We start from the raw sequence: 70,963 nt of genomic DNA on the forward strand, positions 1-70,963 counted from the left end.
CTTCCTCGTCGTGATCCTGGGATTGGAGTCCAACTTCCACATCTAGAGGCTTCACTTTAGAGAAGAGGGCCACACCAGAGTAGCCTTCCTTTTTAGCAAAGGCCCAAAACTGATGAGGGTAGTCCTTCAACTCCTAAAAAGAGGACAATTCATTAAGGGCTTTCATCACAATCCCAGAGGCCCCAACTTCCAAATTTCAACACTCACTTTTAGTTCACAAGGAATTTTGGTCTCGGAACATTTCGTCTCTTGAAGACAGAAGATGTCGGGTTTCTCTGTCTCAAGGAGATAGGAAAGGGATCCCTTTTTGATCCAAGCACGGACACCGGCCACGTTCCATGACGTTATCTTCAAATTGCAGGATTTCTTTCCTTTCTGAGTCTGAGTGCAATCCGGCCTCTCATCACTCGGACTCTCCGTCTCTTTCTTTACATCCAACACGTCTTCCACTTTCTCCTTTACTTCCTCTTTCTTCGTTTCCTTGGTCGCTTTAGACCTCTTGGGTCTTTTACTAGGTGGAGATCCAGATCCCATTCTTCTTATTATTGAAATTGAATTCAAAAATCCCGGGAAAGTTGGAGTTGTGGCAGCTAGTTTTTGTAACTCACGATAGGCACAGCAGCTGTAGTGCAGCCTCAATACAATAGAGCTCAGAAATACATTCATGAATCGGCGGCTAAAGAAAATATTAAATAAAGATTCCGAATTGAAAGAGCGAGCAAGCAATAGAATAAAGAAAAAAAATATATGCATGAAAGGGAACGTTTAACCATGAATTAAAGGCGCTAGTATCGCGACAAAAATTCACAGTATTTGGAAGACTGATTACATAATGAAACGTGAAAAATTAAATCTCATAGCAAAGCTTATATCACAAGAAAATGATACTTACTAAAAATTTAGATATAAGGCAATAGTTATCCTTTAGGATGTAGCTTTTTCTTCTGATTTCAGTGATACCAATATGTACTATATTTATTCGGCAGTGACGAAGTAATTTGAATTTTTCAATAGAAATTCCTACATCCTCTGCTTAGTGTTTAAAATTTGAGTTTTTGAAAATTGTTGGATAGAGGCACCCTAGTGGTCATTCTTATACGTATACCAGTCTACAGTTAAATGTTGAAATATATATATTAAACTTTTTATATTTTGTTATATTATTTTATACAGTGCTCCTTAAACTTGCTTATTTAATTAAAATATAAATTATTGTTTCTAATCTAAATTATTAGTCATATAGTTATTTATGACATTCTTATTAAATAATTATTATCTAATAAGTACTCCTTTTAATCTATGATATTTATTTTCCGTAAATAAAATTCAAGTTTTTTAATGCATTTAATGAAAGTATTAAAATCATGGTCCTCAGAATAAAACTGATATCCGAGGGATTTTCTGGATTATCGACTCTCTTTTGATGAAACAGTCGGATCCTGGAATGAGTTAATGCCAACCCCCTGAATATAAAATTGGCCTCTTAAATCTATACTTTTAATCAATGCTAAATAACTATCAAGTCAAGCAGTTTCCATATCCTCCTTTGACTTCCTGATGGATAAGGAGACTCCTATAACTTGTCTGAAGTGATAAAGAAATTTTGGTTTCTATACTTAATATTTGAAATTTAATATTATAAGTATTATAAACTTACTATATATTGACGCACTGTAGATTTGTTATTTTGTCTCAACTCGCAATGCATTGTACAAAAAAAATAGTTCGTGAGTATCTTGGAACATCTTGTGAGTGAAAAAAGATAATTTAGCTCACTAGACTTGATGTAAATATTGAAGATACCCTAAATGAATTAGGATAGCCATACAGAAACCAATAAAACCAGGTTTTTTTTCTCAGTTTGCATAATAACGTCGAATGATTAATTTTTTAATTCTTAATGTAATCAAAACGATCTTCACTAAATCGCTTCCAAAACTCTTCATTCAAGCATTTCAACGGTGCCTTAAAGCCTCTTCCGAAACAGTTTCTCCTATTACACCAATCAAATATACGATCCATAATTATAATAAATTTGACTATGGCTTCTGATTCTTGTAATTTAGTTTCTTAATGAGGATTTGAATGTGCCTCAATTCAATATGCCATTAATGAGCTTTAGAGGTTGGTTTGCATATTTAAGAAACCTTCATTTCGATCCTGTAAAGTTTATGGGCCATTTGGTGAGTGTATCAAGGGGCACCATCAGTAGTTGAATGCCAATTTCTTAATGTGGTTGGACATGGTAATGCAAAATTAAAGGTTTTGCGGACATACTCATAGGCTTTCATGCTTATAGAAGAAAGAGTTTCGGCGAATTTTCGTATTTCTGGAGAATAAGCCTCTCTATTATGTTTATTGAGTAATTGGTTTGTTTTATTGCGGCGGAAAAGCAGATCAGGAATTGCAATTCCATTAAAATCTTGCAAAATTTCCGTATCTCCTTTCTTAACAAACTTCTGCTCTCTTAAGTCATCAATTACTTCCTAAAATACGAAAATAAATACATATTTATGTAGTTCCTTGAAGTTTCGATAGGTATATATATATATATATATATTTTTTTTTTACTTTCATAAAATTGACATCCTTCTTAAATTGACAATTCCTTGCTAGTTGGATTTTTAGCTTTTTTTGCAAGGTCTCCAGTCTTTCGGTATTTTCCATGAATTTCCTTTCGAGTGTTTGAACATCACCAAAAGAATAACAATGATCAAGGAAGACATTTTTTTGAAGTTTTAATAGTAATTTTTGCTGCCTTTTTTTCTCCTTAAGCCTATCACATTTTTTCTTAGCAATCTTTTTTTCCCAATCATCAGACCTAATAATTATTGATTTAATTTAAGTTCAAATATCTACATTGTAAGATTTTTGAGTTGAGTATCATTGACAATAAATTTTAAAATTCCAATCCCAATCACTTTGGATAAAAAAAATTACCTCAGTTTTGATGCAGAACGTCGAAAACTCTTTAGCTTTATTTCTTTCTGCAAATGTTCTGGAATTTCTTTGAAAATGGTTGGAATGGCATCATCTTTTAGACGAGGTCGCTCAGTCCTAGGAGTTTTGAAGCAATCATCCTCAAAGTGACATGAACATAGAATTGCAGATTCAGAGGGTTGAAAGTTGGCCCTTCCGGTGTTTCGGATCCACTCTCTAATACAAATAAATATTGATAAAACATAACTTTATTTGTAGTTGTCAGTTAAGTTGTTAGATAAAGATATATTTTAATAATGAATTTACCTTTTAAGGTCCTTATCCTTAGGGAACCTGTGAAAACTTAGATTTCCAGAACTTTTTTTATCCCCCGATTTATAATGGCATTTATACGCGGAACAACACGGCATTTCGATCTTTAAGATGAAGTTCTATTATGTGTAACTATAAAAATTAATAAACTTTAAACAAGAGATTTAGGTAGATATTTCCCTAATATTTATATTCAGTTGTTAAACTGGATAATAACAGTTGTAAATATAAGCCACAATAAAAGAAGGCAGTCAACTCATCTGTACTGCTGTTAGCTTTTTTAAGTCAACAAAGTATGTATTGTATTTATGTTTGAAGTGACGTCACGCTTGTTAAAGAGCTACTTATCAGCGGCACCTACAGGTTTTTTCATCTGTAGGTAGCTAATAATTGCTTGTAGCTACATGCATTATGATTTTTATATGTATAATATGAATTCTGTCAAAAAAGTACCGGGAATTGTAAAATAAAACACAAATTTTACATTTAATCATTGAAATATATTTTGTCGCCCTCAAAACAATCTCTATTGGATGCAATACTCAAATGCCAACGTTATTTCCAGTCTTCGAAACATTTTTTATAGGCACTTTTTGGCAAGGCCATAAACTTCTTCCACGCATTGGGGAACCAGAAAAGTCACACAGAGCTAAATCAAGTGAAAATATGGGTGGTATTTATTGCGTGTTGGGCTTTGAATTCGCTCACAATCGTGGATCTGAGCGATGGCGCGTTATCGTAGTATAAAATCCCCGAGTTGTTCTTCCATAATTCTGGCCTTTTTTGACAGATTTTCTCACACAAACGCCTTAGTACGCCCAAATAGTACTCTTTATCCTTATTGACGCGTATCATGCCCAAATTTTCTGCCAGAATTGACCTGTGAGAGATGTTACGCAATGTGATAATTAACTCCCTCAATCAATTTCCTTCACTGCATCGATGTCCAGTTCGGTGGTAGAGGACGAAGGTCGTCCAGAACCCGGCATGTCTTCTATGATTTCGCGGTCATCCTTGAACGCTTTGTGCCACTCATATACACGGTCTCTGATAAAACTAATTCACTAAAATCTTTTTTTTAACATTTTCAACGTGTCAGCATATGAAATTCCGTTCGCAATACAAAACTTAAGATAAACTCTTTGTTCAATAATTTCGTTAATTGTGAGAAATCGTGGTGCACTAGTGAGGTAAACTAACTTATCCAACTGTTGCAAGCAAACTGTTCTACAGATCACGCTCAAACTTGGCATCATAATTAAAGCTGGGTGGTTTGGTCATATAAATCACTGTTTTGAGATTAGAAAAGGAAAACAGTTGGTAGAATTTCCCTTTTTTCTTATTTATTCATTTCTTCTCGAAAGTATCTATCGTTCGCCGAGTACTTTAGTGTTTGTACAATAAAATTAGTGAATTGCCGAAAAAAATTTCTCCCTACGCCTGGATTGAAATCAAAGGAGGCCATGAAATTTGCAGCTAAATACCGGACGACAATTAAATATTTTGTCGAATATGCCGATATAAGTTCTCTTACAGATCCCCCCCATCTAGAGTCAAACGACACTTAATGTCCTCGTACCACATCACTCGCTCGATGCCCAGCCCTTAGCATAATGAAAGACAGTGCTGCCGACCTATAAAAAAATGTTTTAAAATTCCTTCAGTGCGGGCAATTTGAATTAACAATTCCCGATACTTTTTTGACAGAATGTACAAGTTGCAACTTGTACATTCATCGCAATTTGTACTCAACATAATAATATAAAATATATATATATATAGTATCCATGATTTATGGGGATCACGTAGATAGAGGTTCGCTATAAAATTATTGTGGTATTATGATTATTTGTTAATATCATCGTGTACATTTTGATTGTGAGGCAAAATCATAGTGAATAATATAAAATATTATTGCAATATTATCGTGGGCACTTTGATTGTAATTGATATTATATTCGGACAATAAAACACTGGAATAATGAATATGCACTCCTGAGCTTCAAAGCAGGCTAAATTCAAAAGCCGCTACTTCTTAGAGCATCAAGGACACCATTGAATTCCCTATATTATATCCCGGGCCACGGGTTGTGCAGGTGAACTGCTGAGCTTCAAGGCAGTTTTAATTCCATCACTGCCACTTCCCTGACCATCAATGACCCCTTCTAATACCCCCCAGTCCTTGGGTTGTACAAGTGAACCGCTTGGCTCCAAGAGAAGATAAATTCCACCGCCTAAATTTAAACTACGTTGAAGCCCAGGAGTTCACATTCATTTTTTGCCCGAATATAATATAAATTGCACACGATAATATTGTGTTGCAATTATATTTTATTTTACTCACAATTATAAAGCTCAAGATAATTTTGTCTCGCAATCAAAATGTACACGATGACATTACCAGAACCATTTTGTCTGCAACCTTTTACTACAATCCATGGACATATCTAGCTGCAGAGCTATTTTCGAGACGTCCATGCTAGAATCATTTTAGCCGACACATAGATAGAAGAGATCTACTTCTAGCTAGCTAGCTATAAATATCAAAACCTCATCATTGGCTACCTTATCTCTCTCTCCTTCTCGCTTTTTTTTCCTTTTTTTCCTTTTTTTCGTCTGCTTGTTACTTTTTAATTCCTTCTCTAGCAGTAGCTACAAGCTGAGAACTGAGATCACGTAGCTTTCTTAGCTGGGGAATTTTCTTGAGGCTTTGGTTCTTGGGGATTCATCATCCGCAAAAGTGGAAGTCACTTGTGAATTGGAGTATCAAGAGACGTGTGTGAAGAAGAGGCTTGTTTAGTTTTGAAGGAGGAGGAGTCGTGTTGAAGTCGTCATCATGACTCAGTTTTTACCCCCGAATTTGTTGGCCCTTTTCGCTCCTCGCGAGCCGATCCCGTACCTTCCGCCAGCGGACAAATTACCCCACGAAAAGAAAGTAACACACAACTATGAGGGCATTGGAGCCTTCATGGACGGGTTCGAAAACCCCGAGGACACCCCCGCTCCAACCCGTGTGGAAATGAGGGAGGAACGCATCGAGCGCAAGAAACGGGAAAAGGCGGAGCAAGTGGCATACAAACTAGAGCAGGAAATCGCTGTGTGGGACCCGCACAGCGTTGAGAAATCCACTGGAGATCCGTACAAGACCCTCTTCATTGGCCGCATCAACTATTACACTTCAGAGTCCAAGCTGAGGAGGGAGTTTGAGTCCTATGGAGTCATCAAAATGATTGTACTGCCCAAAGATAGCGAGGATAAGCCCAGGGGCTTTGCTTTTATTGAGTATGAACATGAAAGGGATATGCATTGTAAGTAGTCTCTACTCCTCTTCACACACACACCTCTCTCTCTCTCTCTCTCGTTACACCTCCCCCCCCCCCATCTCGCTGCTCTAAAGATCTGTCCCTCAACTCTTTCCATGTATCAGATTGCAAAAACGACTACTTCTTATGTCACATTCAGTTACCTTCATTTATATGACAAATAACAAGGCAATTTATTGGGATTTGCATCCCCCTCTATTCAATCCGTACCTCTGATACATTAATAACTTTTAATAGGAGGGGGAAGGGGGCAAAATGCATTTCAAGATGGTTATGTTAAAGATCTTGCAACAGCAGCAACAACAAAAAACAGTTTTTAAATACCTTTTCACCCGTGTTTGACAATTATCATCACATATTTTTACGGAGCACAGATTCAATCCTTTTGCTTCTTTCAGTCAGTACCTAATGAATCTTTAATTTGTATACGGTGCTTCTTAAAAATATAATTTGATAAATATATATTTATACACCTCTTCAATTCCGTAATATTCCTCTTTATTTTTCTTTCTCCCATTCATTTGGCCTAAGAGATCAGGTTGGTTTTTATGGTGGTAAGATTTTTTCGTTGAAATCATTCTAAGGCTTCATATATTTTTCTTCGTTTTTTTTTTTTTTTTTGTCTGTACTTAGTTTCAAATCATGGATGATTTTTTTTCAAATTAAACCAAGATAAAATAGCCTCAAAATACTTCTTTTTTTCATAATGGTCATAAATTCAAAATAATATTATTGATTCATTTTTTTTTTTTTTTGAATAGTTGTTTCGTTTTGAATGGGTTTGTATTCAATACAATATATATATATATATATATACATAATTTGAGCCTGTGTAAGGAGGCAAATCAATTCCCCCCTTGTAATTAATTAAATGATAATAACTTAATTAAGCCCCAATATATATATACATCCCAAAATGGGTAAGTTCAATCTTGTAATTAGAAATAGAACTATACCATTATTTCGAACAAGTTAAACATCATAATGTGCGCAAAAGCGTCTTACGCGACTATTCGTAAGTTTATTAAGTCATTAATCATGATTGGTACATACTAAATTAGTAGGTAAGTGTGTTAATATCCACCAATTGATTTATTTGGGTAAGTTATACCTATTCATTGTGAGAAAAAACAAACAGAAAAAATCCAATTGGTAAGTTGATCTTTTTTAACCCGATAACGCCATACGTCGTATCATAATTAAATTCTTGAGTTTTGGATGGCTAAAAAACTTCAATGATGCAATTGCAAATATTCATTGAATAGAACAAAATTATAATTTCTTACTTAGTCACCTTCTAGTATTGCAAACATCGAATAAGTACAAACACCTAATGCTCTTTTGAAAAAATACGCATCTAATTTTAAAGGTGTTGTTTTTTGGAGAGAAAAAAACATTTTTATATATAATAGATGAAGTAAAAAGTTCATAGCGTTTCCCCCCTTTATTTTGACAATAAAATTAACAGAGTTATGATTAAAGGATTTAGATTCTTACAAACGGTTTTCTGGCTCATCTTCACATGTCGGTCGAACTCGACTATTTCAATTATTTTATCTACACTTTTGACGTCCATATTACCACAATGGAATCGTTGGAACCCTCGCTTTGCTGTTGCATTCAATATTGTATTGGGTTCATAAAAAGTACGAATTATTTTGGCCGCCTGCTCCACTTTTACACTTAAGTTGTAGTGATACTGAAGAATGTATCGAATTTTATCTTTTTATACTTCCATTTTGGAACGCTGCAACACACAACTGTCTTTACGAAACAAAACTGTAAATGAACTATTTTTTAAGTGTATGCTTGACCATAATTGAAGCTTTTTTTTGAAGCAATGTATTAGTCGGTGAGATGGAGCTCAGTAAGTACGTCTAGCGAAAAACGCTCAGAAATTTTTACTCAACCTAATATATAAACATCAGCAAGACAGTAACTTTGAATAAATTAAAAATTCTCAATTTCCAAACAACTACTAAAAAATCTTGAATTTTAAATATTAGGAACACCCATTAAACTCTAGTGGGCATTATAGGGTTAAAAGAGAAAAAAAACCCACATATTTTGTTCTCGGGTAAGTTTCGATCTTCAGTGTTCGGACAAAATAAAATCCTAATATTCCCGACAAAAAAAGTAATTAATTAAAGGATATTTTATATAGATATGTTACATATTATAAATATACAGTATTCACTCGCTCATATTAAACTGAAAAAACAACAGTGTTTTCTACTGCCATCTCGACCACCACCATAAATATCATCAGTAAGATATTATTGAACTCTACGGTATTCATTTTATTATAATCAGTATTGGAGAACCAATAAAATAAATATGCATCTTTTTTTTTTAAAACAAATGAGTCAGTGAAAATGTCAGGGTTTTTTATTTTGAAAGAACAATAATGATTCGGTGTCCAATTAACTGAGTTTTTGTCATACTCTTAATTACTAATTTTAGTAAGTAATATCTGACATTTTCACTGCGATAACTATTGATAACTTGCTACTCCTCAATACAAATTTCAGCCGCTTATAAACATGCCGACGGTAAAAAAATCGATGGAAGAAGGGTTCTTGTTGATGTGGAGAGAGCAAGAACAGTGAAGGGATGGTTACCAAGACGATTAGGTAAGTGGAATTTGATTGTACATTACATAAGGTGTGATCGACCGTCTGTTTTTCCAAAACATATATTCTTTTTGCATCCTTTTGGGGGATATTTTTATACTATGATGAAAAGTCCTATTTTTTTAAGGATAAAGGAAGACTCCAAAACAAAAATTTATTTTTAGATGTTAACCGAGTCCTTTTCCGTCCTCCTTCTAGGAAATCAAATTGAATATGATCTCCCTATAATGTACAAATTGTATTATATGAATAAGTTGTACTAAGTCTATTCTTCCATAGGTGGTGGATTAGGGGGAACTCGCCGAGGTGGTCCTGAGGTAAATATACTTCATTCTGGCCGAGAAGATGGCGGTGGTGCTAGAGAGCGAGGAGGTCGTGAACGACGTTCAAAATCTCGTGAACGGCGTTCTCGCTCAAGGGATCGAAGGCGTGATCGACGGCGTAGTCGCTCAAGAGATCGCAAAAGAGTTCGAAAATCTAGGTCTCCCTCACGACGTCGATCTAGATCTCGCGATCGTACGGATCGGAAACGACGAAGAACGCGATCAAAAGAGAGGAAAAGGGAAAGAGATCGCAGGGGGGATCGTCGTGGCGGTGGTGGTGGTGCTGGCTCAGGTGGTGCTGGACCTGAGGAGGACTTTGGTAACAGGGTTAAAACAGAGTGGGATGAATCTATTCTTGTAAAACAAGAGCCTCGTGATGATTATGATGAATATCATAATGAGTATAGCGAGGTCAAACAGGAGCCAATGGATGAGATGGATAGGAAACCCTTACTAAATGAGGGTTATGAGGAAGGGCAATATTAAAGTTTATTATAGACACTGTCAAGTTTTTTTTAAAAGAAAAACAACCAAAAAACATATAGTATCCTACGTCGTATATATTTGTTCCTTTTTCCATTCTTTCATAGCTTTTTTTTTCTTCATCTTTAGTATTTTTACCTAATACTTGAATGGTGTATTTCGCCTTGATCGATCTTATTTTTATATTAACGATTAATTATAATAAGTAATTTAAAAACTATATTATTTCCACATTCTTTCCCTTTTTTTCCATTCAATACGTACATTATAATTATATAAATTAAATATCACAGGAATATTAACTGTAGTCTGGTCGCGAAACTCTTTCTTTCTTCAGAGCTCTCGTACCAATGCGTGTGAATTCTTTGTTTTCCTCATTCGGTATTAGGAATAATAAAAGTTTTATGTCATAAAATCTACTTGTTTTACTTCCCATGATTCATCTTCTCCGTTGTTGAAAGTGTTGCAGAATCAGTGATGGTTGTCTAATATTTCTGCCCTGTTAATACAAAAGAATGCAAAAATTATTTTCCTCAATATTGTATGTGCTTCGACGTATTGTAGTCAATTTCTATCAACAATTTATTCTTAGTAATCCTTTGGGTTTGTCGCAAATTGCACTTAATTCCACGAAAATGGATCGTCGCTATAAAAGAAGGGGCAATTGATATATTTTATGGTTGAAATGTCCCATATTGGGCTCAATATATTATGTCTCAAATAAAATAAAGATTTGAATCAATAGTTAAAATTCTTGGGTATCATAACTCATCTCAAAAATTTGAATGTGAAGCCTATAATTGACTCAACTTCTAATAAATATTGTGCTGCATGTAAAAAAAAAAAATAGGGGTTTTCTTTTTTTTCTCGATTTTGTTTAAAGATTATGTTTATGCAGATACATCACATTTATCTAATGATTCATGTATACAGTCAAACCTGTTATAACTATGTCATCACACTATGCGGCCATATCCAGTTTTCAAATTTTGAGTTGTCACAAAACAGTAAACCTGGTTTAAGAGGTCATCTGTACTAAGCCTTCCTTTTCTCAGCTTCCCTTACCTGATCGCTTGATACAAGTTTAACTCTTTTTCTAATTTAACGTCCCATTTCTTCCGACTCTTATTTTTCTTAAGGTGAAGCCTTTGATGGCATTTTCTAATAAATTGTCCATTAAACATTAAGTATATGAGGTGTCCATTTTTCAAACATGGACCGAGATGATATTCGATTTTGATAATTTTGAGAGAATGATTTTTATACAATTATTTTTTTTTAGAAAGACAAACTCTACAACAATATATATTGTTCATTTCAATTGTGACAATAAGGTGAACCCATTCTCTTTAAATACATAAATGGCAAAATTTAACATAAAACTTTTTTTACAAGAGACTAAATTTGATCGAATATCCTTTTAAACGATACACATTTTCATCAGAGCCAAATTTTAAAAAAATGTAACGGATACATAATCATAAGTTCGAAGACATTAGTTTTTAACTTTTTATGCTCCTCTAATTCACTGTCCCTGGAAAAGTCCATTTTTTTTCTTGTCATTGCACAAATAATCAAAGTGTATATTTGCTTTAAAATTGTTCTGCAGATGAAAATCCAGTGTGGAATGGGCATGTTAAAAAAGAGAAACCGAAAATCAAGATGGTAACCCTGCCAATTTGTAGAATATTTTGGAAGAGAGAAAGAAAAATGTTCATGACGTTTCATTAGATCAGTTGTGACAAGAAGGGAAGGAAAAAAGGTTATAAACAAGGACACTTGCTAGAATTACTCAGATGTCGATGGTCAATTCTACTCCTAGTCCAACAAGAACTTACAATTATTGCTTCACAACAAATCCTCAAGTTTACGTTCTGTCTTTTATGAGCACACACAAATGTTCAATCAGGTTTTGAATATAATTTAATCTATTTAGGAATGGATGTTCACTACTCAGAAATTAAATAATAATAACATCTGCTTAGGAAAATAAAATTCATTCTTTATACTACCAATTACAAATTAACGGGCCATCTAAAAAACACACCAGATTTACATGTATGAAAATCACTATCTCAAGTCGGGTTACCATATCTATCGAGGTTTTGTAAATATACGTGTCTTAGTTTGGAACGGACCAATAGGCTTATTTTTTAAAGACTTTCCATATTATAATCTTCAAACCTCAACAATTCTTCATTTTAAAATCAAGAGGTTCTGTGGTTTAAAAGGAACCCTGTTTGGAGGAGAGGTTATAACGGAAAAATAAATTTTGGAAGCACTTTATTTACTTATATACTTCCAAAATTTATTTTTTGTAGCATTTTCTCTCCTCTAAATAAGGTTAATTTTAAATCCCATCCTCGATTCATTTGTATGAAGAATTGTTGAGGTTTGAAGATAATAATATGAAAAGTCCTTGAAAACACAAATTCTATTGGTCCGTTCCAAACTTACATATGTGTATATACAAAATTCTATAGATGTGACATACCGTGACGATACCGTATCGCGCATTCATTGGTATTTTTAGATATAAGATACTTGTGAATTCAACAAAATTTCTTCCATGGCAAATTCCTTTACTGACGTTATTTTTATTTTTGAGAAGGGAAGAGGGTGTCACCTGATGTGCAGGCAGCAAAACACACATGTGCTGCGCGCTAAACAAATTAAATACTCATCAAATTAATATTAATAAATAATATTAATGGATTTCCGACAACTCCGAAAATATATCCCTCTCGACTCCGCAAACACCCTTGGATTGCTGCAACTTCCATTCCATAATAATGAGTACTTCATACCCACGAATTATTATCAATGGAACATTGAGCTCCAACCTTAACGCGTAACTTATTCCATAGTCGTCCTGTGGGTGATAATATTTCTTTTTCTTTTTTAAAATTATTTATTTAATATTTTAGTTCACATTGCACGTCTGCAAACTAATGTAAATCTGAGCCGTTCTTACTAGTGACTTGTCATGTCATGTTTAAATAAAGAAAATTACGTCGTTTTGTCCAATAATGTCAAAATGCCTATATTAGGGCTAGGTAAATCATGATAATCACTTGTTATTATTCATTTATAGACAATGATGATTATCTACTGAATCACTTATTACAACTTTCTATGCAGGCACGACTCATTCCGGAGGGTACAACCATGATACCGTCGTTTATGCACTAAAAGAATGTAATTATAGACTAATAGACACAGCCAAAAGGTATGGAGTTGAAAAATTCGTTGGGAGAGCAATTGTAGACTCTGGGATTCCACGAAGCCACTTCTTTTTAACAACCAAATTAATGCCCAGAGACTACGCATCTGTAAGAGACACATTTTTCCAATCCATGAATCTTCTCAATACAGATTACCTTGATATGTACTATTTGCATTGGCCTATGGAAAATAAGAGTATGATTGAGGACACCTGGAGACAATTGGAGCTCCTGTTGGATGAAGAACATGTGAGATCAATCGGGATATCTAACTTTGAGGACGATCAAATTCTACACATGTTGGACTTTGCATCTGTGATACCCCATGCTAATCAATGCGAATTCAATCCTTATATTCAACAAAAATCCACTATAAAACTATGCGAGGAGAATAACATAGCATTCCAGGTGAGAGGGTCTCTCCTTTCACTTAACGTCTTTTCAATGGGCATTTATTTTTATTTTTATTGTAGGGTTATTGCCCATTATCAAAGGGAAAATTAATGGATGAGCCAGTGATACAATCATGGGCAAATAAGTTAAATGTATCACCCGCGCAGGTCCTTATCAAATGGTCCTTAGAGAAAAGAGCAATAACCATCCCTAAATCAACTCACAAAAGCAGGGTCCTAGAAAATTCAAAGGTACATAATATGCCCAATTATTAAAATTATCTCCGATAACTCATCTAAATTATTTAATTCTTCACTAAAGGTATTTAATTTCTCTCTACCGCCAAAAGCAATGGTTGACATAGATGCTTTGCATATTGGAAATTCTCATCGGAGATGTATCAAAAGGGATAGAATTATGGGAGAAACATTTGATCTAAATGTGAAGCAGGATGGCTATAAACTCCTCCGCTCTAAAAATGTTTTCCCAATTGACTTATTATAGTGCTGTAAATGTAGTTTTAGAAATAAATACATTTTATCAGTAGTATAATTAATTCATCATTATTAAATAACAGTGAAAGGATCTGGTAATTTTTATCTTTTTTTGAAAAATAAACAAAAGTATCATGTCCTATAAACTGACTATCCAAAGAACTGATATGCAACGTATAGAGTACAACTTAGGATTACAGCCCCAGTGGCTACTACTTTTACAGAGTCTGCGATCAAATCCGAATTGTGTTTATTTTCTCTATTATATTCAGCCATACTGTCTTTAAATTTGTTGGAGTTAAAAGTTTGAGTATTCCATGTAGAAGAGAGTAGAAGGGAAATTATGTCTTTCATTTTATCTCTCAATGATTCTTCGCGAACGGATATTTCTTCAAAGTGATTTTTTGACTCCGTTCTCAAAGCTGAGATATGTTTTTCAAAGTTAGTCGAGAGTTCAAGAGTTTTTGCCTGATATTTTTGACTTTCTTTGGAGACAAGGGTTGATAAAAGCTTTAACTGCATTGTAAGATCCTTTAAAATATGGTTCATTTCCTGCACCTTTTCCTTCATTAGAGAATCAGGTAGAGTATTGGCATCACTTGCAATCGCTTTTGGAGGCGAAGGTATATTTTTATAATCACTTGATGCAGCAATGAAGCCCTTGACAGAGCCATCAATCTGATGAGATAAAAACTTGAAGCGATCTTCTAAATGTTTGAATTTAATTGAAAAAGTAGAATACATCTCTTCTAAAGCAGTACCGGATGAAGCCTTTTCGATGAGTTCTCTTAGTTCCTTCATTTTTAAACGATTGTTAATGTTCGACCCTGAAATAAATATGTGTATGGTTAATCCGTATGCAAATTGCTTGCTGTAACTAGTCTACCTATTAACCCAAGAAGAGATCCGAAAATTGAGCCAATGACTGACCAATATTTAGTTTTTTCAGTTTGAGCCCTTTCTTTTTCATGCGAGTCTCTGACAGTATTAGACAAAATGGAGAATCGATCCCTTTCAACGCGTTCGAGTCGTTTAAATTCTTCTAAACATAGTTTTTCCTCTTTCAAAACCTGATGCTCTTGAGTAACGAGGACCAAATACCGGTCCTCACCACGAAAGGTTTTTTCAAGCTCCGAATGAATGGTTTTGATTGAGTTTTGAAGCTCTGTTATTTTAGATTGAACCTCTCGACGATGCTCCTGACTCTGAATAAACTCTTGCTCCGCCTAAAACGAACAAAAAATAAGTTGAATAAAATAGGATAGAAGTCGAAGCTAAACCCACAGTGATAACTCGATGCTGCGCTATTTTCACTTCCGTGATCCCCACAAATTTTTCATAGCGACGCATCCAAAAGTTGGCCTTTTCAACATAAGAGTCCTGAGTCTTTTGAAGAGAAGGGCGAATGAAGGTCTTCAACTCTTCCATTCGATTCGACATCTCTTTCGAGATTTTTTCTACATTCCAAGTACTTTCTGAAGTCTCATTCTTCTTCGTTGGAGGAGGAAGGGGATTGCAGAGTCCTCTCCGTATATAGAGCCGACTCCATTTCCCAGAAGCTATTAAAAAGGGTTTCATGGATGATCCCATAATCTTGATAAAATGACTGTCACTTCATGATGATGAGAAGTAAATACTGCTATTAGTATTTACTTACTTGTTTTTTCGGTACAATGAATATGATTTGTTACGTCATATTTGACGTCAAAGGTATATAAAGCATCTTCACTCACGTCAAAATTCCTCAAAATAAAGCCTTTTCACGTGACATCCCAATTTTAATGTTGTTAATTTTGGAGGCCTAATTAATCTACCAAGTTTTATAACAATCCATGTCCTTTTCCATCAATATTAAGGGAAATTGGATGTCAAGAATGTACCAATAAATAAATGTACTGTAAATAATTTTTTTTTCTCAATTCCTGGTTTTAATATATATCTAAACCTAATAAAATGTATTAAAAATAAGTTATGACATCGTTATTTAATCTTATTTCTATGTTGTAGATACAAATTATCTGTTACAATGCAATGAATAAGATATTTTTATCCTATAATCCTACTTTTCTCCTGCCAAATCGATTTAAAAATGTACAAATTTAGATATTTTATAGGGATTTTCATATTTCTTTGATTTATCGTTGGTCTCAAATATTATTTAACGTAGGTCCTAAGTCTTTATTTTCATTTTTAAAGGTATTTAACGGTTTTATCAGTGTTAATTGGAAGTTTGTTCTTTGTAAAATGGTGTCTCCTTCAATTGCTATTTTATCACATCAGTGAAAACATTATTCATATATATTTGAAAATTTTATAATATAAAATGGACGAATACATCAACAGAATGTATGAATAATAAACACTGAACAACTGCATACTGTATACTACCTGGTACCAATGATAAACAGTGACATTTGAATTACATCAATTAAATGTACTGCAAACCCCTTAAGAGTAGAATTGGGGATCGATATCGGAGTAGTTCTAGCAAATGTCATTGTTTATATGATAGAGAAAGGAATATATACTCTATAGAGATGACAAGGCATGCGACAGGCTGTTTTATTGCCTTCAGCTGTGTTACGTTTGTCGTATAATATATGGATATATTTAATATCTTATTCGATCTTGGAAATTGAAAAGAAATAGAGATCCAAAACTTTGAAAATAACTCATATTCAGAGATTTTAGAGCCATAGAAGTTAAATAATTTTGTCGTCACTAGGAAAATAATTATTTATTTAAAGGAAAGACTTGTTTTAGTCCTCAGAAACGAAATTTCGACACCATAAGAAATTATTATAACTTGCAACTTGAAATTTTTATATGGTTTGAATTAAATACCGAAGAGAGGCATATTTTTAAAGACTTAAACTTTGATTCTGCGTCCCAAATTTTGACATCTTTCTCCTTCAACTTCTTATTTAATTCCTTTATTTCTGCTTCATAGAATCCAAGTTGGATTTGTATGTTGGTATATATTTCCTTTAGATATTTTACCTCAGGAGAAATATCTGTAATACAACATACAATTATTATTTTCTAACGAGAAAGTAACTAATGCAAAAAAAATAAATATATATATATAATTATAAGAAGTTTCATCTTCTATTGTTGATAAAATTAGATTATGTCCACTAAGTCTATTTCTCTATTTTCGGAAGTAGGAGGTTCCAAATGAGGAGTAAAGTATGTATGATCCTGAAATTGTGGAGATCTTTTTTTACCAGAAATTCGAAATAAAAAAGTTGCTCGAGATTTCCTTAATTATTATATCAGCATTGTTCTCCCGAATGAAAATGGGCTTGTTGGAGTTTTTGATGAGCCTTGGAACTTGAGGTTTTATATGTTTAAACAATGTTGGAGTGGCTTGAGAGTTGGAATTCCTTTTTTCTTCAAAATGTTTAGAGCACAATTGAGAATTATACCATGGTTTCCAAAGATTTTATTTCATTTTTAGGACCCATTGCCTTCCAAGGATTTTGTCCCTTGGAAATGATTGGAGTGTTATCCCCTCAGCTCAAGAACGATTCCTGTAATCCAAGGTGCACTACAAGAGTACTACTTGGGGTATTTTAACAAAATATATCGCCTTTGTAGAGTTCTTCTTCTAAAATATAATATTAAATTTTGAATGTTTTGAGCCGTACTTAAACACATAAGAAAATCAGCTATCGTCAAACCAGATAGCCCAGTGGCGTAACTCTACTTATAGGGGTCTGGGACCACAGAGTACATGAACTCCCTCCAGTGGCGCTGCAACCATAGAATTTTTTTTATAGATATGGTAATAAAAATTTCGTCTGGGGCAAAAAATATTAAATGGTCATAGATCATGATTTTGGAAAAAATTATCTTATATAAAATAAAGGCTATTTGTTTAATTAGTCGTTACCCTAAAATTTAAAAATAAATTTTTTCTCAAATTCTTATAAAAACATGTCAAAATTGTCAAAACCCTCTCCCAAGAAAAATGCTAGTCACGCCCTTCCACTCTGGACACCATTATGACGTCACCATTATATTTTGGATCCTTCCCCCCTCCCCTTGCTAATACATTTCCGCGACAGGACCTAATCCCTCTGGAGAATATTTTAAAGGATGACAAAAGTTACAATTAAAATTTCTTAAGAAAGAAAACATGATTAATTTTTTTTTTCCATTTGAGCTGAAAAACACTTGTTGAAAGCATATCTTAAATTTTTTTCGATAAAAAAATACACCTAATATTCTCCTAACAAAGAGCTAATTAAAAAAAATACTTGTGTAAATCTGTAGCATTAGGGCACTAAAAATTACACATGGCCTACTCTGTGAAAGTTAGCAATGAAATTTTCTACATAAGAAATTGTCTATATCTGACCTTAGAAACATTTAAGTATCAGAATGGAGGATTTTGAAGCAAAAATTATATTATTAAAATAATGAGTCATCAATATTATTAATATTTGTTGAGGTTGAGTGATTTAAAAGATCGAAAAGACTAATTAAAGAAATAATATTAATCAGTCGACTCTGAGTTTATTTAAATTCGAAAATCGACTTACAATTGGAGTTAAGTCGATAATTAATTTCTCGAGTCTTCACAACCCTATCCTGGCATGAATATAATATTAATTATATTACAAGATAAACTTTTTTGTTTCTAGTCTTTTGTAAAATTTAATCTGAAAGACGCTAGTAGCACTTTGACTTTGAGAGTAGCAACAATGCCGATGACTACGAGGGGGTCATTCAAATTTCTTTCACCTTATGACGAAGATAAATCATTGATTTGTAACATAATTAAGCACACAGGACTTTCTTCCAAGTCTACCTTTACTTCAGATAAAACAAAAAACAACTCGACTTTAGGTATGTATTGCCCGTTGGGATCGGGATGGAGTTTGATTCGTTCTTTATCATTCTTATGTTTCAATTTGTTTTTATTAGACCTGTCGAACATCACAACGGATGAAAATGCAAACTACATCAATGAAAGCTATAAAAGTGATTCATTTTGTATCCCCAATGACAATTTGCATAAGTATGAATCCTTTGATAGTCCAAGAATACCCATGCCACTCCCTATAAACAAAAAACGTATCATAAAAAAAAAAAATTGTGCAAAACTCAAGCCAGAGATAACAGGGATTCATTGGGAAGGAGCTGGGAAGAAGACCCCCCTAAAACTGACAGCTTCTTCATCAATCAATTTAGTTATTAAACAGCCTATTACTTTAGATAATACCCCGCCACAAGGGAAAGAGCCTGATTTGGATGATGAGCTTGTAAAGAAATATTTCATCAAGTATAAGATGAAATATGAAATGATGAAATCTATTATGGTAAATAAAATTAATACCTCTTTAACCAATGAATACATAATTACTTATGACGACGTGTTTCTTATAGTTTTATGATCAAATAGGGAATTCATTTGGGTCGATGCTTAATTACAATGATTTGGATCTAGAACGGAAATATGCAACTAAATACAAAATGAAGTTTATGGCCTTAAAATTGGCTCAGAGTGAATTATCCAATTCTAACACTAAATGAAGTATTGTATGGTTATTGCTAAATATATGTACATTATTTTTTAATGTTATTTTAAGTGCTCACTTTTTCTTTGTAATTCGTTCTGCTTGTACAATTTTTTTTTTGCTTGTTTTATAAATTAATTGCTTCGTACCTAAAGAAATTCAATTCAAGTCGTTTAACCAAAACATTTTTATAATAATAGTTGTACTTTTAAAATTATAACATAAGATTATCGCAATAGATTAATTGATGAATAATGCCTGTTTTACTATTTTAGATAAAATAAAATTACAGATTTGATACGCCTTGCCATATTCTTGATCCTGTATATAAGTGGTTTTCAACCGGGACTCCTCTGAACCCTTTTACTCCTTGGTGCATCGTCAAGGCTCAGCGATATATTACATAAAATATTATAGATATATTATAATAATAGCTGGGAGTTTGGTACTCCTCAGGATATTAAAAAGTGGAATATTCCACAGTGATTAAAAGGTTGAAAATAACTTTTCCATGGCACATAGACAAAAAAAAAATATATTTTTTCAGATGATCCATATTGCAATACTATGTAATTATCTATTAGACTACTACAATGTCTAACGCATGTTAATAATTATAAGGTCCAAGGCAACCTCTGGATAGAGTAATGTCAATCAGGACTTGTCCAGATATATAAGAGCTCCAACACATTTGATATAAACGATTGATTCATTCACATAGTCCATTGAGTCTCCAATCATTATCTTCTTTCGTCTTTAAACACTTTTTCTCTTTCTAATTTATTTATTTAATTAATTACTGGACAGTTGTCATGACTTTTGTTCTAACAGCGGTTTGAGACAACTGTTGAAGAATCCTTATAGCGAAATAAATCAACTATTAATTCATCAACACTTGATCATTGCGATTCGTGGCAAATAATTAAATATTTTATCTTTTAAAATTGGTCTAACATGAATGGGAATTATAACTACATAGTATTGCAGGATGAATCCTGCGAACGGGAAATCGCTGCTCTTGCCTAGTATTATACAAAGCTTGTCCTTAAAACCAATTATATTAAAAACCTGAATGAACATTTATGTGTGCTCATAAAATACAGAGCGTAACCCGGAGGATTTGTTGCGGAGTTATAATTGTAAGTCCTTGTTGGACTTAGAGTAGAATTGGGGATTAAAATCGGAGTAATTCTAGGTAATATCCTTGTTTAAATTCTTTTTTCCTTCCTCTTTTGTTACAGCTGATGGTAGCTGATCTAATGAAACGTCTTGAGCATTATTCTTTCTCTCCTCCAAAACATTCTTCAAATTGTTAGGGCTAACATGTTGATTTTCGGTTTCTTTTTTTTTAACAAACCCATTCCATACCAGATTAACACGAATTTCGACCGATTTTTCGGTCCAGAACGTGGACCGATTTTTCTTGGGCTCCCTTTGTAGACCGATTTGGATTCGGTCTCACTCTATGGACCGATTTTTTTCGGTTTCATATATTATGAAAGACCTTTTTTTTTCTTGATCAACTGTCATTTATTTTTTTCAAAAAAATCCAAAAAGTACACCATAAGTTCTCGAACAAATACATTATACATACTAGTGTAAGTCTACTCGTTTCACAGACGCACAGAGGAGGAAAATCAAAAGTGTGATGTGGTGACAATAAACTAACCTATTCCTAAATTGCCTAAAGTGAAGATCGCTTAATACATGTACCAACACCAAAACAACTTTAAATGTACTTTACTTTCTAATAAATTAGTATCCTGCGTAATATCCCATGCTTCAATAGAATGCTTATGTGCCATAGGTACTTCAAAATATTAGTTATACAATGTCACTATTTGGCTTTATTGAACAAATTAAATAATCATTAGTGTTCATTTGAATTGCACCAATCCAAGACGAATTAACAGGCTTATAAATTCTCCCTTAATGTTAATACTTAAAAAATTATTGAACAAATTGAATTATCATAAGTGTTCATCCAAGACGGATTAATTGGCAAATTCAATTTTCCTTTCACTTCCTATTTTTAATAGTAGATAGAGCCAAAAGAAAAAAAAATACTGTTGCTAGGCAGCAAAAACGGAGGAGGAAGGTAGATATGTTTATTTTTGTACATATAAGATAACACACGGTGGAATAAAAATTAATCCAAGCTGTCTCTCTTTAAACCTCATATAACGTCATTGTACATGAAAAAAATATGATGTCATGTTATAAACAATTTATCTGTAAAATCGGTCTAGACCCATTTTTTTAGAACCAAACTAGACTGAACTTTTCCTTTAGACCGAATTTTTATATGAGACCGGTCCAGACCAAGCTTGTTGTCGGACCGAATTAGTTCGGTCCAACAAAAAAAATAAAGGTCTCAGACCGGTCAAGGATTTCCAGACCGAAACCCAACATTAATAACAACCTCTTTTTCACTTATATTAAAGAAAATAGTTAACTATTACTGTCAAATTGGTATCAAGAAATAAAATGACTTAAATTTTACCCTCTATCAAAAATATTTCCCTTTCATACCTAGCTTTATTGAATATCAAGTCCTAACATATGATAAAACATGTAACTTAATCGATAAACAATCTTGTTTCTAATGTGTAGACAATAAATTAATCATTAAAATGGAAAAAATAATATATTTTTCTGTAGTTATCCTGCTTTTATCGTCCCTAATCGCACAGAAACAAAATATATTTTAGAAATCGAGCCAACTCATTGGGATTCTCGGTTGAAAATTTTAGGTTCGAGTATGAAATGTAAAAAGTGACCTCTTTTTTTAAAGAAAATTTGAAATTATTTCCTACAGTTTATAATTTTCGGTTGGGGGGGGAGCTCTAGAACAACCAGACAAATGTTAATATTAATACAAGGTTATACCGTCCATAACGCATGTAAGACTAATGTTTGACTTCCACCAAGCTTATTAATATTGACGTCATAGTGTATTATTGGTTGCGTGTTATCTCAAAATCTGTTTTTCTTACCCAGCAGTGGGTAAGATCCATTAAATTGAAAATTCTAGCAATAGTGACGTCATAGACTATGAGTGGTTGCATGCTTTTTCAAAATCTGCCTATCTTGCTGAGTAGTCGGTATGATACATCAAATTGAAAATTCTAGCAAACCCGATTAAAGGATAATCTGACCTTGTATTTTTATTAATCTTGCTCCAGCCTATCTCTCACGGACGTCTCTATTAACTCAAAAATATTAAGTAATTCGATGTTTTGTCCACACTAAAGCATTTAAATACTTTAGTCCCCACACTTATCCTTCTCTAACCCTATTTGACAGGTTCATATTTAACTGATTTCCAGGTTTGTGTAGTAGAACTTCAATATTTTATTTATATAAATATATTTATTCTGAATGAATGTATCTGGGTATTGGGAGTAGATGCTATCTTGTCTTAATATAAAAATGATACGACTTGGAAAAAAGATTAATCTAATAAATCTGCATATGACCTTTTATGTACACCTTTGAACTATATATATGTATTTGTAGCTCTTTGACGCTGTTGGGGATGAAGAAATGGGTCCCTCTTGAGATTTACATCATTCAATTCCTTCAGTAGTACCCTTCAAATACCTCACCTCAGTTTAAAAATCCTATCTGATGCCCTGATGTAGCTTCTTAATTCTGGAAAAGTATAATATTAAACACATTGAATGGCTCTTGAACATATTATAAAGCCATAAAAGAATTGACCTACTTTAAGTATTGAAGCTACTTGTACACATGTGACACCCCACACAAAAAATGTATGTTTTTACTCAATAATATGATTATAAAAATGAAAAATATATTTTCTAATGTTTGATCCGCATTGTTCCTCAACCAATTATTGAGATTGAATTGAAGCCCTGTTTTGAGTGTTCATATATATATATGTATGTAGACATACTTGGGCGCTTGGACTCGAAACATAAGACTCAAGACTCAAATTGGAATGGAAAGTCATTTCAATATTTGAATTGGATATTAAGTACTCTTTAATGTGTAATATATTTTTTGATCACTTGAAGGGAAGTCGATAAAAATGCTTGGACTTGCTCTGTATGGACTAATTTTTCACCTCAACACTAGTCTTTTTCAAGTGTTTTTGATTATTGAGAGCATTAATGGATCATACAGATTTATTTGTGACTGAGTCATGTTCGCATAACTATGACAAACAATTTGTTTTTAGATTCCTTTCACCTATATTAACACCGACACGAATATTGGCTAACTTGCGCTTTACTTAACAATTATAATTTATACTCTGTAACATCAGTTTTGTGCATTTCCTAAAGTTTAATAACTGCATACTCATTTTATTTTCAATTTAACTTCAAAATCAAACAAAAAGTTTATTTAATAAACTATTGAAAGGCATTATTTTAACAAAATGAATGTGAACTATTAATATAACAAATTTCTTTGCGAAATCTTTCAGCAACGTGTCTGTATCTTGTTCCTTTGGTGTTGATACAATTACGATGATCAATCAAGGCAGATTCAAATGTTGAGTCTGTAGCATTCTTTTCAATCAATACATTCCGAATGAAACTATCACATCCGGAGAAATTACATTTGTTTTCCTTAAATCTAACCAAAAGGTTTCCACAATAATGGTTCAAGGATCGAACGACGCACATTCCTCTTTTTAATTTTTTTTTATATTCAGAACTTTTATTGGAGGCAATTACTTTAAAGAATTGATCCAATCGCTATATGAATAAAAGGATAACAAAGGTAGCATTATTTTGTGAGTACTATCACTTACTAAGGCCTCAGACACAGAAATAGTTAATCTAGTTGTATTGATCCTAGAATCACCACAAACTTCTGCCTTATTTTTGGGTTTTCCTGGAGCAGTAGCCATATAGGGTTCCAACTTTTGAAATATATCTCGATCAAGTCCATCGTATTCTTGTGGAAGTCTCTGACCAATGTCAACCCCACTAGCGATAGTAACTCCTGATCCAGACGTAGGGATATAGCTGTTAAATCACAAATTAAAACCAATGCTACAGAGAATATATATTTAATATGATCAACTCACCCATAAATATACATATTTCCTTCAGAAGCCATCAAATGCCGGTCGCATTCACTGGATGCAACGTTAACAAAACAAACATCTCTTCCAGGACAGTGATATGCAACAAATTTTCCATTGCATTTGTAAGATTTTGAGACACATTGACCATTAATGCCTCTACATTTTAAATCATTTTGAGGGACACTAATTCTATCATTGTAGACACATGCATTGGACGGTGTGAATAAGGAGGCTAAAAGAGGAATATACAAATCAAAGGTGCATTAACAACTAGAAAGAAGGATATGATTACCAAATACATAAATGGCAAACAATCCAAGGTAGACGACTTTCATACTTTGGCAATTTTTAATCAACTGAAGATAAAATAATAAAACACGTAGTGTTGATTTTAAAATTATATTTTATTAAAGCTGTATGTGTATGCAAACATTTTCAAGTCTCCGTATTGTTAGATATAAGATAGAAATAAATAGCCTATTTAACTATTAGCTTAAAAACATGCAGCGAGTATCCACCATAGAGAAATAAAAATATGTCTTTCTCTATGGTATCCACACTTATGTTTCTCTATCCCGCCTTATTTAATCCCCAGTACATTCATTCTTTAGTTTCCTGATTTCAAGAGACGCACAATCTTTTTAGAGATGGTGAGACGGGAATATCACATGTGTTTGCTTAGAGACTTAATAAAATATAATTTCAAAATGAACACTTAAATCTTATTACAATTCCTATTTTATGTCGTGCCTTCAGCAAACACATGCAATTCGAAGCTGTAACAAGAAAGAAATAAACTCCCCAAATTTAACTGACTTTACGAACTTTTGTTCAATAAGAAAAATAAAAATAAATATAAAATTTAAATATATTTAAAATATATCCACACAGAGCATAAGGAATGAATTTCAATTTTCTTTTTCTATATAGGAACATGATAAAGTTGAGTAAAAACACTAGATTCTAGAATTTCCTTACAAGAATACTTTTTTTAGTTATATCTTTAAATGATAAACCCTTCTGTTTTAATGTAGCAGACGATGCAGCTCTAAAACTATGGGACTTTCAAAAATAGTATTAATATTAGGCCTTTGTAAAGCCAACAAAACTATCTAATTAACTTAGATGTGGATACTTTTTTTCCTAGGTTTACAAATGGTTAAAAATAAATCATCTATTGGACCCCTTAAAGGTGATGTTCTCTCTATGTATGCATTTAAATAGGTTATTGGGTCTAGCTCTTCTTCAAACCCCTTTATTCTCAAAGATCATCTTATATGACTACTGGAATAATTATTTTCAAATGAAAGTAGAGGAATAACTAATTCTTCACCCTCAAAAAATAGTATATTAGTGACTCAGGCTAGCTAAAGTACTACTAGGCCGCACTAGAACGGCTAAGGATTGCAAGTCTAATGTCTTTTTAGATAGCAATTTTAATGAGATTGTAAATTGATCACTTAAAGATTTTAAATAATTAAATATAGAATAGAATATATCTGCACACAAAACTTGGTAGAATCTTGGCATAGGAGGATTTAAATTAAAACATCCTCTCATTTGAGATTTAAATCTATAGTCAGAAAAATTAATTTAAGTATTAGAAATGTCAGTCCATTTTTTTAGTCATGCTTTTTGCACCAGGATAGAATTAAATGAAAATCCGGTCTGAAACAGTTGTTTCGCCAATTTGATCAAAGTGAAATTTCTAGTATTGCAAAATTTAAAAAAACTTATTGATATTTGCCGTGTAAACCTTACTTGAGGACTTTCTAATGTCATTTAAAAGAAGTTTTGATGCTTGCTTGGATAAACTTGAGTCAATTTCACTCACAGAGAGAAGATATCCCAGAAAATTAACATTTCTAAACCCCAAGGGGTCGTCCGGCCTTTGGATTCCAAAGCACTCTTCAGATTCCCTAATGGGTAGCACCTCCTTTTTCTGGACAGTACTTCTGCAAAACAGACTACATTTCTCCATTCCGGAGTGACTAAAATGCCCGGTAGAGATTGTGGACCAAGCTTTGAAAGGACCTTCTGTATAATGGGTGGAGGGGGAAATAAATAACCGAATGGTTCCCATGACATTGAAAACGTATCTGCGCCCTCCGCATCTGGGAGCCAGGATATATACCTCTTCATTTGATTATTTGAATCTGAGGCGAAGTAATCTATCCTGGGTATAAATAATGATGTTGTCATTTTTTAAATATATCTTTCTTTAGAGTAAATTTCCAATATCGAAGTTTGTCCCTGGACAACGAATCTGCATGTAAATTATCTGCAGATTCTATCATTGGAAACCCAGCCATAATTGACGTTTCAAAATTTCGAGCCATATTTCTTTCGTCATAGCAGCCAATAACCAATTACTGCCCCCCTCTCTATCCTCCTCAAATAGCTTAAGGCGATAGTGTTGTCTATTCGGAACAGAACCTGAGAATTATAAGGAACAAAAGTTAATGCTTTGTAAACAGCCAGTAATTCTAAAACATTAATATGATACTTCTATGATGCCTTTCAGCAACTGCTAATGGTCCGGCTATCTGAAGTAGATGCGCCAAAGCCCCTAAGGGAAGCATCAGTAAATATAGTAAAATCGGGATTTATCTCTCGTTTGATAGGCAACACTTTTGGGTGATATTACTATCAATTCCTTATAAGGTGGTTTATTCAGTTAGATAGTAGACCCCTTTGAATAAAACGGTAAAATAGAGGTGTCAATTCCACAGCAATTTTTGTACTTTCCAAAAGACCTAAAAGTCTTTGAACTTCTCGTACTGATGTCTTGGGGACGAGAAAATTAATACAAGGCTTAATAGAATCAAGTTTCTCATTTGGTAGTGAGGCTCTCATTAGCGAGATATCCCAAACATAACATAAATGTTCCAAGCTTCTTGAAGGAGTTAAATTACTCTTCTCAAAATTAACTATAAGACCTAGCCATTGGTAAACTTTTATAAACGTAAACGTTTGTTTAAAAGTAATTTTGAGTCAGGAATTTTTAAAATTAAATCATGTAAATAAAAGGAACAGATAATGTCTAAATTTAATCTATAATGTTTTATCATTTTTTTAAGGATATTCGAAAAAATAATTGAGGCAGAGGTAAGGCCAAAACACATAACAGTAAATTGGAAATAAGAGCCTCTCCGTTCAAACCAAAATATTTACAAGGATCTGAATTAATTTTAAACGAATGATAAGTATCTGAAAGATCAATTGAAGTCATGGAGTTTCCCTTTTAAACCAAGACTTCATGGAACCAATAGATGCCATCTAAATTTTGGGAGATAACTTCTTTCTTGCATCAATGGGTTCTTAGGCATAGATGTGAACTCTGGACAGGTTGAGATAAATTGAATTTTGTAATTACGTGCAATGACTTTTTGAATAAAATATCTTTTTGTTAGAATTTTCCAATTGTTCAATAAAAGGCTAGTTTTACCAGCACTCATACTTAAAATTTCTTGTTCAGTTCGTCTAATAAACCCAAAATTGGTCAAGCAACTTTCAATTAAATCTTTATAAGTGTGATCATACAGTTCAGAAAATTCTTGATGTAAAACATTACCTTTTGGTTGATATGATCTTCCTCTATAAGGTCTCTTGTATCCAATTCCCTAATCCGAAGGCCTTTCATGTACCTTTTGATCACCTCTCTTCCAAGATAGTGATACCTTGGGAGGTTCAGTTTTCCAGGAAAATTATTTGCCAAAACCCTTTTTTCGCATCTCCCACATCACAAGTGATTCGATCCACCGGCGCACCTGGAAGGTGAACCAAAGGTCCTTGGCATGAATTTATTAGTTGATATAGCTTACTTAATCAAGCCTTGCTCTTGCAATTCCCCCTCCTCTTCACAATTTCCATATAATTCCTCTAACTTCTTTAAATTTTCCCTTTGGTAAATCGTGGGATGCTTTAATGTGGTCGAGCATATTTGTTGGAGAGATGAATGCTCGACCACATTCATCGAATGAATACTCCATTATCTTTTCTTGAGGGCCGCTCAAATCATCCCATTGATCCGACCCATTGTCAGAGAAACTTAATCCTCGAGGAGAAAGGCTCAAATCAGAGATAGGACTTAAATGGCTCCTGTTTCTTGATGAACCCGTTGTAGATTGAGTAGCCGTAGACGTATTTGGTAGATAATCGAAACGAATCCGGTTTGTTTTCATTGTAATTGTAGAATAATAAAATAAAATATACAGCTCTTGCTGTCCCTAGCCAGGTAGAAATGAAAAGAATGAATGTATAAGTGTTGTGTCGTTCGCCATGATTCGTTCTTTTGAAAGACTGTTTTTAGTGAACATACTAAACCGACTCAGTCATGTATCATGACTCAGTCCATGACGTGCAACATTACTTGTTACATAACATGAGTTACATGACTCTGAGCAAATACTCCTGTAAGTAGGACCGGGCACGCACAAGCATGAATTCAAATACACGTGCAATTCCATTCCATTCATGTCCACTAAGTGTTGTGCTCCAGGGTGTAGAACGAGCCACAACAGTCTGGTGTTACTATCAAACAACAAACAAACAAAGAAAACCTGGACTTGATACAGCCTTGCTGAGAGCCATTCCAAGGGAAACAGATCTGAAGAAGACAGATTAGGCACCATACATAAGTAAAAAACTATGTTCCCTACATTTCAACGAATCTGATTTCATCTGTGAGTCTAAAAGAAGTCGACCCTTTGCAAGGCTCTAAAGAAGAGGTAAGGCAGCTGCTCACTTTTGGTGCGTATACTTATAACTGTCCTTCTTTTACAGGTACCTCAAACTAGATGTAGTACCATCCCTATGGCCAAACTGCCCTAACTACCTCTCAACTCCTATAGCTTCATCAAGACCAACTCAGGCTGTGGCTACATCACGTAGGGCTCAACAGTTCAATGAAATGAGTTCTGTAGAAGAACTTGATGACAAATTGGCCAAGGAGACACTCCCATCAAACTTCATCCTCATCAGAGAACCAACGGTTGCCCTTTTGAAGCTATCCCATGATGAGAAATTGGGCCCCCAAGTAGTAGCCAGCATCCAGTTTGAGACAGATATGTCATTCAAAATGTACCACTCTGGTGTGTTGATTGACAAAAAGGCAGTGTCACACATCACCTCAGAAGGTAAGGTCAGCACTGCGATTTAAGCCATCAATTTGGCTTCCTTTCTGGGAGCAAAAGAAGAATTGAATAAAACAGAAACCTGGGAAGACATTTTCAACAAGTTAGTGAAGTTTCTCAACTCCTCAGAGATTGAACCTAAGCAAGCTTCTAAGCTCTCTTTCATTCGTGAGCAAATGGCTCTCCTCTTCACCAAACTAACAGCTAGATAATATTTACCTTTTCTTCTTTCAACCGCACTCATGTGGGAGAATGTGAGCTCAGGACTATGTGGAATATCCTAAACGTCAAGACACCTGGAGTTGGCTACGAAAGGAGAGATGAGCTTCGGGAACTAATCTCTTAGAAGAACAAACTTGGCCCCTCTTTCTTGAGAGATTTTGACAACTTTCTCATCGAGTGGCAAAACAGTAAACCACCTGGCATCAGCAACCTTCCTAGCAACAAAGCAGACGTGCCTTGCTGCAGCAGATCTGGCAGAGTATCTTCTCCTAGATGAAGACTTCTCCTATGTACTCCTCGGCATGTTCCAGTCTGATCCCATCGAAAGAAGGTTCGGCTGGTAGAGACAACTAAGTGGAGGTATCTACTACATCAGCGTGAGACAGATCCTGGAAGCAGAAAAAAAGATTCGTATTCTGAGTCTTGTCAAATTCTCAGGTAAATAAGATATTTGTTAATAGTAAGCTTCTTTATTTAGGTATTACTTATTTTTACAATATAATAATATCATAACAATATTTGACTTTTTAAATTTTCAGGTCTGACTACTTCAGAAATTAAAGGTCTGCTGGATGAAGACCTGGTAAAAGCTGAGCTCATTTTGACTAACTGGCAACCAGATGACCTCCAGGAACTAGCTTCCAAGGGAGAGAGTAATGCTCACTACTTTGTTGCCGGGTATATCGGGTTTTCTTTGAAGAAAAAGATCAGCTGTACATCCTGCCAAGAGTTAATGGTCATCAGAGACACACCTACGGACTCAATAACCTTCGATAGCCCAACCAATCAGCATCTAGACCTGAAAGAGTTCATCGACATAATGAGTAGAGGGGGTTGTCGACTCCATCCGACCTTCTCTACCTCTCCTGTCTTTATGTTCACTCCATGTTCTCTTACATCACAGCTACTCCTGAAGAGAAATACAGTTTACTTGGCACCCCAAATACTAGAGCTTCATTTGTTGCTTCCTTGACAGGATGCAGGACAGTTTAAACTCTGACATTATCGCCGTTGTGGGAGTAAAGTGCGAGGAAGTACATTCCTGGTCAGCTTTTATACAAAGAATTTCATTCGCTTTGTTTAATGTCATGGGTAACAATTTGAGTGCTAAACTGAATGATGACATCCGATTTTTAACAAAAAAGAGAATGGCATCTAAGAATTCAGAAGCTAATAGAAAAAAAGCTAAATTTCAATCAAAATCATCTGACTTGTAGACTTGGACCAACTTTGTACTTTTTGATTATGCCTTTTCTTTTTTATATATTTTTAATGTTTATTTTGATGAAAGTACTAATAAAATACCACTTCTATTAGAAATCTTTATTATTTTGATGATTTATCCTAGCAAAATACTTTTAAAAACTCTTTATTTTGTCGGAAAACACTTGAAGAGAGACATTCTATATAGAATAAACATAGACACATATTGGAAATGCGTGAGCGCAGTGTCCTGTCCTGCTTACAGGGGTCCTGTCGTAATATTCTTAGTTAGTATTTTTAAAATATGCTGATACTATTCGCTTAGAATCAAGCTAACAATATTATATTGATATTATGTTTACAAACTTTCTAAGGATAGTTTTTATGGATATGTTTTCGTGGATAAATAATGTAATAATTCAATAGAAAAGAGCAATTCCAAGAAACTAGGCACATGGCATAATACTTGTAGTATCAGTTACATCGAAACTCCTTAATTAAATTAGCATAAATATGATTATTACTTAATAATATATATTGTATCTATCCAGAGTCACACGTAATAAATCTATTAGTATATATTAGTACTAACATATGTTAGTTATTTCCTCCAACGACTAATATCTTCATCTAGGACAAGTGTATATCTTTAATTTTAGAGTTTAGGTATCAGTTGTTATTGATAAAGCCTTCATTCATTTTGTACGTATACATATATATTTAGCAAAGTTCATTATGTAATTCACAAAATGCTAAGAATTTTATAAGCTACTACCATTTTTTTTATTTATACAATGATGTGAACAAGTTGATAGAGTTCAACCATTTAAAAGAAATTTGATAAAATAAAAATAAAATATGCTGATTAATTTCATCTTCAAATATAATTTATTAATCTTGTGAATCTATGGGAAGTCTCGTGCCACAAATAATATCTCTTCTAAAAAGACAACATATTTAAAATGAAATAAAAAAGCTTTTGAATAAAAAAAACCTGCTTAAAGTAAGTGTTTCAACTTAGAAGAGCTACAAATATTACCCCTCCAACATTTTTTGTTATGTAAATTTAAACTAGTCATAAAAAATCAAGTTTATATGGGACATTTTATACGTTAAAGTTAGTAATAATTACGTATAACGTGATTATTAGTTAGAAAATTTTTCCATATTTATATAGATAAAAAGTGGTGTTCAAAAAGTTCCGTTCAATATATATTTATTTAATTAAATACTGGAAAAGAAAGGAAGAGCTGAAACTTCTTCATTCTTAAATCCCTCACTTTATCATCTTTAATGTATCACACAACCTTTCCTCCAAAATGAAACAGAGAAAAGGCCCGAAATCATCTGGTAGTTAGCCAAATAAGTCAATCATACCAACTGTCATATGCATGTCATGTACTCCCAGACTATCACTTTCATATTATTTCTTCACCATTTTTAAAATGAATTACATATAATTAAAATCTGCATCGTATTTTTATTCGTTACTATATTATAATATTTCTTAGTTATATTTTATTAAAATAGTAGTATTCATTTGTGTTTGTGCTGACTTATAATACTGTGTTATTGTTGCGACGTAGTCCCCTTATTCTTGTCTGGAGGAACATGTAGCAGCTTCTAATTTTAAGTTAATAATAATTCAGAACTACTAAAGCCTTGAGCGTCCCCTCTTTGACTTAGAGTCCTTTAGAATAACTTTTTACTTTGTTTATATATCAAAAAGAATAAATTATGTAAAACCCATGACGTATCAAGCGAGATTAGGCAAGCGACAGCTAACAAAAAAATACATAGGGTGTTTTTGTGTTAGGGAGATAACGCTGTGCCCTTGATAACTTTCCAACGAAGAAAAGGAGAGCTCCAGGCAGTCAAAATTCATCCAAAGACCTCAAAAAGAATTAACAGGCTCTTATATTACTATTTAATTGAATGATTAGGTAAAAAGCACATATTTCCTCTTGATTTATATTTAATATCACAGATGTCAGGAATGACGTTTACCTTGCTACACATAGGTTTCGTGATAGTAAGTATGCTATTATTATATAAAACAAAAATAATAAACTATGGTAAAAGTTGAAAAGAAAAATAACATGCACATAATGCTATTTATTATAACATTGTAAATCAATTAATCATCATTGATTCATCCCTTCGGGCTCTCTCTATTGTAGTGGTTCTTAACCTTATTGGAGGTACTGAACCCTACAAGCTTCATCAGTGCATTCACCGAATCCCTTCGTGATTGGAAAAATAAAATATGACTTCTACAGAATATATTTTATAATTGCACAAAATAAACCCCTATTTTCAAAGAACAAGTCTAACAAAACGTGAATTTCACACAAAAACATAAGCCAATGAAGATTAGCTGCTAATTAATGTGTCTTTTCCTGTTCCCTTTCCGACACAAGTTCAGAAATGCTTGGCTACACCTTGGCAAGTGCCACTCATATCGTTTTCTCAACAGAGTATGTTCCTTTTCTTTGTTTTTATGTCCACTATCCTCGAAAAGGATTTATCACAAAGATATGTTGTTACAAACGGATTGAGTATATCCAAGTCTTTCTTTGCAATAAGAGGGTATGGTACGATTTGTTTACACCAAAAAGTTGACAGTCTTGTTGTTCTGAAGAGTTGCTGTTGAAGCTGGCTCTGCTGAAGTTCAATGATTTCATTGAGATATTCATCGTTCACGTCTGCTGTCGCAACACTAAACGTGAAAGGCTGTCTCACCCATGGTGGATATGACCCAGGGGGGGGGGGAAGTATCCCTCGAGAAAGTTTGCGAAGTTATCATTTTCTATTCGTCGTTTCTATAAAGGTAGCTTTTTTTAAATGCCTCCAGGTTTTCTTCCGCTTCAATAATGCTGACTCCACCACACTGTATCTCTTTATTGACATGATTGAGAGCATCGAAAATATCTGCCATGTACGCCAAAGTGAGAATGAACTCAGAATTTTCAAAGTAATCTGCGTGACAATGACCGTACTCTCGCAAAAACAGGGCTAATTCCATATAATTGACAAAAACACGATTTCCAACCCATTTCCTTACATAGCTCATTGAAGATGCGGTGCTTCATAGCATTTTTTCACACGTAGTTTACATATTCAATAACAACTTTGAATACTTGTGCTACTTTTAAAGACAAGTTTTTTGTTTCCGACGAATGCCTGTACAGAACAAAGTGCGTAACAATGATGTGTGGTGCATCGGATTTCACCGGTGCTCCAAAACCAGAGTGTCGTCCCAGCATGGCTGGAGCTCCGTCCGAACAAACTGCAGAAACCATATTCCATGAAAGATTGTTGTCTCTGAAGAAGTAATCCACGAGTTTCTAGACATCGTCTGGCATAATTGTTGTTGTAAAAGGCTTAAAAAAAAAAAATCTTCTTTATCACGTCTTCTTTCATATAGACCACAAGTACAACAAACTGGCTTAGATTGGAAATGTCAGTGGTCTCATCGAGTTGGAGGCTGAATTTTACAGAGCTTGAAATCAGATCTGTAAACTACTTGTGCCAAGATGTCATTGCTCATGTAGTTTATTCTGCTGCTGATAGTGTCATTTGAAAGAGGAATTCGAGAGAACTGATCTTCAGCTGCTTTTCCCAGCATCATATTGGCCATGTTCAACGCGGCTGGTTTCACCAATCGTGAGTGGTTTGCCCTGCTTTGCGATGAGGTAGGCAACTTCGTACGATACTGTGAGGATTGGTTTGTCGATGGGTACAAAGCGAGAAAGGGCAGAGTAGCCTTTTCATCAAATTTGGCTCTCTTCACCTTGAATTCAGCAAGTGTTGTGTTCTTGTATTTCCCATCTGCATGCAGCTTTAGGAAGTGTTCCTTCAGTTTTGCAGGTGCTAGACTAGAATTGCTCAACTTGGCAGTGCAAATTATGCATTGAGGACGCTGACCTCCATCACGCTCCTCTATACACGTTAATCCATATTGTGCGTATTCATCAAACCACTTTCTTATTTTTGCTGGACATAGTTAGTAAGAAGGGATTGAAAGATGATCTATTAAGACTGAAGTGAAGATTTTTCAACACAGCTATTTATACAAGTTTAAACATGTAATATTTTCATGAAAATCTAATTTATTTGAACGTTTGTTTTTCCTAAGGACGCTCATGATATTATCATCGAGATGATACCTTATTATTATATACTTTAAACATGAAGTACTTTTAATATTAATATTTGTTGCTATATTCATAGGAGTTCAAAGTTCAAAAATGGCGCGCTTGACATTTTTAACGAAGTGTAAGGACATTTTTTCCTTTTTTTTCCCATGCTTCTTTTTTATTTTATACAATACATTAGAAAAATAACAAGGGGATATATTATGTTCAAATTTTGAGACTCGTAAATCTATTTTTTATTCAAAAAATATCATTTCGAAATGAGGGAGGCAACTATTAAAATAGTATCTTCTGTTATTACAGTCTAGCTTGTCAGTGGATGCGGGGGCTTTCCGAACCCCTGAAAGTCTCTCACCGAACCCCTGGGGTTTGATCTAACCCAGGCTCAGAACCACTACTCTAGACCCTTTATTCTATATTAACGTACATATTTTCAAAAAAAAAAAATTCTAACAAATTTACTATCAAACAAAAATTTTCATGTCCATTTTTTGAAAATGAGGATATTATTCTAGAAGCCGGATTTGGGTATGTGAGCCAAATTTACTACATGGAACTAGGCCAGGGATTGAAATTAGCTCACAAACTTAATCATAAAGTAATTTCTCCTCAACCAATTGAAAAGTGTAATATTGATCTTTCTATAAGGTGTTTTCACGAGTCCACTCTGAATGAACATAACCATGTTGTTCGAATGATGATCAATTCAGAAACTTCAAAAAGACAGGAAAAGATATGCATATTCTTAAGCGCTTATGGAATTGCATAAATGTGAACTCTAATACTATGAATGTATGTCCCAAAGAGAGATGATAAATTAAAACCAATTTCTGGAAATGAGTGGAAACAAATTGATTCTTGATTAAGCTTGAATGGCTAAAAACATGGGAGACACTCTCAAAGAAACATGGAGGTGATTTATCTCCCCAGACATTTCATGCGGCCTATCAAACATCCATAGGACTAGTCCATTTAGTCATTAGTCATATATTTACCGGATAAAAATAAAGTAAAAAATAAAGTTAAGCTTATTTTTCTCGTAAAATTAATTCGGACCCAATAAAAAGGGGTTATGGGTGGTACAGATAACTTGTTGTTGGAAATTACTAAATCAGTTGTCGACAGTTTTTGAGACTAGGAAAAAAATTCGTGTAGCCTTACTTTTAAAAAGAATATCATCTTTTTTAATCGATACTAAAGAGTCTAATTTTACAAGTGAAGAAGATATTTCTACATTTATCCACTTCATATCTTCCAATTTTGAACTGGAATTAGATTCACTTAAAGGTCTGGACCTGCACATTTATTTTGTATGTAGTTATGCTACCCATTCTATTTTAAAGACGCTGCACTAAGTTCTTATCTTTGGATGGATATATTACTTTCTCAATGGATAAATTGGGAAAATATCAAGAATTAGACTCAATTGTTTATGAAATTAATGGAGGTGGTCTAAAAAAAACCAGTGATGTAATCTATCTTCTTGAAGGACATCTCTATGAACTGTACCAACATATTTTTTGCAAATCAAAGGCGAAATATTATTCAGTCTATGGCTACTCCAAGAAGTTTTTTTTTTTTTTTTTTTTTGGTAAAAGGTGCACGCATATTTTCTATTTCTAATCAAAGCATAGTTTGAAATCTCTTCTCAGCAGCACTTTCTTAAATCTAATCGCATCAAAAATGTTCACAAATTTTTTTGAGTCAGAAGTGAACAGCCATCTTCATGTCAATAAAAAAAGTATAAGTGCTTGCAAAAAAAATTATAATAATAATAAAAAATTTAAAGCTAAAATCAGATGGGAGAGTAAATTAGCTCCTTTTTTTTCTTCAATATAATTTTGTATATTGAACATATTAATTATATTAGTTTCATTATACAATTAAGTTCAATTAAAATTATTGTCAAGTTTTCAATAAAAAAATTATACTTGTAGTAGTTTTAAAAAGGTTAAGTTATCATTTATGAGATGTTAAAGTTTCAATTTACTGCGTTTACTTTATTAGTAGGATAAATGATAAATCCATTTGCACTCTAGTAAAAAGAAGCGCACGCCAAAAGAAAATGTCGTTCCATATTCGATTCAGTGCTCCCTGCCTTAGTATGCCAGAAAAATCGACGGATTATATATCCAGAGGGATGGGTATCGAGCGAGTGCGCGTAAAAAGAGGGAACGAGATATATGGTACAACTGGTTGAAGTTACAGTTTTGGAAGATAGAATATCACGTGATACTGGTATAAAAATGATATATAATTGAATATAAAAAGTAGTTTAAATTTTCAAATTCAGGAATATCTGATTTATTTCGTGAAAATCATGAAAAAACTTCCAAATTTCTATATTATAGATTTATTAACAAATATTAATAAAATTCGCTAATATGATTTTTCATACAATGAGTACTCAAGAACTTATGATTATCGCTTAACCCGTAGCAGTGGATTCCAATTAAATTTGTAAATTAAAGTATTATAACGTATGTTTGAGATATTAAGTTAAATAAGTATAGATAAAATAAAAACACAACTAAAAAACGAATAATTATAACGAAAAATATTAATTAGAAATTTTAATAGTAGTTCTACACAGAAAGTGAAACAAATTATGAGGGACAAATGATATGAAATTGAAGTCATTAACACTAAATATTGCAAATGGATTCAACAAATTATTAGGGACAAATGTGACAAAATTGAAGTTATCAACATGAAATATTAGGAATGGATTCTACAAATTATTAAGGACAAATGTAAATTATAAATCTACAAAAATAATAAGACATTTTTATACAGAAATAAATATACCAATTATTAATAGAAATAAAATCCGCCTTTTTCCTATCATACTTCAAATTCTATGTAGAATCCTCACTCTTCTTTATCTAAGTAATTTGTAAAGCTGAGAAACGAAAAAGTAAATTCAATATGTTTAGTGTTTGACACGACTTATCTTAAATAAATTGCACTTCAACATGATCGAATTCGTGGCACATACCCAATTTTTAACGCGAAGAAACTGATACTAGACAAACTATGTGCACTCCATTTGAAGCTAAGATCCCCTTAGAGACCATTTATGCTGTTGTTCTTGACCATATTACTGTAGTTCTCTATCACCTTATCTCGGATATTATGAACAATTAGCTATATGCTAATCTTAAATTTGAAGAAGTATTTATTTAATTAATTTTTGAATATTTAAGTACATCAATAATAACTTCTTACCCAAGTCTTTACAAGAAGAAACTGATGTTAGACAAACTATTTCAGCACCATTTGAAGCTGCGATCCCCTTTGACATCATTCATGCCGTTGTTCTTGACCACATTACTGTGTTTAAGAATAAATGTAGTTTATTCTTAAAAAAGTTATTTGATAAATACTTACTCTTACGAATCTAATATTTCAATATTCCATTTTATAATTAGCTTGTTCTTGACACTTTTTACTGATAAACGGCATCTTATTTTTGTATGAATGGCTCTCGATATGCTGAAAATCATCTCTAAGTCTCAATTTACAATAGGTGTGTTTCTGTAAATTGTCTTTTCAGAATTTGCTAGGTCTCGCAAATCGTTGTACGCAGGATTTTCATCTAAAAATGAATCTAATTTTTTTTGAATGGCTCTAGCTTGATATCGACGCGTAAATGTTCGACAATAGTCAAGCTAAAAAGTAAAGGAGTCTTACTTCGAACGCGGTAATGGCCTCGGTGAATGAATAAAGTGGAAAAAAAGGAAAATCTGCCAACTGTTTTCCTTTTCTAATCCCAAGACTGATAATATAATTGTATGATAATTATGATTATCCGGCGAAAGAATACTAACTACTAGCTAGAGAAAAACTTAAGACGAAGTTGAGTCACCTGTCGACAAAAGTCCTTTTAAAAAAAAGATTTTATTAAGTGATCATTCAGTAAAAAGTATTCTTGACTCAAAGTGGTTCTTCCAAAGATAAGTTGTAACAACCAAGAAGTTAATTTCAAGAATCTACTCTTTTCAAGAAATAAGAAACGTATGATGTCCTCAGTTGTCACTAGTAGTCCTTGAAGTTACAACTAATCCATCTATTAGTCAATGTTACTATTACAAGGTTAGGCAAGAAAAAAAATGTGGTTTTTTTTTAAAACTTTGACCTCATCCAGATTCTGAACAAATGCATTGTATAATTTTTTTTTTTTTGTTTTATTTAGTAACATCTTAATTTTCAAAATGAATAATATGGGCCTACATCATCACTACCTCAATTCTCCCCTAGAGTACACCTTTTACTTCAAAAAATATTAATCTGGCATAAACAGCCCCAGACTTGATAATATTGATTTTACAGTCAAATTATGGTTTTAGCATTAGTACACCTTTTTTAATATACACAGTTTTGAATACAAAATTGTTTGTATTATTTGGCCTAGCTTTCCATTTTTCTCTGTGATGCTCTTTTTTAAAGAATTTCAAAACTGTATTAAGCTGTCTGCTAAAATTTAAAACCGTTGGTATTACTGACATTTTATCCTATTTTAACTCTATCATGACAATATTTGCCTTTATATGAATTTATGAATAAAACAATTGTAATCATTTTATTCATACAAAAAATCAACCTTCCATAAACGGTCCCAGAGTTGTTTTTAAAATGTAATATAAGTACAATATCGAAATAGAAATACTATTTTTGGAATCGAGTCAAAGAGTTTGAGTTCTAACTTTGAGTTATGTTTCGAGCCGAGCTCGTGTTAGGAGAACATCAATAGTTTACTTTTTTGAAATAAAAAAGATGTATTTTTTACAGATGTTTTCATTAATTTTAATAAGTTGACTCTTTTATGATTTAAAGCAGCTGACTTTAAGTATATTATAAACTCATAAAAGTATAACATAGGATTGAGATTTTTATATTAATTTATATCAATCAAAGACCTTCGTTTAGAATTCGTGTCATTTGATATTCATTAAACGTAAAATTGTCAATAAGATGTAACTAATAATAACTTGTGTCTAAATTATCATTCACAGTTGCCAACAAGAAATATAGAGAAGACTAGCTACAATATGTTTTCTTATAATTTTCCCTTTTTCCTTTAAACAGACAAGAGTGGATAAAAAAGCTAAATTGAATTTATATTTTAACTTCAAAATCATACAAAAAGTTTATTTAATAAACCATTGAAAGGCATTATTTTAACAAAATGAATGTGAACTATTAATATAACAAATTTCTTTGCGAAATCTTTCAGCAACGTGACTATATGTACTTCCTTTGGTTTTGATACAATTACGATGAGCAATCAAGGCAGATTCAAATGTTGAGTCTGTAGCCGTCTTTCCAATCAATGCATTCCGAATGAAACTATCACATCCGGAGAAATTACATTTGTTTTCCTTCCTTCTAACTAAAAGGTCTCCACAATAATGATTCAAGGATTGAACGACACACTTTCCTTTATTTAGTTTTTTAGTATATTCAGAATTTTTGTTGGAGGCAATCTCTTTAAAGAATTGATCCAATCGCTATATGAATATGAATAAAAGAATGACACAGATAGCATTATTTTGAGAGTACCATAACTTACCGAGGCCTCAGACACAGAAAGAGTCAATCTATTTTTATTGATCTTAGAATCACGACAAACTTCTGCCTTATTTTTGGGTTTTCCTGGAGCAGTAGCCATATAGGGTTCCAACTTTTGAAATATATCTCGATCAAGTCCATTGTATTCTCGTGGAAGTCTCTGACCAATGTCAACCCCACTAGCGATAGTAACTCCTGATCCAGACGTAGGGATATAGCTGGAAAAACACAAATTAAAACCAATTCTACAGAAAAGATATATTTAATATGATCAGCTCACCCATCAAGATACATATTTCCCTCAGAAGCAATCAAATGCCGGTCGCATTCACTTGCTTGAATATTGACACAACAAACATCTCTTCCAGGACAGTGATACGCAACAAATTTTCCATTGCAAGTGGAAGATGTTGAAATACATTGACCATTAATGCCTCTACATTTTAAATCATTTTGAGGGACACTAATTCGATCATTGTAGACACAGGCATTGGACGGTGTGAATAAGGAGGCTAAAAGAGGAATATACAAATCAAAGGTGCATTAACAACTAGAAAGAAATATATGATTTACCAAATGCATAAATAGCAAATAATCCAAGGTAAACGACTTTCATACTTTGGCAATTTTTAATCAACTGAGGAGAAAAGAGAGATTTATATGGTTTTTATGTATTGTAATGCACGGGGAATTTCCAAATGATTAGTACTTTTACACATGAGGATTTTCCAAACTGCATAAAAACAGGTTTGTCATTAATGAGTCATTCTCAACTGATTTATGAAGTTTATGTTGTACTTCAGTGTACATTTTTTCTAAATTATTATATACATTATTTACTAGTTACTTTATCCCAGAAATCTTATTTCCAATTCAAACAATGTCCAAATAAACGGATAGCCTTAACTACGTATCTATTGCTAAAAGACAAAGATTCGTATAATGACAGTTTATAAATATACAGGGTGCTACAACGAAATCCAGGGCTTCAGATCTGGATTTTTACCAAACCCTGGTATTTGATGACAAAATTGTATTAGAGGGGCTGTACCCTCCCCCCTAAATTCAGAAATGTTGCCTTTTTATTAGGAAATTCAATATTTGAAATTTAATTTTTCAATTTTTTTTCCAGAAAATTTGATTTTCGTTGATTACCTATAAATTTTTAATTTCTTTTTTTTTTCCAAAATATTTTATTTTTGTGAATAACTGAGACTTTAGAATTTTTGTATAAAATAATTAATCATGGAAATTTAATTTTTAAAATTTTTTTCCAAAGTTTTTTTTGTTGAACGGCTGTAGATTTTTGAAATTTTTTTCCAAAAATATCTTGGACTGGTTGTGAGCATTTCAATTAGTTTTGGAAAAAATTTAATTTCCCAAAAAAATTTTCAATTTTTTTATTTTTTTTCAAAAAAATTCCAAAAACCAAGCCACCCAGATAAAAATATATATATTATATTCTGCAGATGTCCCTGCTCATTATTTAAGTAGGAAAAAATGTCCATAGGAAAATGGGGGGATATCCCCCCCCCCTCACATAAACAGACAGAAAAATCCATGTGAAGGCCCTGAATTGGCGGACTAGAAGTCTAAAGTCTCCAAATAAAGCTTACTTGTTTGTAGTTAAATGTAGTATTACGAATAAAATAATGTAGGTTTTCCCTAAAGACAAAAAAAACAACTAATATTTCAATAATCCAACATAAGAATTATTTAATGATAATTAAATCATGTGGAATTAATTGGATATCAGCATTCAACTTCGTGTGTTTTCTCATAACCTTAAATAGCAAATAAATCCAGATTTCTAATACAAACATTTTGTTCATATATTTACAGGGGCGTCTTTAGGGGGTCGGCTGAAGGAGCTGGAGCCCCTCCCCCCTACACATATTTTACTAGACAATGAAATCTTGAAAAAAAAAAAAAAAATTCTAAAATTTAAAAACCAACCCTGTAAAAATATAATCCTGCTATATGTGTGTTTTCTTCTTTTTTTGGTATCGACAAATTAGTTTACTGAATGGTTCTTACGTAGTATAGCTCTATTTTTAGAGTGGCAACATCAAGGAAATTGTTACCAAAATAAAAAAAATAGAAATTCATAATATCTGACTTTTGCTAAATAAGATGCGTGTAATACGAGGCCCAACTGCATATTGACTATACTTTTTTGCATCCAATATACAAGTGGATGAGGCCCCGAATTGTAAATATAAGTACAATATCGAAATAAAAATACTAGTTTTGGAATCGAGTCAAAAAATTTGAGTTCGAACTTTGAGTTATGCTTCGAGCCGACTTCGTCTTAGGAGAATGTCCATAGTTTGCTTTTTTTTAATAAACAAAGATGTAATTTATTTTGCTTACAGCTGTTTTCATCAATTATAATAGGTTGACTCTTTTATGATTCAAAGCAGCTGACTTTACGTATATTATAAACTCAAAAAGGTATGACATAGAATTTGAATTTTTATATCAATTTAAATCAATCAAAGACCTTCGTTTAGAATTCGTGTCATTTGATATTCATTAAACGTAAAATTGTCAATAAGATGTAACTAATAATAACTTGTGTCTAAATTATCATTCACAGTTGCCAACAAGAAATATACACCATATGTTTTATTAGAATTTTCCCTTTTGACAGTCAAGAGTGGATAAAAAAGGTAGTCCTCACCCCAATGTGATTTCTTCATTATAATATATCAACTCTTCATTTAATAAGAAAGGCTTAAGGACTCTCAAGTTTAAAAATAAGTTGGGTGCGAGTTGTTATATCTTTACTATCTTACTCTAAAAAAACAAAACATTAAACGGCACTTTTGACTGATTTTGATGAAAATGAATGTATTCTCTTTGAAAACATTGTATTTCAAAATCAGCCATTTTGAACTTTTTTGACTAATAATACAAAAGCTTCAGTCCTAGCTAACTTTTAATTTTTTTACTCCTAGGTAGTGTTTAATTATGTAAAATTGAACTAAAAAAATAATGAATGATACCATAAGCCTACAATAATAAGTCCTCTTCACACACTTCATACTATAAACTTAAGGTATATTGTCTCTTTGAAAGAGGGTATGTTAAACAGCTGAAATAACTTACTAGATATGTCAGGATCTGTTTTAGGACCGACAAAATTTATTAGAACTACGTTGGGTTGATTGAAAATGCAGGAGTCTCAAGGGAATGGCGTGATACTTAAGAGCCCTGAGAAAGGAGGGTCTGGATTTTTGAATGGTACTATAAATATCACTAATAATTATCATAATTCGAATGTCTTGAGTTTTGTTAATTCAAGTTTCATAAAATTCGAACAACAACCCAAATAATTATGTTTCTTATAAACACCAACGTTGAAAGGCAAGAATGTAAATTTGCAAGGGGTCATTATTACGTAATAGGGATTAGAATATAATTTAATGTATATTTTAACTGAGGATGGTCATTACGGGATTTTCCAGTTTGACTGAATTATACGGTGAACTTGTTGTTGAGTTTTTCATAAAATAAAAAAACACATATTACGTAGATATTCTTTACCTTCTATTGTGAAGGAAATCTCAAAATCTCTACATATACATACCACAAAAACTATTATTGAAAGGAAATAAACCTTGCAAACATAAGACAAAAATATTTTTGTTTCCATGTATACCTAAGCCAGCTGCGTCCGTAGGGGGAGGTCTAGAGGGGCTGTAGCCCTCCCCCCCCAATATCCATATTTCCAAAAAATGTAGTTCTTAAAATTTTCATCTTAAAAAAAATAATTTTCTCTGAATAGTTTTGGATTTTTGAAATTTTTTTCCAAAAATTAATATTTAAAGTTTAACTTTTGATATTTTTTTACAATAAATTAATTATTTGTGAACAGCCGTAGATTTTTGAATTTTTGTTCCATAAAAATTCAAAAATCTACGGCTGTTTTTTAGTGATGTCTCACGAGCAAAACTCGTAAAAGCTACTTGAATTTTTTAAGTAAATAAAAAACGACACAAAAAACTCAGCTTGCAGGCATAAAAAGCCGCGTGTTACTCAGAACTCGTCAAAAGCTCGGAAGTGTCATAACCTTGGAACTCTTAAAAATTTGAGATGTTCTAGTTTTTTTTTTTTTCGATCCCATTATAATAATCACAATTCGTTTGAAAAGTAATCTTTTTTTAAAAAAAGACTAGCGGGAGTAATCGACATTGAATGGAATTACGCAGTTTATTAAGCTCAAAAAGTTATCCTCAGACCAATATTCATACGACAAACTAAACTGCATTAATATAGATCAATGGACATTTTCTAATGCATGAGGGAGGGGCCACTGTTAACCATAAATTTGAATGGTCATATATAATATTTCTATCTACTAATTTATTTGCCATATCCCTTGAGATTTAAGCTTTATCATAATCCCCATTCATTTGACACTTGCAGTATTTCAGTACAAGAGTATTATCTTAGTAACTATCAGTATCTTCTTTGTTTTGAGGTGTAGTTATTACATCTTAGAGTAAACTAATTTTTAAGTGAACCTTGGAAAATTAATTACGAAAACAATTTTTAAATTACAAGTTTCAATAATTCTTTAAAAATGTGATTTTTTTGTCTGACGAGTTTTTAGTGAGTAACGGGGTTTAGACAAGTAACGAGTATTCAAGCGAGTAACGAGTAAAGCTCGTAATTCCTCGAGAGTTTTTTTAGAAACTCGAAAATACTCATACATTAAAATTCAGCTCACTAGTTTTTTTAAACAGATCCAAGACTACTTGGCAGAGATGAATGATATGCAGACACGGATGTCCTTTCTCAGTCTCTTCCTGTACTTGTTTTCGATGTGTGTCAGGCTTGAAAAGCTCAATTTGCACCTAAAAATAGTAGAAAAAGATAGCAGTATAGTAGCAGAACTACTTGAAGCAACTAGGAACTCTTTTTCAACTGATATCCAAAAATTTCCCAATTCCATGTCAGTAAATCTCATTTTAGTGTGCGGTCTTCTCTGATCTCTATCAGTTGTTCCTATGTTGGTATTTACCAGTCACTTTTGTCCCCAGTGTGCTTGTACTACAAGAATCACGAACCCAGTAGAGATGTAACTAAAACTTAGATGGGAAATAATGATTAAATCGCTCGTCTATGAAGTCAGAAAGTATGCTGGTTATTACATGCACGTTTCATAATGGAAAGATGAACAGGTTGCCCAGTTCCATAAAGGAACGCCGGAATGTGAGCTAAGATCAGAAGCCATGCAGATTGTCAAATGAGGCATATATAGAGATGGGCATCGAGAGAGTGCGAGTAAAACGCGGGAGCGAGACATATGGTACGATTGATTAAAGTTATGGTTTTGGAGGAAAGAATATCACGTGATTCTGCTATAGAAATGAGAATCTTTTATATTATAGATAAAGTTGATAATTCTGTAGAGAAAAACGCGTGCAAGGAGGAGTCTTCATCCTATCATACTATAAATACTTAAAATTATCTTAAATGAATTCTACATCTACATGTTCGATTCATGGATCATGCCCAAGTGTTAACCCGATGAGATGGATTGTTAGACAAATACCTTGCACACTATTTGAAGCAAAGACCCCCCCTTGAGACCATTCAGGTAGTTGTTCTTCGTCGTTATTCGTAAATCCAGATTCAAATTTAACTTACAAAATCAGGACCTACACTTTTGATGATACGAAAATACGGAAACTCTTCAGATATGTTCTCTAAGGGATAAAACTGAAGCCAGATAGAAAAAATTGAAGAAAGATACTTATAACATGATCATCTATATAAGAGAGCAGATCCGAGTCCTTCCTTGGGAAGGAGATTCCAAGATTGCAACATTAAGGAGATCTATTTAAGATGAGTAGGGAATTTCAAATATAATTATTATTTACTTTATTTGAATTTGTACGAAGCAAGTATTATATACTGATATTAATTATTATTATTTAATTACGAAGTATAACGTCTTTATCGTTACGTTGAAATAGTGAACATTGTTAAGATAATTTATTAGTGGCATTGTACATATACAAAATGAAATAAGACATTTTTATACATGAATAAATATACTTATTAGCAGAATAGAATATACATTGGCAATGCAAACAAAACTATCGAGAAAAGAGAGGCACATTATCTTTCGGAGTCTAGAATTATCTTCTACTCGTTTTCCAATGACAAAAGAGGCACATATGTAATTAAGAAATCAAGGGTCCAAGTTATATAGGGGATAGTGAGAATACATGTTACAAAAAATTCTTTATTTTTTGTAGCTGACATAAGTTTCACAATTTAAAAGATAATTCAACACCCGGGCAACATGGCATAGGTAGTTAGATTGAATAAATAATTCCAGAGTATTTTTGATGTAGTACAATAATCAATAACGGTTTATTGGTGTTTTTGAAACCATCTAAAAGTAAGATACTTGATACACCAGGAGGGCACATGATACAAGGTAGGAGGAGAACTGGTACAGGGTAGGATTATACATTTTACAACAGGAGGAAACATGTAAAAACTGTCATTGGTTATATTTAAGCATTTATTTTACTATTTATTACAGTTGGTCAGCATAAAGTAAATACTTATAATTACATATATAAGATAAGCATATAAAACATTTACAGAAATAGAGCAAACTGCTATATACATTTCTGGCCTAATAATGAAAATAAGAATATTTATCATCAAAAATGGTTTTATTGTCTTTCAAAGTATTCTCCAGCATTATTTATACACTTATGCATGCGCTCAAACCAATTGTCGAAGCTCTTTTTCCACTCCGATTGAGACACCTCCAAAACATGGTTTTTAAACACTTCAACAGAATCTTCTGGCGAATAAAATCGTTGACCACGCATTTTTTTCTTGATGTGCAGGAATAAAAAGAAGTCATTGGATGCCAAGTCAGGGCTGTACGGCAGATAACTCATCAATTCGACTTTTGCCCCATCAAAAAGGCGCAGGTTTGAGCCGATGTGTGAGAGCTCGCATTGTCATGGTGAACAATGATTCGTCTTCTCTTGTTCGTTTTTCGAATTTCTCCGAAAACGTCAGGTAAAGAAATTATGATGTATCACTCAGAATGCCCCCGTTCTACGATGCTCAATGGAAGAAGCCGGTATTATGTTTAGATCTCGGCTTTAAATAGTCTCGCCTGCAATCTTCAACCGAAGGTAAATGACTATTAATTAGTATAAAATTGCTAATATAAGTATGATTCCTTCTTTTAAAATCATAATATTGAAGATATGTACACAACATTCCCTCATCCATCCAAAAATACAACCAATTTGTGGAAAAGGAATTTTAATTTACTTCAAACTACCTAAATTTGAATTTCATTCCACTCCATAGGAGTATGAACCAGAGGAACAACGTTTTCATTAACAGGATCCATTATGAGGCACAGATTTCGAACAGAGAAAGGGAGGAATAATAAACTCGTGAGTTAAATCAATAATTGTTTCCCCAGTGATGAGAAAATTATTTGACAATTATGACTCTAAAAAATCAGACTTTGAGTTCTCTTCAAAATGTTGTATTTCTATTTCTTTTACATCCCAGAGTTCGAAAAAAATATCGGATATATCCCTATATCTTTCTTATCAGACAATTCTATTTGTGTACATTTTTTACCCGTCGACAGATAAAGTACTAAAACCAATTAAAAAAATAGTTTAAAAGTTTTTTTGATTAACAAAAATAATAGTTAAGAACTTATATTTTCAAATAAATATAGTATTGACGAGAAATCATTAATATATTAAGAATAAGTGGATATTATGCACTAAATATCAAATGCTCATTTGAAAAACATAATCTAACAATAAGATCTTAATTTGTCATTTATCTTTAATATAATAAAAAAGTGATTATTACGGAGAGCATTGCTAAAATTAAACCCAATCTTACCATCATAGCTGAGTTTACTACGAAGGAGTCCGTTTATTTAGAACGCATTGCTGAATTGGAGGATCTCCCCTCTGAGCGTGACAAACAAAAAAAGAAGGTCTACAATGATATTAAAAAGATGAGATTAAATGAATTTATGGAGGGGGTCTCAATCATCACATCTAAATTAAAAGAAATGTATCAAATGATTACCCTAGGGGGAGATGAGGAGTTAGAATTAGTAGACTAGTCACTTCGTATCAGCTTCAAAGTCCATGAATACCATAGAGCATAGCACGAACGCTATGAGTAAAGCCCCTTCGGTATCCTCCAATATGACAAATGTACTACAGACTTCTGTAAAGAACTCTCAGTCATTAAAGATTTAAAATAGATATCTAAGGAAGACAATTCAAGTGTTGTATTATTTCTAATTATAGGAAGTTATAAATGAATTCTTATTATTAATTATTAAATTTGTAATAGGAAATTATGTCATCATTAGTTTACTCGCGAGAATGTAGGTTTTATAATATATCTTTTATAAATACAGTTTTTATTTTGCTCTTTGACTGATTTTAATATTTTTTTGTTGGTTTCTACATGATCCTTTATTTTTTTTTATTTGATTTTGAAGGTGCTACTATTATAAAACACTATGACGTGTTCGTATTATACATTTGGTTTTCACTGTCAAGATGACGTCCTTCATTATGCTTTAAAACACTCATCAATCATTCTTTCGGCATATAATGTGAATCTATAAATATATCTCCTGTGTGCGTATCACTCAGTACGAATAGGACCATAGTTGTCACTAAACTTCAAATACGCGGGGGGATATCCGTGGCTTTAAATTTAGTTATCTGGGAATGAATTCAATAAAGTGATGTAAATTTAAATATGCACAATTTATTTTATTGTTAGAAATGGACAGTGTTGTGTCAGTGTTTATTGTTTCGGTCCAGGTATAGGTCCTTTGGACTATCAGTACTAGAATTATTTAAGAAAAGAAAATTACAGTTGAGTGACGTCATCAAGGATCGAACTTTGTAAGTTTCAGGACCGAGACTGAACTGGAATCAGGGGCGTCATAGTTTTTGTGGTACATGTCACTCTAGTGATCCCATGTTGCTACACCACTGTAAAATACACAGGAGTATTACTGTATTAAGGTTAGTTTCCACATATTCATATAAGCGTTATGGTTGTACAATTTTGGAACGGACTAATGGACAATTTATTGCTAAAAACTTTGCATATTATGAATAATCTTTAAGCCTCAACAGTTTTTCCTTTTAAAATGAAGTTCTTTGTAAATTAAAATATTTCTTGCTTGTTGGAGTGAAAATGCCAAGGTAAATTAAATATACGTTTAATGAAAATTACAAATTTATTCCTTTCTGGTATTTCCTCTCCTATAAAAAACAAAAGACAAAAACAACAATAACAAAAAATTCTAAGTCACGGAACCTATTTATTTTATAATTCGAAATTGTTGAGGTTTGATAAATATTATATGCAAGTTCTTAGAAATTATATTATCATATCTATATATTGAATGCGAATATCTGTGTGCATTTTTTTTTTGTTGGGGAATAACGCCCAAACAAATTAATAGATTTTGCTGTATTTTTGTATTTCGCTATTTTAGGCTACAGAAAGGGTTCTGGTAATTTTTTTTTTTTTTGGTCTTGAAGGTCATGTCGGTCTTTAAATGACATTTTTCTCAAAACCAATTGTTTTACTAAAAAGGACTACTTTATATAAAACAAAAAATAAACACCGAACAAATCTTATAATTATTCTCGCTGCACGTTGGTATTTATCTTTGCACACTTTTCTTCAAAGGAGATTATAAGGTTTAGTGAAGAATAAAAAAGAGAGAATAAGACAAATGATTTTTAATTAGTTGTTATTCTCTTAAGATTTATGATTTAAAATGGTTCTTTTTCATTAAATACTCGTGAATATTTGGTTTTATCCTCATTATTAAAGAATCCGATTTTAAATTTAATTTTTAAAAATAAATATAAAGATAAAAAAGAACCGAATTTACTTTAGAAATTCAATTAAATACTTATGCGAATTTTACACCATAAACTTTAATAATATCATTAGGAAATACTACATTTAAATAATTAATTATAATTAAATGTGGCCAATAATCTAGACATGTGTTGCAGAATTTTAAACATACTTGCACTTTTACTATCCAGGACATTGTTCCTCATTCCTCTGTTTGTCTCTTTCGACAAAGTTTTGCATGCATCTTACCACAAAGTTGGCAATATTTTCGAATAATTTTTGTCTTAATATTATGACAATCGGGTAGGGTTGTTGTTTCTTTTCCAATTAGATCTTGCAGAATTTTGTTGATCATTCTTAAATCAATTTTTATTTAGTTTTAATAAGGTTGCAAAAATTGCTTCTCGGTCAACTTACAGGTATGTCCTGATTTTACACTAACTCTCTCTCCTGTTATAAATAAACAGCTTCATCCTTTACCTCACGGTGAAGAATTGTTTGCTGTTCTTAATGGTGCTCGCGTTTTCTCAAAGCTTGATTTCTGTCATTGCTATGATCAATATGAGCTGGATCCTCGATCAAGGAAACTCCTGACGTTCAACACTCACATAGGTCTTCTCCGGTATTATGTTTTACTTTAAGGTCTGGCAGCTGCTTCTGCTATAGTCCAAGCTGCACATAAGAAGCTCCTGGAGGGTATCCCTAACGTAAAGGTTTACATGTGCAATCTGCCCATCTATTCTCAATCTGTGTACGAACACGTAGCAACTATTAAGCTCGTATATGAACGTATCTAAAAGACTGGAGAACACCTTAATAGAAGAATATGTATTTTTGCTATTCCCGAACTCAAATACTTAGGGTTCAAAGTATCGAATCATGGTAGTGCTCTAAACCCAGGAACTGACTCTTCTACTCCTTGAATTCCCTACTCCAACCTCTCCTTCAGGGGTCAAGTCTTTCTGGGGTGGTCATAAACTTCTATGGAAAACCTCTCATCTTTGGTATCCCCGCTTTCCAAGCTGACCAAGACAACTACTGAGAGCTTTTATTCAATCAAAAAAGGAATAACAGTGCATAGAAAAAATATCAGCAGACAGAACGTCGAGCGACAAAACGTAGACCATAGAATATAAAGTAATGTGCTCCCCCATATGTTTTGCGATACTTCCCATTAAGACATTTCCCGCCTGATACATACTCCCATCACCAACACTCTTAAATATACTACCAGTAATGGCCCTCTAAGGCCCCTTATACTACCCGAATGTTAGGACTGTTTTTGGGTACCGCCGTGTCCCCAAATGGGATTAAACCTACCGCCACTATTAAGCAGCCACTTAAAGCACCTACCAACCCCTTATTTAACCACCAAATGTTAGTTCTGTTTTCAGGTACGGCCTTGCCCAAAAATGGGATAAACCCACTGTTACTATTTAAGCAACCCCTCTAAGAGCCCCTCACAATCCCTCATTTACACCCCAAATGTTGGGCCGTTTGGTGTTCAGCTCGTTTTGGGAATGGACAGTACCTGAAAGCAGCCCCAACTTCATGGATATAAATTGAGGTGTTGAGAGTGGCATTTGAAGGGAATTTATCTGACGGTGGTGGGCTTCATCCCTTTTTAGGACCCAGCGATAAATTATAAATGGAGGGAGGGGTTGAGGTGCCATTACTGTTGTTTATGTAGGGGGGGGGGGATGTCTTCTATAATTTTACATTTCCTATTTTATATGTATAAGAATATTAACATTCTTATTACCGTAATGACGGTTAATTTTCATGGAATAAATTGGGGTATTGAGAGGGCCCTTAAAATTAATTTAATTAACAGCAGTAGGTTTTATCTCATTTTGGGACCCGGTGGTACCCAAAAATAGTCCCAAATATCGAGTTATGAATGGGGGTATATGAGGGTTCCTTACTGTTAGTTTATGTAGGAACGGTGGGTAAACAAACATCTCGGGCGGAAAAGATCTGGAGTGAAATGTCGTAAAACTGTTTTCATATTTTGAAATGTAATATTTTCCGTTCAAAGTTCTGTCGGTCGACGTTTTGTCAATTGGACATTTTGTCTATTCGACATTTTGACCTACTACCGGAATAATAATGTAGAAGATGGGACACATGTATCGATATAAGTATCATTGTTTTGAGTAGTTACATAAAGTGTGCTCAATGCTCATGAAAAATATAGAGAATTCTGATGATATCTTAGGATTTCTGAAGACTTTAAGAGAAGTGGATGAAAATCCTTGGACTTAAAGTATGAGGATTAATTTTTCACCACAACACTAATGTCTTGGCCAAGTGTTTTTGATTATAAAATGCATCAAAGAGTCATACAGATTGACTAATGACTTTGTTATTTTTATTTATCTATGACAAACAATTTATTTTTAGATTCTGTTCAACTGTATTAATAGAATTGTGAATATTGGCTAAATTGCTCTGTAGTTTGAACTTATCATTTAGTCACTGTAACTTCAGTTTTGTACGTTTCCTTTCCTAAGCTCTAATAACTACAGAACTATTTCATTTTCAATTTAACTTCAAAATCAAACAAAAAGTTTCTTTAATAGACCTATTATTTTAACAAAATTAATATGAAATATTAATATAACAAATTTCTTTGGTTTGGTGCGCTTTATGGTCTGGCCGGGTCATTGGCCCTCACTTTTTCGAAAATGAGGCCGGAGAAACAGTTATGGTGAATGAATTGCGCTATCGAGAGATGGTTAATGATTTTTTATGGCCGGAATTGAAAATTTACGGGAAAAGTTTCCAGACTGCGTTATCTCTCGAAGAGGTGATCGCAATTGGCCACCGAGATCTTGTGATTTAACACCTTGCGACCGACTTCTTACTTTGGGGCCACGTCAACGATAAAGTCTACACCAACAGCCCAGTGTCGATTCAAGACCTCAAAGATGGAATTAGTGGTATGCTATTGAGGGCATAAAACAGCCACTTTGCTATTTGGTGATGGAAAATTTCATTAAAAGGATACGGTCCAGTAAGCGTAGCTGTGGCGGCCATTTAGCTGGACTGAAGGACCAAAGCTTTTGTATCATCAATCAAAAAAGATAAAAATGGCTGAGTTGGAAACATAATGTTTTCAAAGGGAATCCATTAATGTTTTTTTTTTGGTTTGCATAGATTATATTATGACGTCATACCATATATGACGTCACATAGTAAGATTAAAAAACTCGGACCAAACTTATTTCATAACTAGAGAGCCCTGAAGCCTTTATTTTTAAATGAAGAGTTAATATATTATAATGAAGAAATCCCATTGGGGTCAGGAGTAGCTTTTTTATCCACTCTCGACTGTTATTATCCGTTACATTGTATTGATAATTTTACCAATTACTGAATTCTGAAATGAAACGAATTCTAAACGAAGGCCTTTGATTGATATAAATTAATATAAAAATCTGAATCCTATGTTATACTTTTATGAGTTTATAATATACTTTAAGTCAGCTGCTTGGAATAATAAAAGAGTCAATTTATTAAAATTAATTAAAACAGCTGTAAGCAAAATAAATTACATCTTTGTTTATTTAAAAAAAAAACTATGGATATTGTACTTACATTTAGATTTAGGGGCCTCATCCACTTGAATATTGGATGCAAAAATGCATAAGAAATATGCAGTAGTACCTCAGATTATATGCAATTTATTTAGAAAAAGTTAAAGAATATGAATAACAATTTTCCTTTGCCACTCTGCAAACAGAGCTATACAAAAAAAAAAAAAAAAAAAAAAAAAAAAAACCACTCAATAAACTTTTTGTCAAGCATGGATAACTAATTTGTCGATAGGAAAAAAAAAAAATCTGACATATAGGTATGTGCAAATTGTTTCTATAATAAACCTTGATTTATTTACTATTCAATGTTTTGAGATAAAGAATACAAGAGGTTTGAGTCCTTCTATCAAATTAATTCCCCAGAATTTGATCATCATCAAATAATTCATATATTCGATGATTGAAATATGATTTTTTTCTTTGTTTTTGGGGAAAACCCATAGAGAAATAAATATATGCAGGCGGCAAGATATTTTTGAGGGCATTTTGGCATTTTGTAGCCGAGGTATTTATGAATATACAGCACGGTAGAAGAGAGCGCATTTGCTATACAAATGGAATTGGTAGGGATGCTATTAGATTGAAGAACAAATTTAGACAACGTTAACCATGCTCTTTGTTTGTTTTTTTACATCAGCTGAATTAATGAAATTGATTATATGGTAGGCCAAAAACAATATCCCAAAACGAACAAAAAAATTAACTCCGTATGGGAATAATTAATTCGTTAATAATAGGACTGCCTTAGAACTCTTGCGCAATTCTTCTCAGTATCCGTTTCCTTGCTTCTAAATAATTAAATGTAACCAGTGCTGTGATATCCCATCTATTCCAAGGATTTATCGAATAACTCATTCACAGATAATCGCTTCTTCCGGATTTTAATCATGATCATGCAAAATTATAAACTGTTGTTACTAATTTGCTACAATCATCAACTATGTCTCCTAGACTCGTATTTTTTTAAGTTTGAGCCCTCATTTCCAATGGCAATATGATACTATCATTCAAACTATATTTCTATTACATATTTTAATTTCCATAGGCCTTATAGTCAACTGGCGTTAGATGTCTTTCTGGAGAGCTTTTCATGGTATAAATACATTTTTTATATAAACTAAATGACTTTAATCTTAATTCTATTGAATATGGATTAGTATTTCTAAAATGATTGGTAATCATTTTCTAATTTTCGTCCTTATATTTTTTTAAATAAGAACTTTATTTATAGAAATTCAAACCATTGGTATAATTACGTATTTGACATAAGTTTAGGATTATCAATGCCTACATAGATGTAAATCTAAAATTAGTAAATATTTATTCTGGAGATGATAAGTAATAATAATCTTCTTCTTCACTTAATACATACAAATTCTTAGATGCCCCTAACACTTTTAACAGAACAATCCTTCATTTGAATAGAATATCCTGTACTGTAGTCGAGTCCACTCTTTCCGAGTTCAAGTTATATTTACGACTCCAAGACTACTCAAAGTCCCCATGCATCCATGTTCTCACACTATCTTGTCCAAGTGGAGTCTGATTCATCGTCAAGTTTATGATATAATGAATGGAGTACCCTAGATCTGGTACTATTCAACGTCATGGCAAATCATGAATACATGGAGATGGTATCTATCACTTTGCACACAAACATATATATTGTTCATTATTGGTAACATCGGATCATACGATAAGACGTTGTAATGGCGTAAGTGTATCATGAGAAAGCTTTTTATACATTATTGCACTTGGTCTGTCTTGAATTATTGAGCGTTGAGTATGGAGGTCCCAAGGAATAAATTCGCCATATTTTACATTTACTCCAGGAAAGGGAAAAACGCATCGAATGTGACCAAGAAAATTTGCAATTTATACGGGACCGATACTTTTTCAGTTCGTGTTGCACAACAGTGGTTCAAGCGATTTCCCCCCTGCTCAATTCTGCTCTCTACTATGAACAACTTGAACATTTGAAGTTGGTGATCTAACAGAAGCGACCAGCTTGGGCGAATAGGAGAAGACTCGTGCTTCATTAAGACAACGCCAGCCCGCACATATCTTTGATGACACGCCAAAAGCACTTGGAGCTCAATGGGAAGTTCTGTTACACCTGACGTATAGTCCAGACCTGTCACCAAACGATTATCAGTTGTCAAGCATTTGCAAAATTTTATTGATGGTACAAAACTGGCCTCAAGTGAGGCTTGTGAAAATGAACTGGTCAAGTTTTTTACCTATAGGGTCTAAGACTTATTCAATCGCGGAATTATGAAATTGCCTTCACAATGGACAAAAGTTATCCAATAAAACGGCACATATTTGATCTAAGCCAGATATTCATAACTATGTTAATGATAATGCCAAAATAAAGCAAAAAAACGCTCAGAACTTTATACTTCACCTATTTTTTAATTTTTATTTTGCTCGTGCCCTATTCTACAACCTAATTATATTATTTTTTCCCCATAACTGATCTCAATAAGTATTTTAGAAAAAATATACAGTGAATCAGTACATAAACATCATGAATCAGATGACAATGACTCATTGAAGACAAACATGTCATTATAAAGTTGTTAAAATCTTCATGAAAAAAGTAATAATTATCTGGAAATTCCCTGTGCGTTAAGATACATAAAAATTATATAAATATGTATTTTCTCTTCAGTTCATTAAAATTGCCAAACTATGAAGATTGTCCACTTTGGATTATTTGCCGTTTTTGTATTCGGTAATAATTTCCTTCTTTCTACATGATAATGCAATTTTGATTTGGATAATCCCCTTTTAGGCTCCTTATCCAATGGCTGTGTCTACAATCAACGAATTAGTGTCCCTCGAAATGATTTAAAATGCAGAGGCATTAATGGTCAATGTATTTCAACATCTTCCACTTGCAATGGAAAATTTGTTGCGTATCACTGTCCTGGAAGAGATGTTTGTTGTGTCAATATTCAAGCAAGTGAATGCGACCGGCATTTGATTGCTTCTGAGGGAAATATGTATCTTGATGGGTGAGCTGATCATATTAAATATATATTTTCTGTAGAATTGGTTTTAATTTGTGTTTTTCCAGCTATATCCCTACGTCTGGATCAGGAGTTACTATCGCCAGTGGGGTTGACATTGGTCAGAGACTTCCAAGAGAATACAATGGACTTGATCGGGATATATTTCTAAAGTTGGAACCTTATATGGCTACTGCTCCAGGAAGACCCAAAAATAAGGCAGAAGTTTGTCGTGATTCTAAGATCAATCGAATCAGATTGACTCTTTCTGTGTCTCAAGCCTTAGTAAGTAGCACTTCTAAAATAATGCGGTCTAAGTAATCCATTTATATATAGCGATTGGATCAATTCTTTAAACAAATAGCCTCGAATAAAAATTCTGCATACACTAAAAAACTAAATAGAGGAAAGTGCGTCGTTCGATCCTTGAACCATTATTGTGGAGACCTTTTAGTTAGAAGGAAGGAAAACAAATGTAATTTCTCCGGATGTACTAGTTTCCTTCGGAATGCATTGATTGGAAAGACGGCTACAGACTCAACATTTGAATCTGCCTTAATTGCTCATCGTAATTGTATCAACACCAAAGGAAGAAGATACAGACATATTGCTGAAAGATTTCGCAAAGAAATTTGTTATATTAATAGTTCACATTCATTTTGTTAAAATAATGCCTTTCAATGGTTTATTAAATAAAGTTTTTGTTTGATTTTAGAAGTTAAATCAAATACGTATGTAGTTATTAGAGTTTAGGAAAGGAAACGTACAAAAACACTGAAGTTACAGTGTCTAAATTATAATTGTAAACTACAGCGCAATTTATCCATCTCTATTAATACATTCATAAGTTTCTGAACATAATTTATGTATTCGTAACCGAGGAACGACAATACACACAACCTCTCACTGTTATTTCACTTTACTCTGGTGAAATTGACTATTCACAAGGCTAATTAATGAACTAGCATGGCTAGTGACTAGGCTCTACCCAATATAATAATTTAGACTTTAGAACACGCTCCAAATTTGTGAAGTAAACTTATGAATTAGTTAACTTAATAAGTTTCATAACTTTATAGTACTTAATACCTATAATTTATTTCCATTTAAAAAATAATTATACGAATACTCAATATAAGCCTAAGCCTTATAAATAAGTTTTGTTTGCATAATTTATAATAATTTTTGTAGCCGGATTTGGTACAAATTTTACGACTCCTGACTCCTACGCCACCAAAAATGGTACCAACTCTGACTATGCAGCCCAGATAGGTATACGAAAATATCTCCGTCATAAGTAAATATCTGTATGACTTTTTGATGCTTTATTTAATCCAAAACTTTTGAACGACTGATAGGTGTTGAGGTAGAAAATTAGTCCTCATAGTCAAAGCATTTTCATTCACTTCTCTTCAAGTCCTCAGAAATGATTAAATTAGTAAGTTTTGAGATTTCAATTGACCAACCGGTACTTACAGCAAGCCAATTATTTTATGGGTTCATAATATGCTCATAATATTAAGTTCTATTGCACTTAATATTATATCTTTTCAGGATTAACATGCTCCTTCAGGGCATCAGACATGATTTTTAAACTGAGGGTGCTAGTGAACTAATTGAATCTTATAAATCTCGAGAGGGCCCCATATCATCATTCCCAACTACAACAAAGGAAGAAAATATAGACATGTTACCGAAAGATTTCACAAAGAAATTTGTTATATTAATATTTCATATTAATTTTCTTAAAATAATGTCTTTCATAGGTCTATTAAATAAAGTTTTGGTTTGATTTTGAAGTTAAATTGAAAATGAAATTGTTATGTAGTTATTAGAGCTTAGGAAAGGAAACGTACAAAACTGAAGTCACAGTGACTAAAATATAATTTCAAACTACAGCACAATTTAGGCTATATGCACATCCTTATTAATATAAGTAGTTAAGCGGAATCTAAAAATACATTGTCTGTCATTGGCATACGAACATGACTCAGCATAAGTTAATCTGTATGACACTTTGATGCATTTAATAATGAAAAACCCTTGAACGAGACATTGGTGTTGAGTTGGAAAATTAGACCTTTTAGAACAAGTCCATTTTCATCTACTTCGCTTCAAGTCCTATATTTAATATTTTTAAAAGAGTGCTCTATATCTAATGAATAAATTTGAAATGACTTTCCGCTCCATGTAGAGTCACGAGTCTTATCTTTTGAGTCCAAGTCCCCACATCTTCTTACATATATATGACCACACAAAACATATATGAGCACTCAAAAAATTAAAAATTCAAGGACGGTATCGGAGCAAAAGTTTCATTCTAGGAAACATGGTCTCAATTCTATCTCTTTGGATTACCAGAGGTGATGAACGATGTGGATCACACATTACAAAATTTATTTTACTTTTTTATAATCATATTATTGAGTAGAAACAGATAATTTTTTCTCAAGTGTCAGATGTGTTCAAATAGCTTCTATACTTAAAGTAAGGCAATTATTTTTTGGCTTTATACTATACCCAAGAGCATCTATTGTGCCTAATATGATATGATATGAGGCCTTTCAAAGGTGCGACGGAATGAATTGAGATTATCTTCATCCCCAACTAACTGTGCCAATGAAAGAAAATTCAGAAACTTTGCCGAAAGATTTCCCCATTAATAGATCGATAAATGCTACTACTGAGAAAATTATAGTTGGACCAGACCCCTTGTGTTACGGTCCTACATTTATGAAAGTATCGAAATAGTGTCTTATAAAGTATAATCCTACTTTGTCAGGAGCTGCTATCAATGTAACTGTATTTGATAGAAGAAATGGTCCATTATCATTAATAAGAGAGTCTACGATGAAACGGCGAAAAAGAGGATTAGGAGCAAAATTCTCAAAAATGGAAAACTCTTTAAAAATAATTAAATAGACATAGAACTGGATATGAAAAACCAAAATTGTAAACATGTAATTAAAGAAAGTACAACTGATTTGTCATTGGACCAGATAGTTGGGCGTTATTTCGGATATTAAATATCCGTTCTAATTTTTTTTTAAACATATGTATCTAAATAGAAATCAAACAGTACCTCTATTAATATAAAATCAATTGTAAAAAACCTATTAGTTCTTAATGATGCTATAAAGAAGGGAGTGAAGCCATGCCATAACTATGTAGACACATAAAAAACCGATGACAACTTTCAAACATTCTACAAGTAGTAAATATTTGTTGTAGTAACTTAACAAACCAGCGAAAAAATCAATCGGATAATAGAAAATGGTATTTAAATTTATGAGATTAAAACCTATATTGAAAGAAAGTATAAATTATTCAGACCTGTTAAGCAATATATTTATTGTTTATATTATGCCTTAAAATAAAAATAATCCAAAAGTTTAATGCAAATGTGCCAACACAAGGTATTGTCCAATCGTCACCAAATTTTGAAGAGTTGATCTAAAAGTTAATAAAAATTTAAACATTTAAGATTGAGAAATTTATCTATTAAAAATATTAATATCAACTCACGAGATCAGTAATTTTGCAGCAAACAGTTTCACCTCCTGTACTTTTGCCGCCTAACTTTTTTACCCATTTTTCTGGGTTTTTTTATTATCGGTTCGAACTTTACTGTTGTATCTCAATTAATTATATATCACGTCGTTATCTTTATTATATCACGCAATCTTTCCTTAAAAAAGAAACAGAAAAAAGTCCTGAAATCATCGGGTAGTTAACCAAATAATTCAGTTACACCAAATATCTTATGTACTCCCAGATTATCACTGTTATATTATTTCCATAGCCATATAGCCATTTTTTAAATGAATTATATATTATTAAAATTTACATAGTATTTTATTTGCTACTGTATTATAATATTGCTTAGTAATAGTTGTTAAAAGAGTAGTTATGATTAGTTATTAAATTATTTCTATGAAGAAATAGCCAAAATTTATTCATATAAATAATAAAATGGCGAATATATATATATAGTATATAAACGACGAGGGATCAACAAGAAATTGTATTTCGGTTCTTTTGGAACCGGAGCATAAGTATAGATAAAATAACTTATTACTTAGTGTATTTAAAAAAAGAATAAATGATGAAATAGCCATGATTTATGGCCCATGACTATAGTTGATAATATTGTAGAGAAAAACGCTTGCAAGGAGAAGGGGAAAAAAGACATATGGTATCATTGTTTAAAATACTGATGTGATTATCATCTGCCTGCTTTATTATGATTTTTGAGGGTATAACGAATGTATTTATTATCAAAATGTTTAATGAAGATATACTACGTATAATTGACTTCGACGTTTTTTATCCGTTACAGTAGATTTGAAAACGTCACACTCCATGAAATTGTAATTCATTATGAACCTTATTCTCAAAATAATAGCTAATGAAACGACAAAGTAGAGTATTTGAAATATATTTGAAGCTCAAAGTTTAAAAAAGAAGGCTTTAATTAAATATAATCTACATACTAAAAATAAACCATTAAACATTCAAGTTAAATATACAAAATTAAACAATTAAAATCATATAACTATTAATAATAATAAATTATAAATACAGAATATTGAAATAATAGATTGATCCAGATAATTTTTTCTTGTTCAAACATCGGAATTCAGTTAAATATGTCATAACTTTAGATTGCAATACACAAGCGAGACGTGGAGTTTAATCAAAAAGATAATCACCCCTCTTCTTCATGTGGAAGTTGCTATATACAATTGTGCACAGGATAGATATATCTCTACCGATGAGATCTAACTAATTATTAATAATAAAGTAAATGTCAAAATCATAAAATTAGACAATAAATATACTAATAAAAAAATGTTATAAATAAATTCATCGTAAAGATTTAGAGCAAAAGCTAATTATGTAGTAATGTCCGGCGATATTACTCCCTATTAAGAGCATCAAAAAAGATTTTTCCCCGTTATTTAGGTATGCTTATATAATAACATACTATTATCATGATGGATATAAACAATTGTTAATTATAATGCAACACCCAATGTAACTACCCTCGTTGTTGTGACCATTTAAACAGTTGTTTTTGCCTTTTATGAGTTTTCTGAACACCATTTCTTGGAGCCCATCAACCATAGCTAAGCCTTTAGTGATAAAAAAGTAATATTTATTGACTATGTAATATTGGAAAACCTAATTATCATACACAAGTCTTAAAGCGAAAAGTAGTCTCAGACAAACTAGTTGCAACCCATCCAAAGCTACTACCCCCGTTGTTGTGACCATTTAAGCAGTTGTTTTTGCCCTTTACTGAGTTGTGTATCATAATTCTTGATATGTTTAGCTAAAATAGAATCATATTTTATGGTTAGATTTAAAAAAAATTGAATACTTACTGTTAGATAGTACAAAATTCAGAGTTCCATTTCGAAATTATTAAATATTTTATACTTTTTACTGATAACTTGATCGTCATTTGGTGTGGATGACTCAAAACATTTTTATATGTATTTCTATAAATGAAATCATTACCAACATCCTCCATTAATTAATGATGGTTCCTGGGGAAGGGAAGAATTTACCCGTGTATTTCTCCATAAATTTTTGAACGTAGATGATTAGCAATGGATAAGGTTATATTACATGCAATAAGCATCGTTGTGAGATCAGAGTTAAAGTCTGACTTGATGTATTCATCATTAACTTGATTTTATAGATGAATATCCATACTCTTGTTATGAGATGAGGATAATGTGTGGTGTGTAATTCTACATAGGAGACTAAAGGCACATTTATTTCGACAAATCCGACAAACCATCTGTTTCTCATCCGGTAAGTATTTTCCAAATTCCTGGGCCTCCATTTTCATAAATCCAGACAGAAGGCGACGTCATTTTGGGGATTTTATTCAGTTCTCTATCGACTATCACCATCTCATATTATATTAATATTGAAAAATAAAGGCGGGAATGATAACGTTCATGATTGATAGAAGAAGATGTATATTATTTCATCAATGATGCCATAAGTAATTCTTCTTTTCTCCTCGCACGCTTTTCTATTCTTACCAAAATTATCACCCTTAAATATAATACATAAAGTGATGATGTGACAAAGTAGTTGACGTCGTCAAAAAAGAAGAAATATTTGCCAAAATATTCGAATTATAATGGTTAGCTCTGTTAATAAAATAGAGGGCGCTTCAATGTTTATTCTATTATAATAGTTTATTACCATAATAATATCAATTTAGAGATGTTAATAATGTAATTTTAAGCGTATCATATTATGAAGTATATTCCAATTAATAAATTTAAATATAATTTTATTTAGTCTTTCAAAATACAGAGTTGATAGTATCTACTACTACACATTTTATTATTTTCAATTTTTCAAGAGTAAAATTCAAACGAGAGGTTTTGGGATGCCATTTATTTAACAAAATCATCTAAAAATAATATTCGCATAACTTTTATTCAATATGTGAGCCCTCATCTCTAATAATTGCCTTAATCAGAGGATTAAATCCCTCGTAGTCCTTGAATATGTAGTCATACTCGATCTTGGTCCACTCCTTCTTGATGGAAGCCTCTAGAAACTGGACACTCCTGTGAGGAGTAGCACACACCCTTTCCTCCAGACGCGCCTAGATTGAATAGTCCAAGTGATTTGTTTCTGGAGAGGAGGGCGGCCACATGTTGAGGTCCCAAAAGTCTAGAAAGTTGTCTCTCAGGAAGGCGGTGCAATGAAACGGAGCTTCATCTTGAGTTAAAACTAATTTGTCTCCGAACTTTTCTCTGGCCCAAGGTACCATTTCCTTGTCCAGAAGTTCGATGTAAGGTTCTGCATTGAGCTCCTTCTTCATCTCACAAAAATGGGAGGGCAAACTGCACAATGCCATAGACCATGGTTCCGGCTGGATTTTTAAATCTGAAGACATGTCTCACTGAAAATGAGACATAGCCTGGATGTTCTGTTAATTTCACAGTGGCATCAACGGTTTTTAGTATTGAGACTATAAATATATATTTAATTTATAGCTATAGGTAGTTTTATGTTATAAATAGTAAATAATTACATGTCAGATATAAATAAAATATTTATAATTTAGATATTGAACAAGATGAAACAGAAATGAAATGAATTAAATCTATTTATTACTAATACATTAATAAATTTCCGAACATAACTTATGTACTCGTAAGCAAGGAATGACAATACACATAATCTCTCACTACAATATTACAACACTTTACTCTGGTGAAATTGACTATTCAAAAGTCTATTTAATGAACTCAAACGGCCAGTGGTTATGCTCTACTCAACATAATAATTTAAAGTTTGGAGATGTTCTGGAATTGTGATTGTATATAGTATGGAACACGTTTGAAATTTGTAAAATGAACTTCTAAATGAGTTAGCTTAATAAGTTTAATAAATTAATAGTTCTTCATGCCTTTAATTTATAACCCTTTAGAAATAAACTTCATGAACACTTAATGTAAGCTTTTGACTATGAATAAGTTATATTTACATAATTCATAATAACTTTTGTAGCCGGAGTCGACAGAATCTGTATATCTGTATAAAAAAAAGACACTCACTCCGACTGTGTACCCTGATAGATATAAATACAGGTATGTGCGTCTAAAACTGAACCCTCCTTTAAATTATACGGCTTGAGGGCTTGACAAGGGGTTCTCTTGTAGACCTTAAGGCAAGGATCTTTCTTAACTAGCCGGTCCATGGTCCTTCTGCTGACGTTGAACTCCCTGGAGAGGCCGCTGATATATCAAAAGTTATTAATAAATTATGATAAATATTAAACAACACTTATTACTTTAAATTATCCTTATAGAACTGTATTTTTTTTATGAAATATTTTTTAATGTTGATATTTTGGGTGCTCATTTTTCAAAATTTTAGAGCTCTTTTTTTTCTCATTTCGGCCAAAAATAAAAGTTCTTTGATCATTTGTTTTATTGCCTTTTGGCCCAAGGAGGTTGTCACACTCTGGTTTTATATATATGATACGAGTATACCCAGTTATCTCACGTGGATCATTAATTATTTAACATACCAATCTACCAGGAAATTCATGTACAAATTTCCTTTTTTTATAAATAAAGTTAAATAAACACGTGACGAATGACGCAAATTATGTGTGGGTAATGAGCAGGGCTGTAAAACACATTTATATGTATATTTACACTAAAAATTAAACAATATTTGTATTGTATACATATTCCTGACCTACTTAAATCATAAGTCATTTTGTGTTGATTGTTGATAAGTGTGTTTTAAATAGCAAAATAAATATTTATGCAACGCTTTAATAATAAAGCCAAAGTTTATAGAAATATAAAGTTAGGGCTTGCTAGAATTTTCAATCGGATGTATCGTACCGAATACTTGGCAAGACAATCAGATTTTGACTAAACACGCAACCAATCATAGTCTATGACGTTACTATTGCTATAATTTTTAATTTGATGTATCATACCGACTTCTTGGTAAGAAAGACATATTTTGAAAGAAAAATAACATACAACCACTGATATACTATGACGGTAATATTAAAAAGCGTGGTGGAAGTCAAACATGTCGTACACGTGTTATAGTACAACATTGTATTTCTATTAACTCTGAATAAAGCAAAGTTTGCTCAGATATTTGATCTAATAAATAACAATATACACGTTGTGACCTTTATTGAATCACGTAACTTTTCCACCGAAAAGAAACAGGGGGAAGGCCCAGAATGGAATTATTTTTGAATAATTGTTGGGGATTGGCTTAACAAAAGCTAACTATTATTCAAACAATCAGAGTTCAGAACACTGATTATGAGAAAAGAAGTGAAAATGTCCATAGCTGACAATAAAGTACAGAGTTGAGAACCAAAACTTGCAATAGTATTTAATGACGATATCCTTTTAAATTATCAGATTTCATTAAACAACCAAACGACAGGGACTCCAATTTAATATTTCTACTGGTGTATATTTTATAAGTATGTTTGTTGATTCATGCAACCTCAATCTTTATTGTTGTAAAACAAACTTTTTTTCTAAAACGTGTTCTTGAGCCTCTAACGGCGACATCATGAACCCGAAGCGCACCATTATTTCGCTTTATTTGGAAGGGACCAGGTGTAGAACCATTAAAAGGCCCTGTGTTGCGTCTTGACGAAGGTGAGGAGACACAAACTATTTATAAGGTGGAGACATCCAGAACGACTGAGAGAAGTGAGGAGAAGGAAAGGCGTGGAGGAATAGGACAAAGGTTTGTTTATAGGAACATCTATATTATTAGTTAAACAAAAACCTACTCTGATACATAAATAAAATACACGACTATTTATACTTAAAACGAGGTAAAAGACTTTACTTTACACATATATATTATATACAAGAAAATAAGAGAAGAGAACAAGGGGGAAGAAAATACTAATACACTACACCCTGAAAGACCTCAATGTGTCCAAATTACCGGTCTTCTATACAGTCAAGCTGTAAAGAGAGACGGCGAGTGTCAATGACATGCCCAGAAGTATTCGTCCGAGCTCCATGAGGACACCCATGTTAATCGAGGCAACGAGGGTAAAGATCAACTGCAAAACGAAGTACTACATTGGAAACATGACTCGTGAGGTTGGTGTGTATCGAGAACCCATGCGTAGTGCGGTCAGGGAAGAGTTTTCTCGAGACACAACGGCCTCATTAGTCATCTTTCTAATGGAGTGCTTATTTTTGCGGTTGATCTTATAGAAGATACAGTTTAATTATCTACAAAAGTGGCAGCTTCTAAGAGAGCTCCAATGACCCTAAGAGGATGACCCGGGCGAAGGTGCTAATGAAATTCCTGTGTTATTGAACGAACATTTTAATTATTTGGGCTGCCAGGAAGATCTTCACTGTGGAGCTCCTTTACAGCAGCAATAACGACCAGGTCTTGGGTTGACGCATATATATTCGTTCCCCTGAACGAGATCAACGTTTTAGGAGTCCCCCTGGAATATAGCATGGGTGGGTGTAACATCTTGTGGAGTGGAAACACTCTTGATCTTCCTTCGTGAGTGTATGAAGGTCAATTAACGTATCTAACTGGACTTGTGACAGTCCCAAGTATTTCCCTGGATCCAGGAACAGCACTGGGAAGGGCCTTTTGGTTCCTGTAGGACGGTGAATCTTCACATAATGTAAAATATATGCAAGAGTGGTACTTAACCACTTTCGATCACTTTTAGAGCAAGGGCATGTGGGCCCCATCTTCCTCAGTTATCAACGTAATGGACATCTCCATATAGACCATTCTGGAGAGGGAGGTTAGTGTGACTTCTTATCTCAGCGTGGACGACTTGAAGACTTTCATAGTGTCCACATGGGACAACTTGTCGGAGGAGACCACCACCTGTACAGCGTGTAAAGCCTGAGAGCTGTAGTTGCCGCAAATGTGTTTTTTCTTGGCTGTTGAAGTTGTCCTAAGACTTATGGATCATTATGTATATTAACGACAATCACCAATCGAATTGAAGTCCTTGATTTATATAAATTAATTTAAAGAATTAAAATCTTATTTAATACTCTTTTTGAGTTTATAATACGTAGAGTCAGCTGCTTTAAATAGTTACTGAGTGAACTTATTAGAAATTAATGGAAACAGGCTGCAGGGAAATATCATAAGGACTTTTCAACGTCAGGCACAACTTGTCTGTAGATGCACGGCGCTAGTATCGTGACAAAAGCAACACAGGATAAATAGCATTTGACTTATTTTGCCTTACTACAAACTGATTTTGGGCCCTTTTCTGTTTTTCTTGCGCTAAAGGTAACAACGTGAGAGAGATAAAAAATATAGATTGATGATGTGATGAAGAAGTTTACGTTGTCATAGTTTATCAAAACATTTAAACAACATAGAGATATTTGATATTCCTCACTCTATTTTACATTTGATCGTATTTTTCTTTATCGTTCTCTTTAGTTTTTATAAAAGTATAGAAGATTGGAAGTGTTTGATGTATAAATAAGTAAATGACTATATTTTCCATTGTTTTGGTCAAGTAACTTTCGGCTTCAAAAATGTACTTTTGATTTTGCTCTACTTAAGTACTCTTTGTATTTTATTTCTATGGAAAATAACAAAGAAAATATATTTACAGAACTAAAAAAGCAATGCAGGCAGTCCAGATGATTTGGCATTTCGGATTTGTGAATCCACGTCAACGCACCCTTCCTAGAAATTCATATTTTGAATACTTCTGATCCTATCTTCCTGTTCTGCTTAGAGGATCTCGTCTCTTTGTGCTTTACTCCGTGGATCTTATCTCCTTTAATCCAAGGATCCTTCATTTTGAATATCCCCCTTCACGTCAAGGACTAATTTCCAAATCTATCCCCCTTCCCTGTTCAGTCTTTTTTTTTTTTTTTTTTTGAGTCCAATCTTTTTTACCATTCAACGGTCCTTAGGACTAATTAGTCGGTCCTTCAGTCCTAGATATTTTATTTTCTTCACTCATAGCTAGAACCAATAAATACTACAACTAAAAAACGAAGCTCCTGGTTAGATATTATTGCTAGAACATATAACAATAAGTTCTATCGACTCACCTCTTACCTACTTTATAGTTCATGTGTCTTGTCTCTTTGAAATATGTTATGATGCAACTTCTACCAATGAAATTATGTACTTAGTAATTATGTCATTTCAGCTGTGGTAGTAACCATAAAATACCGATAAGTGCCGTTCGTATGACTCACAAATTTTATTAGGACTGGACTAAAAAGGACTACAGTCTTTTTTTTTTTTTTGTATTCTTTTAGACCGATCCAACATTGTCAAGAATACATAAATTCCTGTATAAGAACTGAGGAGTTCTATAAAAAGATAGAATTAATCTACTGAAATACCCAGTGTGGAATAGAGATAGTTATAATCCTTCATTCAAATCATTTGGTCAATTCCTCCTTATGTTAACTCCACTTCGTCTCTTATTCTAAGAAAACTGCTTAATTGATAAGAGTGATTCAGTATACTTGATGTAAATATATAAGTGATATAACGCAGAAATTACTCATCTCAATCCCATGTATATTAATTCTATTTTTAAGGTGGAATTTGTGTTGTACAGTCCATTTGGATAATTATATAGCCTGAACACTTCAAACTCATCCCTTATTTCTTTATTACTTAAGAGTCACTTTTGTCATTGGAAGACAAGTGGATGATAATTCAAGACTCTTAAAGATAATGCCCTTCTTTTTTCTTGTTATTTTGGTCTGCTATGCATATTCTATTCTGTTATTAACTATAAATAGTTATTTATAACTGTTAAGTGATTATGTGTTTAAGAAATATTTAGGTTACATTTTAACTTCTGTACACTTCTATTGAAATATCTGAATGTCGTTTCAATTCCCAAACTTAATGAGTTGGGAATCCTATTTTAAACTACTAAGTTGATTGTTACCATAATGAAACATTACTCTCCCTAAGATTTAGTATCCTCTCACAAATAAATTAAATGTTATAATAATAATTATTAAATGTTTGCCATACAAGCTAATTTTTAGTTATTATATAAAAGAAAATAACAATACCATTGTTTTAGAACATCAATGATATTGTTCAAAATTTATATTTTGTCCGAGAGATGGCACTAATGGCGCGTATTGGAGTTATGTTTATTTTATAGCGTCACTTGGAAGAACACACACCAACTTTCTGACGGATCCGCATATTTCTTTATGTTTGGTATTCGTTTGAATTGAGGAAGTGGAGTGATGTGCCAAAAATGGGGAAAAAATAATTTCGAGTGTTGATGAAACATTACTTTATGAAATGCAAAACATCTCAAGAGACTAAAAAAGAAGTTTGATTAACAATTTGGGGACTCTGCAACTTCGATTCGAACAATTTATAAGTGGTTTCAAAAGTTTTGGTGTGGGCATATGGGCACAAGTGAGGCTGAACGTTCTGGACGCCCTTTTAAGGCTACTACTCCAGAAATAATTGATAAGATCCATGATATTGTGATGGACGACAGAAGACTGGAGGTGCTTGAGATTGCTTGTGCTGTGGACATCTCGAGTTGGAACCCTATTTCCATTAATTTTGCGACCACAACTGCTGAAATTTGAGCTGTTGCATTGCCGTGATATAAAAAGAATTCTTTATGGGTCAATTTTGTACGTTTATCTAACAGTTCGGGTTTCAAACGGTCCAATAACGATGAATAATTTGCACTTGTAATAGTTTTACCCTTTTCCAAATAGTCGATGAGTATTATTACTTGCCAATCCAAAAGACAGTTTCCATAATCTTTCCGGTGGATTCCTCTATTCAAACGAATGCCAAACAAAAAGAAATTGACCGATCTGGCTGAAAGTTGGGGTGAGTTCTTCCAAGAGATGCTACTAACTAATCATAACCT

The 70,963-nt window shown here is 32.8% G+C and overlaps 8 protein-coding genes and 1 long non-coding RNA gene across 16 annotated transcripts in view; 5 read left to right on the forward strand and 4 right to left on the reverse strand.

Moving 5' to 3' along the window:
* LOC121121055 (DNA repair nuclease APEX1) overlaps positions 1-4,548 on the reverse strand; it is a 5,209-nt gene extending 661 nt beyond the window's left edge. Inside the window, exons 1-8 of one of the 5 annotated variants that reach the window (XM_040715922.2) lie at positions 3,737-4,548; positions 3,247-3,384; positions 2,941-3,156; positions 2,572-2,821; positions 1,658-2,486; positions 893-1,584; positions 208-676; positions 1-133 (exon numbers count right to left, since the gene is read on the reverse strand). The exon at positions 1-133 is cut by the window's left edge and continues 661 nt beyond it. In XM_040715922.2, the coding sequence (XP_040571856.2) occupies positions 1-133; positions 208-666 (592 nt within the window). In that variant the 5' untranslated portion in view covers positions 667-676; positions 893-1,584; positions 1,658-2,486; ... (2 more) ...; positions 3,247-3,384; positions 3,737-4,548. Of the gene's footprint in view, positions 134-207; positions 776-892; positions 1,585-1,657; positions 2,487-2,571; positions 2,822-2,940; positions 3,157-3,246; positions 3,520-3,736 lie in introns of those variants that run through there. The other 4 variants (XM_071889058.1, XM_071889057.1, XM_040715921.2 and 1 more) reach the window with 4 other exon arrangements.
* Positions 4,549-5,866: 1,318 nt separating this feature from the next.
* Positions 5,867-10,429, forward strand: snRNP-U1-70K (small ribonucleoprotein particle U1 subunit 70K). Its single transcript, XM_040715502.2, has 3 exons — positions 5,867-6,560; positions 9,107-9,208; positions 9,488-10,429. The coding sequence occupies exons 1-3, from the start codon at positions 6,089-6,091 to the stop codon at positions 10,015-10,017; spliced, it is 1,104 nt and encodes a 367-aa protein (XP_040571436.1). The 5' UTR covers positions 5,867-6,088; the 3' UTR covers positions 10,018-10,429.
* A 1,751-nt stretch (positions 10,430-12,180) lies between these two features.
* On the forward strand, positions 12,181-14,183 carry LOC121120633 (uncharacterized oxidoreductase ZK1290.5). 3 transcript variants are annotated; one of them, XM_071889059.1, is made up of 6 exons: positions 12,181-12,537; positions 12,623-12,865; positions 12,942-13,070; positions 13,156-13,646; positions 13,712-13,882; positions 13,953-14,183. In XM_071889059.1, the coding sequence occupies exons 3-6, from the start codon at positions 13,001-13,003 to the stop codon at positions 14,133-14,135; spliced, it is 915 nt and encodes a 304-aa protein (XP_071745160.1). In that variant the 5' UTR covers positions 12,181-12,537; positions 12,623-12,865; positions 12,942-13,000; the 3' UTR covers positions 14,136-14,183. The 3 variants fall into 3 exon arrangements, with proteins under 3 accessions (XP_071745160.1, XP_040571439.1, XP_040571438.1); XM_040715505.2 differs by having other exon boundaries at positions 12,480-12,865; XM_040715504.2 differs by lacking the exon at positions 12,181-12,537 and having other exon boundaries at positions 12,599-12,888.
* On the reverse strand, positions 14,163-16,024 carry LOC121120632 (mitochondrial potassium channel). The gene is made up of 3 exons (XM_040715503.2): positions 15,410-16,024; positions 15,012-15,351; positions 14,163-14,952 (listed from the first exon to the last, which is right to left on the reverse strand). The coding sequence occupies exons 1-3, from the start codon at positions 15,713-15,715 to the stop codon at positions 14,276-14,278; spliced, it is 1,323 nt and encodes a 440-aa protein (XP_040571437.1). The 5' UTR covers positions 15,716-16,024; the 3' UTR covers positions 14,163-14,275.
* Positions 16,025-18,602: 2,578 nt separating this feature from the next.
* LOC121120833 (uncharacterized) lies at positions 18,603-19,808 on the forward strand. Its single transcript, XM_040715714.2, has 3 exons — positions 18,603-18,979; positions 19,058-19,452; positions 19,520-19,808. The coding sequence occupies exons 1-3, from the start codon at positions 18,835-18,837 to the stop codon at positions 19,664-19,666; spliced, it is 687 nt and encodes a 228-aa protein (XP_040571648.1). The 5' UTR covers positions 18,603-18,834; the 3' UTR covers positions 19,667-19,808.
* Positions 19,809-23,991: 4,183 nt separating this feature from the next.
* LOC121120768 (uncharacterized) lies at positions 23,992-25,164 on the reverse strand. The gene is made up of 4 exons (XM_040715626.2): positions 25,005-25,164; positions 24,713-24,944; positions 24,434-24,650; positions 23,992-24,377 (listed from the first exon to the last, which is right to left on the reverse strand). The coding sequence occupies exons 1-4, from the start codon at positions 25,045-25,047 to the stop codon at positions 24,048-24,050; spliced, it is 822 nt and encodes a 273-aa protein (XP_040571560.1). The 5' UTR covers positions 25,048-25,164; the 3' UTR covers positions 23,992-24,047.
* A 4,009-nt stretch (positions 25,165-29,173) lies between these two features.
* On the forward strand, positions 29,174-31,389 carry LOC139905814 (uncharacterized). Of its 2 annotated transcripts, XR_011780882.1 has the most exons (3): positions 29,174-29,442; positions 29,498-30,507; positions 30,609-31,389. It is a non-coding gene; the product is annotated as an uncharacterized lncRNA (long non-coding RNA). The 2 variants fall into 2 exon arrangements; XR_011780881.1 differs by lacking the exon at positions 29,174-29,442 and having other exon boundaries at positions 29,445-30,507.
* Positions 31,390-40,528: 9,139 nt separating this feature from the next.
* LOC121120489 (uncharacterized) lies at positions 40,529-41,727 on the reverse strand. Its single transcript, XM_040715376.2, has 4 exons — positions 41,574-41,727; positions 41,281-41,512; positions 41,002-41,218; positions 40,529-40,939 (listed from the first exon to the last, which is right to left on the reverse strand). The coding sequence occupies exons 1-4, from the start codon at positions 41,614-41,616 to the stop codon at positions 40,610-40,612; spliced, it is 822 nt and encodes a 273-aa protein (XP_040571310.1). The 5' UTR covers positions 41,617-41,727; the 3' UTR covers positions 40,529-40,609.
* A 13,474-nt stretch (positions 41,728-55,201) lies between these two features.
* On the forward strand, positions 55,202-58,265 carry LOC121120426 (uncharacterized). Its single transcript, XM_040715291.2, has 5 exons — positions 55,202-57,125; positions 57,198-57,260; positions 57,321-57,543; positions 57,606-57,822; positions 57,874-58,265. Exons 2-5 carry the CDS (start codon positions 57,218-57,220, stop codon positions 58,201-58,203), a joined length of 813 nt encoding a protein of 270 aa, XP_040571225.1. The 5' UTR covers positions 55,202-57,125; positions 57,198-57,217; the 3' UTR covers positions 58,204-58,265.
* Positions 58,266-70,963: the final 12,698 nt, after the last annotated feature.

Source organism: Lepeophtheirus salmonis, chromosome 6, assembly GCF_016086655.4.
Source record: "Lepeophtheirus salmonis chromosome 6, UVic_Lsal_1.4, whole genome shotgun sequence".
In the NCBI taxonomy this organism is placed as follows: domain Eukaryota; kingdom Metazoa; phylum Arthropoda; class Copepoda; order Siphonostomatoida; family Caligidae; genus Lepeophtheirus; species Lepeophtheirus salmonis.

Bases quoted from the DNA above. Each gene is read 5' to 3' on its own strand.
- LOC121120833 (XM_040715714.2), top strand. From the start codon at position 18,835: ATGCCGATGACTACGAGGGGGTCATTCAAATTTCTTTCACCTTATGAC. The intron at 18,980-19,057 runs GTATGTATTGCC...TGTTTTTATTAG, and splicing joins AAAAAACAACTCGACTTTAG to ACCTGTCGAACATCACAACG. The intron at 19,453-19,519 runs GTAAATAAAATT...TGTTTCTTATAG, and splicing joins AAATGATGAAATCTATTATG to TTTTATGATCAAATAGGGAA.
- LOC121120633 (XM_071889059.1), top strand. From the start codon at position 13,001: ATGTCATGTTTAAATAAAGAAAATTACGTCGTTTTGTCCAATAATGTC. The intron at 13,071-13,155 runs GTAAATCATGAT...CTTTCTATGCAG, and splicing joins AATGCCTATATTAGGGCTAG to GCACGACTCATTCCGGAGGG. The intron at 13,647-13,711 runs GTGAGAGGGTCT...TTTTTATTGTAG, and splicing joins AGAATAACATAGCATTCCAG to GGTTATTGCCCATTATCAAA.
- snRNP-U1-70K (XM_040715502.2), top strand. From the start codon at position 6,089: ATGACTCAGTTTTTACCCCCGAATTTGTTGGCCCTTTTCGCTCCTCGC. The intron at 6,561-9,106 runs GTAAGTAGTCTC...TACAAATTTCAG, and splicing joins ACATGAAAGGGATATGCATT to CCGCTTATAAACATGCCGAC. The intron at 9,209-9,487 runs GTAAGTGGAATT...ATTCTTCCATAG, and splicing joins ATGGTTACCAAGACGATTAG to GTGGTGGATTAGGGGGAACT.
- LOC121120768 (XM_040715626.2), bottom strand. From the start codon at position 25,047: ATGAAAGTCGTCTACCTTGGATTGTTTGCCATTTATGTATTTG. The intron at 24,945-25,004 runs GTAATCATATCC...TTCCTCTTTTAG, and splicing joins GTTTGCCATTTATGTATTTG to CCTCCTTATTCACACCGTCC. The intron at 24,378-24,433 runs GTAAGTGATAGT...TTATTCATATAG, and splicing joins TTTCTGTGTCTGAGGCCTTA to CGATTGGATCAATTCTTTAA.
- LOC121120489 (XM_040715376.2), bottom strand. From the start codon at position 41,616: ATGAAAGTCGTTTACCTTGGATTATTTGCTATTTATGCATTTG. The intron at 41,513-41,573 runs GTAAATCATATA...TTCCTCTTTTAG, and splicing joins ATTTGCTATTTATGCATTTG to CCTCCTTATTCACACCGTCC. The intron at 40,940-41,001 runs GTAAGTTATGGT...ATATTCATATAG, and splicing joins TTTCTGTGTCTGAGGCCTCG to CGATTGGATCAATTCTTTAA.
- LOC121120426 (XM_040715291.2), top strand. From the start codon at position 57,218: ATGAAGATTGTCCACTTTGGATTATTTGCCGTTTTTGTATTCG. The intron at 57,261-57,320 runs GTAATAATTTCC...ATCCCCTTTTAG, and splicing joins ATTTGCCGTTTTTGTATTCG to GCTCCTTATCCAATGGCTGT. The intron at 57,823-57,873 runs GTAAGTAGCACT...ATTTATATATAG, and splicing joins TTTCTGTGTCTCAAGCCTTA to CGATTGGATCAATTCTTTAA.
- LOC121120632 (XM_040715503.2), bottom strand. From the start codon at position 15,715: ATGGGATCATCCATGAAACCCTTTTTAATAGCTTCTGGGAAATGGAGT. The intron at 15,352-15,409 runs GTGGGTTTAGCT...TGTTCGTTTTAG, and splicing joins CGCAGCATCGAGTTATCACT to GCGGAGCAAGAGTTTATTCA. The intron at 14,953-15,011 runs GTAGACTAGTTA...TATTTATTTCAG, and splicing joins ATCTCTTCTTGGGTTAATAG to GGTCGAACATTAACAATCGT.